This window comes from Mobula hypostoma, chromosome 4, assembly GCF_963921235.1.
Source record: "Mobula hypostoma chromosome 4, sMobHyp1.1, whole genome shotgun sequence".
In the NCBI taxonomy this organism is placed as follows: Eukaryota; Metazoa; Chordata; class Chondrichthyes; order Myliobatiformes; family Myliobatidae; genus Mobula; species Mobula hypostoma.
Genome location: NC_086100.1, coordinates 176,935,526 through 177,005,754, shown reverse-complemented (window position 1 = coordinate 177,005,754; position 70,229 = coordinate 176,935,526). Strand labels below are relative to the sequence as shown.

Below are 70,229 nucleotides of genomic sequence, written 5' to 3'. Positions count from 1 at the left end.
AGCAGAGCCCAACGAACAATGGTGTTTCTACCACCAGCGGTGGGGCACAGAGGCCCGCCGCTGCAGACCACCCTGCAAATTCCCGGGAAACGCCAAGGCCCAGCCGCTGCCGATCGCTACGGCGGCTGGCCATCAGGACAGCCTCCTGTACGTCTGGGACAAGCAGTCGGGACGCCGCTTTTTGGTCGACACCGGAGCGGAGATCAGAGTCTTACCTCCAACGAGTTACCACACCCGCAACAGAGAACCGGGACCCACCCTGAGGGCCGCTAATGGCAGCACAATACGAACCTACGGCACCCGCACGGTGCGGCTACAGTTCAGCTCCAGCCGGTTCACGTGGGACTTCACACTGGCCGCCGTGGCCCAACCACTGCTGGGGGCAGATTTTCTACGAGCCCACAGCCTGCTGGTCGACTTGCAAGGGAAGCGATTAGTCCACGCCAAGACTTTTCAAACGTTCTCCCTGGGTGAAGCACAGTTGCCATCCCCACACCTGGACTCCATCACGCTGTCCGACGATGAATTCACCAGGGTCCTGGCGGATTTCCCATCAGTACTGACACCGCAGTTCACGGCAGCCATGCCCAGACACGGAGTACAGCACCACATCCCGACCCAGGGACCACCCCTCCACGCCCGTGCTCGAAGGCTTCCCCCGGACAAGCTCCGACTGGCGAAGGAGGAGTTCAAGAAGATGGAGAAATTAGGGATCATACGACGGTCCGACAGCCCATGGGCCTCCCCCCTTCACATGGTGCCCAAGGCAACGGGGGGGGGGGGCTGGAGACCATGCGGTGACTACCGCAGACTGAACGAGGCTACAACGCCAGACCGCTACCCTGTGCCGCACATTCAAGACTTCGCAGCAAACCTACACGGCGCAAGGATCTTTTCCAAGGTAGACCTCGTCCGGGATACCATCAAATCCCTGTACATCCGGACGACATCCCCAAAACAGCACTTATCACCCCGTTCGGACTTTTTGAATTCCTCCGAATGCCGTTAGGTCTAAAGAACGCCGCACAGACTTTCCAGCGGCTAATGGACGCGGTGGGACGCGACCTGGACTTTGCATTCATCTATTTGGATGACATCCTCATAGCCAGCAGTAGTCGGCAGGAGCATCTGTCCCACCTCCGCCAGCTCTACTCCCGCCTGAGTGAATTCGGCCTTACAATCAATCCAGCCAAATGCTAGTTCGGACTCGACACCATCGACTTCCTGGGCCACAGGATTACTAAAGACGGGGCAACCCCGCTGCCCGCCAAGGTAGACGCGGTCCGCCACTTCCCCCGACCCAACACAATCAAAGGCTTGCAGGAATTCGTGGGTATGGTGAATTTCTACCACCGTTTCCTCCCCTCAGCAGCCCGAACCATGCGCCCCTTGTTCACCCTTATGTCGGGTAAGGGCAAGGACATTACCTGGAACGAAGAGACCGCAACCGCTTTCGTTAAAACCAAAGAAGCCTTGGCAAACGCCGCGATGCTAGTGCACCCCAGAACGGACGTTCCTACTGCCCTCACGGTGGACGCATCCAACACAGCGGTCGGTGGAGTGCTGGAACAACTCATCAAGGGTCGCTGGCAACCCCTGGCGTTCTCCAGCAAACACGTACGACCACCCGAACTCAAGTACAGTGCTTTCGACCGGGAGCTATTGGCACTATACCTGGCAATCCGGCATTTCAGGTACTTCTTAGAAGGTAGGCCCTTCACCGCGTTCACAGACCACAAACCGCTTACCTTTGTGTTCACTAAGGTGTCCGACCCCTGGTCGTCCCGCCAGCAGCGACATCTGTCCTACATCTCCGAGTACACGACGGACATCCGGCATGTCTCTGGAAAGAACAACGTAGTGGCGGACGCACTTTCCAGACCTACCATACAGGCCCTGTCCCAGGGGGTGGACTATGCAGCGCTGGCAGAGGCACAGCAGGCAGACACTGAGATCCCCAGTTACAGGACTGCAGTCTCCGGTTTACAGCTTCAAGACCTCCCCGTAGGCCCAGGTGAGAGGACCCTACTATGTGAGGTAGCTATCGGCCAACCCCGCCCCGTCGTCCCAGCAGCCTGGTGCCAGCGGGTTTTCGAATCCATTCACAACTTAGCGCACCCCTCCATCAGGACAACCGTCCGGCTGGTCTCCAACAGGTTCGTGTGGCATGGACTTCGTAAACACGTCAGTGAATGGGCCAAAACGTGTATGCAGTGCCAAACGGCCAAGGTGCAGCGGCACACCAAGGCTCCACCGCACCATGTGGATATCGTGGGGCCCCTGCCAGTGTCACGAGGAGCGCGGTACCTCCTAACTATGGTAGACCGGTTCACCAGATGGCCAGAGGCAGTCCCGCTCAGCGACACCACCTCCGAATCCTGCGCCCGAGCACTGATCGCAACCTGGGTAGCACGCTTTGGGGTACCGGCCCACATTACCTCCGACAGGGGCGCCAGTTCACCTCCAGCCTGTGGTCGGCTATGGCCAGACTTTTAGGAACACAACTGCCTACCACCCACAGTCGAACGGACTAGTGGAGCGCTTTCACCGTCACCTGAAATCGGCTCTCATGGCCCGCCTGGAGGGGCCTAACTGGGTGGACGAACTTCCCTGGGTCCTGCTCGGAATCCGCACGGCGCCCAAGGAGGATCTACACACCTCGTCGGCCGAGTTGGTGTACGGCGCGCCCCTGGTCGTCCCAGGAGAGTTCATACCAGCCCCAAGGGGGCAAGAGGAAGAACCCACAGCAGTCCTGGACAGACTACGAGAGAGGCTCGGTAACCTGGCCCCCATCCCCACTTCACAGCACGGACAGAGCCCGACCTGCGTACCCAAAGACCTGCAGAACTGTAAGTTTCTTTTTGTACGACGGGGCGGACACCGGGCACCGCTACAGCGGCCCTACGAGGGGCCGTTTAAGGTGGTCAGGAACAACGGGTCCACGTTCGTGCTGGACATTGGGGGGAGAGAGGAGGTTTTCACGGTGGACCGACTCAAACCGGCCCATGTGGACTTGGCGCAACCGGTCCAGGCTCAGGCACCGCGGCGCAGGGGCAGACCTCCCAAACAGAGGCCGATCCAGACTGTGGACATTGGGGGAAGTATCGCCGGTTCTGGGGGGGGGGTTATGTGGCGACCCACTTTCTGGCACCCACGAACCGGCTCACAACAGTGTGCGCAGGCAGAGGGCCGGCAGCAAAAAGGGCGCCAGGCCATCTTCACCAGCAGGGGGAAAATCCCTCTCGCGGAAAGGGTCTGGGAATATTCATTCCCCACGGTAGTCCCTCCCTGGGAGGACGGGAACGGGAAGGCTTTAAAGCGGGCCGCGAAGTTTGCATAAATCTCTTTCATCGCAACTCTAACTCACCGACTCCGTGTGGTTATTCTAGCGCTGTGTGTAGCACATCGCTACAGTATACTAATTTTCCATATATATCAATAAGGAGAAGAAAAAAACCCAAAGAAAAACACCGTGCAACTAACCTAAAAAGCAAAGCAAAGCAATGGGCTAACTAGATACCAAGAAGACTTAAACACTTAAACAATCACGTCCTCAAACCCGACCTCCCTTAATAACAGTTAAAAACCGAGAAGGGAATGTAAATATGGGCAAAAAGAAAAAAAAAGTTACATTAAATGAAAATGTTGAATAAAGGATTTCCAGGTCTGTTCAAATTTAACTGAAGTATCATAAAGATTACTTCTGATTTTTTCCAAATTTAAACATAGTATCATTTGAGGAAAACCAAAAAAAACGTAGTTGGAGCATTAATCTCCTTCCAATGTTGTAAAATACATCTTTTTGCCATTAAAGTAAGAAATGAAATCATTCTACAGGCTGAAGGGGAAAGATTACTGGAAGTTTTAGGTAATCCAAAGATAGCAGTAATAGGATGGAGAGAAATATCTGTATTCAATACCTTTGAGATAATATTAAAAATGTCTTTCCAAAAAGTTTCCAGAGCAGGACAGGACCAAAACATATGAGTTAAGGAAGCTATCTCCCCATAAAATGCTGGATGAACTCTGCAAGCCAGACAGCATCTATGGAAAAGAGTACAGTTGACGTTTCGGGCTGAGATCCTTCAGCAGGACTGAAATGGCCTGAAACATTGACTGTACTCTTTTCCATAGATGCTGTCTGGCCTGCTGAGTTCCTCCAGCACCCTGTGTCTTGAATTTCCAGCATCTGCAGATTTTCCCTTGCTTGTGTCCAGTATATTAGACAATAGGTGCAGGAGTAGGCCATTCGGCCCTTCGAGCCAGCACCATTCACTGTGATCATGGCTGATCATCCACTATCAGTATCAGTTCCTGCCCTATCCCCATAACCTTTGATTCCGCTATCTTTAAGAGCTCTATCCATCTCTTTTTTGAAAGCATCCAGAGACTTGGCCTCCACAGCCTTCTGGGGCAGAGCATTCCATATATCCACCACTCGCTGAGTGAAAAAGTTTTTCCTCAACTCCGTTCTAAATGGCCTACCCCTAATTCTTAAACTGTGGCCTCTGGTTCTGGACTCACCCATCAGCGGGAACATGCTTCCTGCCTGCAGCGTGTCCAATCCCTTAATAATCTTATATGTTTCAATAAGATCCCCTCTCAGCCTTCTAAATTCCAGAGTATACAAGCCCACTCGCTCCAATCTTTCAACATATGACAGTCCCGCCATCCCGGGAATTAACCTTGTGAACCTACGCTGCACTCCCTCCATAGCAAGAATGTCCTTCCTCAAATTTGGAGACCAAAACTGCACACAGTACTCCAGGTGTGGTCTCACCAGGGCCCTGTACAGCTGCAGAAGGACCTCTTTGCTCTTATACTCAATTCCCCTTGTTATGAAGGCCGGCATGCCATTAGCTTTCTTCACTGCCTGCTGTACTTGCATGCTTGCTTTCAGTGACTGATGTACAAGAACACCTAGATCACGTTGTGCTTCCCCTTTTCCTAACTTGACTCCATTTAGATAATAATCTGCCTTCCCGTTCTTACCACCGAAGTGGATAACCTCACATTTATCCACATTAAACTGCATCTGACATGCATCTGCCCACTCACCCAGCCTGTCCAAGTTACCCTGCATTCTCATAACATCCTCCTCACATTTCACACTGCCACCCAGCTTTGTGTCATCGCAAATTTGCTAATGTTACTTTTAATTCCCTCATCTAAATCATTAATATATATTGTAAACAGCTGCGGTCCCAGCACTGAACCCTGCGGTACCTCACTGGTCACCGCCTGCCATTCCGAAAGGGACCCGTTAATTGCTACTCTTTGTTTTCTGTCAGCCAGCCAATTTTCAATCCAAGTCAGTACTCTGCCCCCAATACCATGTGCCCTAATTTTGCCCACTAATCTCCTATGTGGGACTTTATCAAAGGCTTTCTGAAAGTCCAGGTACACTACATCCATTGGCTCTCCCTTGTCCATTTTCATAGTTACATCCTCAAAAAATTCCAGAAGATTAGTCAAGGACGATTTCCCCTTCGTAAATCCATGCTGACTCGGACCAATCCTGTTACTACTATCCAGATGTGTCGTAATTTCATCTTTTATAATTGACTCCAGCATCTTTCCCACCACCGATGTCAGGCTAACCGGTCTATAATTCCCTGTTTTCTCTCTTCCTGCCTTCTTGAAGAGAGGGAGAACATTAGCCACCGTCCAATCCACAGGAACTGATCCTGAATCTATAGAACATTGGAAAATGATTACCAATGCGTCCACGATTTCTAAAGCCACCTTCTTAAGTACCCTGGGATGCAGACCATCAGGTCCTGGGGACTTATCAGCCTTCAGACCCAACAGCCTATCCAACACCATTTCCTGCCTAATATAAATTTCCTTCAATTCATCCATTACCCTAGGTCCTTTGGCCACTATTACATCTGGGAGATTGTTTGTGTCTTCCCTAGTGAAGACAGATCCAAAGTACCTGTTCAACTCATCTGCCATTTCCTTGTTCCCCATAATAAATTCACCTGCTTCTGTCTTCAAGGGCCCAGTTTTGGTCTTAACTATTTTTTTTCCTTTTCACATACCTAAAGAAGCTTTTACTATCCTCCTTTATATTCTTGGCTAGTTTACCTTCATACCTCATTTTTTCTCCGCATATTGCCTTTTTAGTTACCTTCTGTTGCTCTTTAAAAGTTTCCCAATCCTCTGGCTTCCCACTCGTCTTTGCTATGTTATACTTCTTCTGTTTTATTTTTATACTGTCCATTACTTCCCTTGTCAGCCATGGCCTCCCCTTACTCCCCTTAGGATCTTTCTTCCTCTTTGGAACGAACTGATCCTGCACCTTCCGCATTATTGCCAGAAACATTTGCCATTGCTGTTCCACCGTCATCTCTGCTCGGGTATTGTTCCATTGAACTTTGGCCAGCTCCTCCCTCATAGCTCCATAGTTATCTTTGTTCAACTGTAATACTGACACTTCCGAGTTTCCCTTCTGATAAATATCTAGGATTTAGAGATCCTGACCTACACTCCCTTTCAGGAGGTGGCAGTAATGATTAACTGATTAACATTTCTTGTTTCTTAGCAACACAACTGAGCAAAGTCAGTGTGACCAGAGCATATAACTGGAATATTATTGGATTTTTTTGTCGGCCTAATTCTTTTGGATCAGGATCATAGAAATGTACAGAATAAAAATAGGACTTTTTGGCCCATTTTGTCCATGCTGTCTCTGATGCCTATCTATGTGAATTCCATTTATCTGCATTAGGCCTGTATCCCTCTACTCCCTTCCTATACAAATACCTGTCCAAACTCCTTTTAAACATTGTAATTGATTCTGCCTCCACTACCTATCTGGCAGCTAGTTCCAGATATTCACCACTCTGTGTGAAAAACGGTCATAGGCTCAGCCAGCTTCATCATGGACATGACCTTCGCTGCCATCATAGGGCATCGCTGCCAAGTAGTGTAGTGATCGGAGTGATGCTATTACAGCTCAGGGCGTCAGAGTTCGGAGTTCAATTCCAATGCCGTCTGTAAAGTATTTGTACGTTTTCCCCGTGACCACGTGGGTTTCCCCTGAATACTTCCGTTTCCTTCTACAGTCCAAAAACATACCAGTTAATAGGTTAATTGGTCATTGTAAATTGTCCCATGATTAGGCTAGGGTTAAATCGGTCGGTTACTGGGTGGTGAGGCTCAATGGGCTTGAAGGGCCTGTTCCATGCTGTATCTCTAAGTAAATAAATAAAAATCTTCAAGAAATGATGTGTCAAGAAGGTGGCATTTATCCTTAAAGGGCCCTCACCGTCTGGAACATGCCCTTTTCTCAAAAACACAGTATTCTGCAGATGCTGTAGATCCAGACCTGCTGAGTTTCTCCAGCATTTTGTATCTGATGCCCACTTCTCATTACTACCATCAGAGAGGAGACACAGAAGCCTGAAGACCCATACTTGCTGATTCAGAGTAAAACACACAAAACGTTAGAGGAACTGGGCAGGTCAGACAGCATCTATGGAAATGAATCAGGACCAGTGAAGCGTCTCCACACGGAACTTCGACTGGTTATACTTTCTATGATCAAGATGGAGCTGGTAACTGGCGACTCTGCACGTGCTCTCCCGAGCAAACTGCCCTCTACACTATCCTATACCTGAGATGCTGCCTGACCTGCTGAGTTCCTCCAGCATTTAGTGTGTGCTGCTCTGGATTTTCAACATCTGCAGAATCACATCTTCCATCTGCCATCAAATTTCAGAATGATCTATTAACTCACGAACACTAACTTATTATTCGTTTTTTTGCACAATTTGTTTTTATTAGTTACAATTTTTTTATGTTTGCACTGTGCTGCTGCTGCAAAACAAAAAAAACACATCATATGTCAATGACAATAAATCTGATTCTGATTTCAGATCTCTGTTAATTTTTCCACTCTCACCTTAAACCTGTGGGTCCAAACTCCTCTGCACTAGGAATAAAATTCTGACAATCAATCCTATCTGTGCCTCTCATAATTTTATAAAACTCTATATAGCCACCACTCTGCCTCCTAATAAACCCAGCTGATCCAATCTCTCCTTATAACTTGTAGCCCTCCATTCCGGGCAACGTCCTGCTCAATATCTACAGTACTAGTACTCCCTTTATTGTGGTGACCAGAACTGTACTCAATACTCTAAGCATGGTCTAGCCAATGTTCTTCTTCTGCAGTTTGATGGCAGTTGGCAAACAGTTTAAAGGTGCATTACTGCCACCTCCTGAAAGGGAGTGTAGGTCAGGATCTCTAAATCCTAGAGATTTATATTTGGATCAAATTCTATGAAAACAGCTGTATTCTTAAGAAACTGCACTCTATACTTAAAGGCACAATCTTGTGATCTCACCAGTACATGATCAACCATTTCTTGTTGATTACAATACTCACACCTCCTATCATTGTGTTTCTTCATTAAAAACAATGTATTATTTAACAGTGTATGCCAAAAAGTTCTATTCAAAAAGTTCAAAGGAACATCCAAACAAGCCTGATGCATTTTGGAAACAAGTCCTGTGGACTGATGAGGCTAAAATAGAACTTTTTGGCCGCAATGAGCAAAGGTATGTTTGGAGAAAAAAGGGTGCAGAATTTCATGAAAAGGTGCTATATGGGGGTGGATCAATTATGCTTAGGGCTTGTGTTGCAGCCAGTGGCACGGGGAACATTTACTGTTAGAGGGAAGAATGAATTCAATTAAGTACCAGCAAATTCTGGAAGCAAACATCACACCGTCTGTAAAAAAGCTGAAGATGAAAAGAGGATGGCTTCTACAACAGGATAATGATCCTAAGCACAACTCAAAATCCACAATGGACTACCTCAAGAGGCACAAGCTGAAGGTTTTGCCATGGTCCTCACAGTCCCCTGACCTAAACATCATACAGAATCTGTGGATAGACCACAAAAGAGCAGTGCATGCAAGATGGCCCAAGAATCTCACAGAACTAGAAGCCTTTTGCAAGGAAGAATGGGCGTAAATCCCCCAAACAAGAATTGAAAGACTCTTAGCTGGCTACAAAAAGCGTTTACAAGCTGTGATACTTGCCAACGGGGGTGTTACTAAGTACTGCCATGCAGAGTGCCCAAACTTTCGCTTTGGGCCCTTTTCCTTTTTTGTTGTTTTGAGACTGTAAAAGATGGAAATAAAAAAGTTTTCCTGCATAGAATATTAAAGAAATGTGTCATCTTTAACTTTATGCCTTTTGGAAATCAGTTCATCTTTTACTCGCTTAGCTATTTACAGTAACAGAAATTTTGACTGGGGTGCCCAAACTTTTGCATGCCACTGTATGTTCCCCATTGCTACAAGTAGTTTGGAAGCAGCAACAAACCAACAGGTCCTGAAGAATACAGCTATCAAGCATTATGGGCATACTATATTAGTGCCAGAATGTGTGGTGACACTTGTGGGCTGACCCAGCACATCCCTAGGAGCATTGATTGTCAACACAAATGCTGCATTTTAGTGTATGTTTTAATGTACACGTGACAAGTAAGTCTGAATCTGACCATTGTCAGCAGCAGGAAGTGAATTATAAACTTGATCTACTTGTTCCAGCATTGGTCAAAGTAATTATTGTACATTACATGTGGAGTCACAAACACAAAAGATTCTGCAGATGCTGGAAATTTTGAGCAATACACACAAAATGCTGGGAGAACTCAGCAGGTTAGCAACGTCGATGGAAAGGAATAAACAGTCAACGTTTTGGGCCGAGACCCTTGATCAAGACTTCTCCCTCACGTGGCTAACTTGACCTATAATCACTTGCCAGCTAGGCCCCACCTTCTTAACCTGTCTTCTGCTCCCTTCCTTTCCAGACCTGATTAAGGTTCCCACCATGTACATCTGCTGGGATTGCCTTTTCCTGATTCCACTCCTATGAACAGAACAACTTTTGGTGTCCGGTGATGGTTAGAACAACACACTTGGTGTTTTGGTAAGAATTAAGAAGTGCATCGAAGAAACAGAAAGATAAGATCATCACAGTCCTTCTCTTGTCTTTTCTTTATCTGCATATTAAAACTTCTTACCTATTTCCAGGTCCGACTGAAGCTAATTGATGTGAAAACAATATTCAGACATTGTATGACCTGCTGAGTATTTCCAAGAATTTTATTTCAGATTTCCATTATTACCATTCAGAGACTTTAGTACTAGCATAAAAGGTGCTGACCTATCTAGTGGTTGCATAAGAGCAGAAGTAGGCCATTTGGCCCATTGAGTCTGCCCCGCCATTCAATCATGGGCTGATCCAATTCTTCCAATCATCCCCACTCCCCTGCCTTCTCCAGATACCCTTTGATGCCCTGGCTAATCAAGAACCTATCTATCACTGCCTTAAATGCACCCAATGATGTGGGCTCCACAGCCACAGTGGCAACAAATTCCACAGATTTACCACCCTCTGACTAAAGTAATTTCTCTGCATCTCTGTTCTAAATGGATGTCCTTCAATCCTGAAGTTGTGCCCTCTTGTCCTAGACTCCCCTACCATGGGAAATATCTTTGCCACATCCAATTTGTTCAGGCCTTTTAACATTCGGAATATTTCTATGAGATCCCCCCTCATTCTCCTGAACTCCAGGGAATACAGCCCAAGAGCTGCCAGACGTTCTTCATATGGTAACCCTTTCATTCCTGGAATCATTCTCATTAATCTTCTCTGAACTCTCTCCAATGTCAGTATATCCTTTCTAAAATCAGGAGCCCAAAACTGCACATAATACTCCAAGTATGGTCTCACGAGTGCCTTATAGAGTCTCAACATCACATCCCTGCTTATATTCTATACCTCTAGAAATGAATGCCATCATTGCATTCGCCTTCTTTGCCAACTCAAGCTGGAGGTTAACCTTTAAGGTATCCTGCACAAGGACTCCCAAGTCGCTTTGCATCTCTGCATTTTGAATTCTCTCCCCATCTAAATAATAGTCTGCCTGATTACTTCTTCCACCAAAGTACATTACCATACACTTTCCAACATTGTACTTCATTTGCCACTTCTTCGCCCATTCACCTAATCTAAGTCTCTCCATTTCCTCAACACTACCTGCTCCTCCACCTATCTTTGTATCATCAACAAATTTAGCCACAAATCCATTAATCCCATCGTCCAAATAATTGATATACACAGCAAGAAGCAGTGGTCCCAACACAGTCCTCTGTGGAACTCCACTGGTAACCGGCAGCCAGCCAGAACAGGATCCCTTTATTCCCACTCTCTGTTTTCTGCCGATCAGCCAATACTCCACCCATGCTAGTAACTTCCCCGTAATTCCATGGGCTCCTATCTTGCTAAGCAGCCTCATGTGCGGCATCTTGTCAAAGGCCCTCTGAAAATCCAAGTACACCACATCTACTACATCTCATTTGTTTATTCTGCATGTAATTTCCTCAAAAAAATTGCAGCAGGCAGGATTCTCCTTTCAGGAAACCATGCTGGCTTTGGCCTATCTTGTCATGTGCCTACTGGTACTCCGTAATCTCATCCCAACAATCGATTCCAACTACTTCCCGACCACTTATGTCAGGCTAACAGGTCTATAGTTTCCTTTCTGCTGCATCCCACCCTTCTTAAACAGCGGAGTAACATTTGCCATTTTCCAATCGTCCGGTGCAATGCCAGAATCTATCCGTTTGCGTAGCGTTTTCTTAGCTTTGGAAACCACGCTTACATTTTAGTTTCCTATGTAGACAGGGTGGTCCCCACAGAGCAAAGCACTAACGTAGTGTTGCAGTGAAATCAATCCTTCCACCTAAGTTTGGTTGTTAGAGGTTAGGTTGAGTGGCGGCGGTGTACGCATGCGCATTTGGGCGTCGCAGCAGTGGTTGAGGGACGAGCGGACTCTGGAAGCTACAATTAAGGTTGACGCCTCAGCGCCGAGGACGGAATAAAGCCTGAGGCTTATCTTCCCACATTTTATTTTACGTTCTCTGAAAATGTTTTAATTCGGACGGTGCGGTATTTTGCTTCACGAAACAACGTACATTGCTGAGGCTGAAACATGTTGAGGGCTTCCAAGAAAGTGGCTCCGCCGTTAAAGGTAAGAGTCGGTCCGCCGGTAACCAAATGTCTGATTGCATGGAGTCATATTTATGCTGTACGTCTGTGTTTGTTGCAGGGCCTCAGGTACCCAACTAGGCCCCGCCTGCGCTCGTTTGCCCTCTGTGCAAATGAATCAGGCCGCACCGGGCTGCAGCCAGGCCGTTAATTCAATCTAACTTGGTTAGCTGGGGTAGGAGTGATGGACGTGCGTCTGCACCAATTCACTAGGGTGATCACTGATTGGAACGGGATTCCCGACCAATCAGTAACAAGAAGGGGAGGGTTCCGAGTTACAGTCTACTGGGTAAATCTATCAGGGTAGGTTGAGTGGCAACGATCGAGTGGGGCGTTTTTTGGAAATGTACGTGAAAAGGAAAGTTAATGTTTAATTAAGTCAAAATATCGAATATAGTACTCCTATACATTTCCCCGCCTAGACAAGCATGCCTAAAAAGACTTGCATTTTAAAAGATAACGCAGTTCTAGAGAGAAAACGGCGTGACCTTGTGCATCAACATGGCATCTTGGACGTTATTTTTTTCGCTTTACATCTTTCGTATAATTTTTTTGGCATTATTGAATTCTTTCAATGCGTTAATTTAGGGCTTCAAGCTGTTAAATTGAATATCAGTGTTTAAATCTCGATCCTTTGTCATCTCACATTTCAGAGTAAGGTTTTTTAGTTGCCATGAGTAATTGGAAGAGGGGTAAGAAGTGTAGGTGAGATAAGACAAATCAGCAAGTAGTAGTGTAGCAATGGCAAGTTTCGATTAAAAAAGAAAGTGAAGTTAAAGCTCACCTTTGCAAAGTAAATTCCCAAGCTCTAATAGAGTAGAAATAAATAAGAATTGTCTTTCTTTGCAACACTTTCTATTTAAAAGGCCTTGAATGAGTCTAGTGATATTACACTGGTAATTTATTTGTGATGTGTAAGATGTGTGCTTTGGGCCTATAAAATGATCTGGCAGTCTTGGGGGTGGGGAAATGTCAGGATTTTTCCACTTTTAGATCCATGACCTACCCCACACATAGCCATGCTGACTGTTCCAAATTAGGCTATGGTTTTCCAAATGTTCATAGATGTTATCCCTAAGAATCCTCTCCAGTAACTCCCTTACGACTGATGGTCTATAGATTCCAGTATTATCCCTATTTCCGTTGACTTAAAAGAACAACATTAGCTGCTCACCAGTCCTCTGGGTCTTGCCTGTGGCTAGAGAGGGCATGAAGATATTGGTCAAGGCCCCAGCATCTCATCTGTTGCTGCTCTCAATAATCTGGGCTATATCACATCAGGCCCTGGGGAACTATCCACCTTGATGCTCTTTAAGGGATAAAACTCTACTTCCTTCTTTATCTTAAAAAGCTCTAGTAAATTAGCATACTCCGTGCTGATTTGTCTGTCATTCATGTCCTTCTCCTTGGTAAATATTGATGCAGTGTACTCATCTAGGAGCTCATCAACAACCAAGCATGCTCCCTCCTTTATTCTTAATTCTTAATTTTATTCTTGAACATTTTATCTGCTTACTCTCAATGTCTTGAAATGCCCTAATTTCTTGGAATTCTCTTTAATCCTACTTGCTGAAGACTTTTAATGGCCTCTCCTCGCTTTCCCAATTCTTGAGTTCATTTCTGGCTTCCCTATAATCCTCAAGGGCTCCGTTTGATTTTGGCTTTCTAAACCTTATGTACCTTTTTACGCAGAGGGTGGTGAGTGTGTGGAATGGGCTGCCGGCAGCGGTGGTGTAGACGGAAACGATAGGGTCTTTTAAGAGACTCCTGGATAGGTACATGGAGCTTAGAAAAATAGAGGGCTATGGGTAACCCTAGGTAATTTCTAAAATAAGTTCATGTTTGGCACAGCATCGTAGGCCGAAGGACCTGTATTGTGTTATAGGTTTTCTATGTTTCAATACCTGTTTTGTGTGCTTATCCCCCTGCTCTTCTTGTTTTACACTTATGGCTATATGGCTAAGCACAGCTCCAATGCCTTATTTAAGTTTGCTGATGGCATCACTGTCATTGGCCGAATCAAAGATGGTGACGAATCAGCAAAGAGGAGGGAGATTGAAAATCTGGTTGAGTGATGCCACAGCAACCTTTTACTCAATGTCAGCCAGTCCAAGAATTTTATTATTAAGTTGGAAACCGGAGGTCCATGAGCCATTCCTCATCAGGGGATCATAGGTGGCGAGGTCAGCAACTTTAAATTCCTCGGTGTTAGCGTTTCAGAGGACCTGTCCTGGGCCCAGCACATAAGTGCAATTTTGAAGAAAGTTTCTAATTTCTTGGAAGCTTGCGAAGATTCGGCATGACATCTAAAACGTTGGTGAACTACTATAGATGCGTAGTGGAGAGTACATTGACTGACTGCATCACAGCCTGGTATGGAAATGCCAATGCCCTTGAATGGAAAATCCTGAAAAAAAGTAGTGGATACAGCATAGTCCATTGTTGTTGCAGGCAGACAGCATCCCTCAGGGACTGCCATCACCCAGGTCATGCTCTCTTCTTGCTGCTACTAATGGGAAAAGGTGCAGGAGTCTCAGGACTCTTACAACCAGGTTCAGGAACAGTTATTACCTCTCAACCATCAGGCTCTTGAACCGGAGGGGATAAGTACACTCCATTTCACTTGCCCCGTCACTGAACAATTTCCACAACCTATGGACTCACTTTCAGGGACACTTCATCTCATGTTCTTCATTACTGCTTGCTTGTTTGTTTGTTTGTTTATTTATTATTTCATTTTCCTTTTTTTTTGTATTTGTACAGTTTGTCTTTTGCACACTTTGTCTGCCCTGTTGGTGTGGTCTTTCATTGATTCTGTTATGTTATTTTGTTGAGTGTGCCTGATTCTAACTCAATTTTAGAAGATTAAATATGTATTATCACTAGAAACTAGGAGCTGGAGTAGGCCACCTGACCCTTCAAGCTTGGCTCGCCATTCAATATGTTCCAACCTTTTTTTTTGAGAGGTAGGCAAAAGTTGGGGTAATATTTCACCTGACTGGGGTGTATAAAACCAGACATTACAATCTCAAATTAAGGGGTTGGCCATTCAGGAAGCTGAGGAAAAAAACTCTTGCTCCAGTGGGGAGTGAATCTTTGCATTGTCTATACAGAAGGCTATGGTGATTCAGTCATTGAAGGTATTTAAGACTGATAGATTGTTCGATTGTAAATGAATTGAAGGTTATGAGGTCAGTGGCACCAAGGTGCAAAAAAAGTTGGCCATGATTTCATTGAGTGGTGGACCTCATGTGGGAGACTGAGTGGCCAATTCCTGTTTCTTGTGTTTGGATGTAATATTGGGATAGGTGCTCAAAAAGTCTCTCCACAATTCCTCTTTTAGTTTGTCTTATAAATGAAATCAAACTGGTGTCACTTTGATCCTAATGCATTTAAACTGCTGGCCATCAAAATCTGATTTTGGTTTGCATCCTAAGTGATGTTTGAAAAATGTATTTAAAGGTTTGGGACAGTGACTGTGCTATTGAAACCAACCATTATCAACCCCTGTTTTGAAAACTGAACATTGACCCTCAGTGTAAGTTATCACCCCATCTTTCTCTTCTCCAGTTCACTTTAGGTCTTTTCAGTTAGTTTTGTGCCAGATGAAGCTGAGACAGGCTTGTTGCATGTTCTGTGAATGTAGCCTTAATATATTGGTATTTTGATTTCTGGTAACTGCAGTCTTAGGCAATGTTTAATTAACACACAAGCATCTACTACAACCACTCCTGGATTATGCTTCCTTGATTTTAGTTTTACTCATCCATTTATTACCCAAGTATCCGTGCATGACTTCCCTTCATTTCCTCTAAACTGCTATTCCAGGGCTTCCTTTCCCTCCATAAGCATTATTTTGTATTCCATTCCTCACGTACAGGTGGCATTTTAATGACATTGAGTTAGTTTTGTTATCACTGACATATGCCGTGAAATTTGTTGTTTTGCGGAAACAGTACAGCGCAATGCATAAGAGCTACAACACAATTGCAAGAAAAAGTTTGTGAACCCTTTGCAGCCATCTGGTTTTCTGCATTAATTACTCGTAAAATGTGGTTTGATATTCATCTAACAGACAAACACAATCTACCTGAACTAATAACACACAAACAGTTGTACTTTTTGTGTCTTTACTGACCACATTGTTTAATCATTCAGAGTCCAGGCTGGAAAAAGTATGTGAACCCTTGTATTTATGAACCGGTAGACCTCCTTTAGCAGCAATAACCTCCACCAAACAGTTCTTGTAGCTGCCGATCATACTTGCACAACAACAAGGAGAAATTTTAGACTATTTCTCCATACAAAACTGTTTCAGTTCATCAATGTTTATGGGATACTTTGCATGAACAGCCCTCTTCAGGCCATGCCATAGCATCTTAATTGGGTTAAGGTCTGAACTCTGACTTGGCCATTACAAAACATGAATTTTCTTCTTTATAAACCATGCTGTTGGTGATTTACTCTTCTGCTTCAGGTCATTGTCTTGTTGCATCATCCAACTTCTATTAAGTGCGGATGATGGACTGCTACTCTGACATTCTCCTGTAAAATGTCTTGATACGATTTTGAACTCTTGTTCTGTTAATGAGTTCAAGCTGTCCAGGCCCTGAGGCACCAAATCAGGCCCAAACCATGACGCTCCTTTCCACCTTCCACCATTGGGATGAGGTTTTGGTGTTGGTGTGCAGTGTCTTTTTTCTTCCAAGCACAGTGGTGTGTAATTCTGCCAGAAAGTTCAAATTTTGTCTCATCTGTCCACAGAACATTGTCCCAGAAGCATTGTAGAACATCCAGGTCATCTTTTGCAAGCTTGAGAACATGCAGCAATGATTTTGTATGGAAAGCAGTGGTTTCCTCTGTGGTGTCCTTCCATGAACAATTTTTTTCCCAGTATTTTTCTTGTCATTGACACATGAACAGAGACATTAGCAAGTTCTGCAGATCTCTGCAGGTTTTTTACTGTTACCCTTGGGTTCTTTTTCACCGCCATCAGCATTGCACATTGTGCTCTTGATGTGATCTTTGCAGGACAAGTAGTACCAGTATTGTGTTTCCTCCATTTGTAGACAGTTTCACTTACTATGGACTGATGAACACTCAGGTCTTTAGATATGCTTTTCCAGCTTCATGCATCTCTACAATTCTTCTTCTAAGGTCCTCTGCAAGTTGTTTTGATTGAGGCACGGTGCACGTCAACAGATCTCGACTTCGTGTGCCTTCTTTATGGGGCAAGGCACCTCTACAGTCCACACCTTCAATCTTATCTCATTGATTGGAACACCTGACTCCAAATAACTTTTGTCAAAGGCATTACCCCAGACGTTCACTTCCTTCTTTGAACCTAGACTGTGATTATTTAAATGATGTACTTAATATTGACAAAAAGAAGTACAATTGTTACTAGTTTAGGCAGATTGTGTTTGTCTATTGTTGTGATTTAGATGAAGATCAGACCATGTTTTATGAGTAATTAATGCAGAAAACCAAGCAATTGCAAAGGGTTCACACATTTTTTCTTGCAACTGTAAGTTATCAAAAAAAAATTGCAGAAGACACGTAACACAGTAGTTTTCAAATATTCACGGTGGAAGGGAAGAAGCTGTGGTTCTTAAAATGTTGCGTGTGGGTCTTCAAGTTTCTGTACCTCCTCCCCAATTGTAAGAAACGAAGCAGCCATGTCCGAGATGGGGAAGGTCTTTAATGATAGATACTGTCATCTTGAGACACTGTCTCTTGATGTCCTCAATGGTGGGGAGAATTGTGGCTGTAATACAACTCTCTCCAGCGTCTTGCAATCTTGTACATTGGAGGCTCCATACAGGCTTTGATGCAATCAGTTGACATATTTTCCAGTGTACATCTAGACATTTGCAAGAGTTTAGAAGGTATTGTATAAGCATCTGCACTGACCCAGAAAATGCCCTACCCTTTCACCACCCATCTTGCTTTAACATCGAGTTTTGTTGGAGAATAAAGTTGTTTGCTTTACTAATGCCACAAACTAAGTGTTCTTGGAACACCCGCAAAATGCTGGAGGAGCTCAACAGTCCAGGCAGCTTTTATGAAAAGGAGTAAACAGTTGACATTTCAGGCTGAGACCCTTCATCAGGACTAGGGGGAGAAAAGATAAGTCAGAGTAAGAAGGTGGTGGTGGGGGGGAAGGGGAGTAGGTGATGGGTGAAACCAGGAGGCGGGGAGGGGTGAAGTAAAGATCTGGGAAGTCGATTGTTGAAAGAGATAAAGGGCTGGAGAAGGGGGAATCTGGTAGGAGAGGGTAGAAGACCATGGAAGAAAGGGAAGGGGCAGGAACATCAGAAGGAGGTGATGGACAGGTAAGGAGATAAGGTAAGAGGGGAAATGGGAATGGTGGGGGGGGCAATTACTGGAAGTTCGAGAAATCAATGGGTTACCCAGTCGGAATATAAGATGTTGCTCCTCCTAACCTGCATGGCCTTATTGTGGCAGTAGAGGAGGCCATGGACTGACATATGGGAATGGGAAGTAGAATTGAAATAAGTGGCCACAGGGAGATCTCAATTTTTCTGGTGGACAGAATGTAGATGCTCTCCCAATCTACAATGCTTTGCTTCTCTCTGATATACAGGAAGCCATGTACAGTAGATGACCCCAACAGACTCACAGTGAAGTATCGACTCACCTGGAAGGACTTCTGGGGCCCTGAGTGGTAGTGAGGGAGGAGGTGTAGTGGCAGGTGTAGCACTTGTTCCGCTTGCAAGCATAAGTACCAGGATGGAGATCAGTGGGGAGTGATGAATGGACAAAGGAGTTGCATAGGGAGTGATCCTTGTGGAAAGTGGGGGGAGAGAAAGATGTACTTGGTGATAGAATCCTGTAGAATATGGCGGAATTTATGGAGAATTATGTGCTGATTGTGAGGCTGGTGGAGTGGTAGATGAGGACAAGAGTAACCCTATCCCTGGTGGGTTGGTGGGAGGATGGGGTGAGGGTAGCATTGATGAGGAGGATGGGAAGCCCGTTTCTTTGAAGAAAGAGGATATCTCATTAGTTCTGGAATGAAAAGCCTCATCCTGAGAACAGATGTGGCAGAGACGGTGGAACTTAGGGAAGAGGGTGGTGCTTTTACAGGTGACAGGGTGGGAGGAAGTAGAGTCCAGGTAGCAGTGGCAATCAGTGGGTTTATAAAAGATATCTGTAGATGGACTGTCTCCAGTGATAGAGACCGAGAGATTGTGAAAGGGGAGGGAGGTATTGGAAATGGACCAGGTAAATTTGAGGGCAGGGTGGAAGTTGGAGACAAAGTTAATGAAGTCGATGAGTTCTGAATTGGTGCAGGAAGCAGCACCAGTGCATTTGCTGATGTAGCATAGGAAAAGTTGGGGAGTACCAGTGTAGGCTTGGAACATAGACTGTTCCACGAAGTCTAAAAATGGCAGGCATAGCTGGGACCCACCTGAATGCCCATGGTTACACCTTTGGTTTGAAGAAGGTGGGAGGAGCCGAAGGAGAGATTATTGAGAGTGAGGACTAGTTTCACCAGATGGAGGAAAGTGGCGGTGGAGGGGAACAGGTTGTGTCTGATTCGAAAGAAGCAGAGAGCTTTAAGGCCCTCCTGATCGGGGATGGACATCCATGGTGAAAATGAGATGATCAGGGCCAGGGAACTTGAAGTCATTAAAAAAGGTCCAGAGCCTATGAAGTGTCACAAATGTAGGTAGGAAGGGATTGAACCCGGGGGTGGGGGTGATAAAACACAGTCAAGGTGTGCAGATACAAGTCCTATGAGACAGGAACAACCAGAAACAATGGGTTTTCCTGGACAGGCCGGTTTGTGGATCTTGGATAGGAGGTAGAAACAGGTGGTGCAGGGTGAGGAAACTGAGGTTGGTAGCAGTGGGTGGGAGATCCCTAGAGTTAATAGGGTCAGTGATGGGTCAGGTGACAATAACCTGGTGGTTCTTAGTGGGGTCCTGTTAGGGGGTAAGTAAGAAGAGCTGTGTGACAGTTGTCACTGGGCCTTAGTAAGGTGAAGGTCAGTCCAACTATTCTTGGCATTGGTTTTATTATTGCATTAGAACCTCTTGCAATTACTATTCGAGAATCTCCAAATATTATTGGGATAACTCGGGGCTTAAAGTTCCATAAAATATCACTCTATGCTGATGACTTACTTTTATATATTTCTAATCCTCAAAAATCTATCCCTGCTGCTTTAGATTTATTAGCACAATTTAGTCTTTTTTCAGGTTATAAACTAAATCTTAGTAAGAGTGAACTTTTTCCGATTAATAAACAACTTCCCTTGTATCATAACTTTCCGTTTAAATTGATTAATAATTATTTTTCATATCTTGGGATTAAAATTGCTTGTAAACATAAAGATTTATTTAAGACTAATTTTTTACCCTTAATTGATCATATTACTCAACTTTCATCTAAATGGTTTCCACTATATTTAACTTTGGTCGTATTAATGCAGTTAAGATGTTTATTCTGCCAAAATTTTTATATATATTTCAGGCATTACCGATTTTTGTTCCAAAATCTTTTTTTGATAAAGTTGACTCTAAAATTTCTTCATTTATTTGTGAACTCTTATCCCATCATAAGGTACTTGATCACATTTGCTTCTATCAATATTTGATCTTCATTTCAAGCACATCATCTCCTTAAATTTAAATATTCCCATCCTTGTGTTTAAATACATATGTGGCCTGAACTTTGTCCTTAATATCATTGCTGTCTGTTTGTCTGTTGATATTCTGTTGCATTCCTCTCCACTTCAACCCAGTGATGTCCAAACTTTTAGATACCTAGGCATTTTTTTCCAAAGTATTCTCATTTGTACTTTTTGCCATATTTCCTTTGGAAAATGAATTTCTAACTGGAATTTTGGGGACTCCTCCTTGTAGCTTCTTTAGAACAAAGATAATTTTTTTAGGATTAAAGCACATTATTTAGATTAAAGTTGGTGTGGTCTTTCATTGATTCTATTGTTATTATGGATTTATTGAGTATGCCCACGAGAAAATAAATCTCAGAGTTGTATATGGTGACATGTATGTGCTTTGATAATTTACTTTGAACTTTTTGATCTATAACTTATCTATGGTCTGCATAACTTTCAAAAATCCACTATGAAAAAGCTATAGAAAGTTCCAATAATTTCAGATCAGTTCATTAAAATTGTGTATATTGTTTGTTACAACAAACTTTGTTCAAAAGTAATTTTGTGAGCTTGTGTGTTTTAAACAGCAATACACAAATGAAAAAAAAATGGTTACTGTTTTTAAGTGTGTTCATGTATTTTGTTCAAAAGATTGGCTTGCAAGCACATGAGTAATGGCTGAAAGTTAGAAGAGAGCAACTGAAGAACTATGTTGTTTTTGGATCCCGTGTTTTACAATTTCATAAAAATTGGACATTAGAAATAATTTTAGGTGTTGCATAACAAACCTTTATATTTCCTTCAATTTGTAGTATATTAATTTAAATTATATATTTAGGACAGATAAGTTTTAATAAAATATATTTCTCTTTCCTCTATAGAAGTGCCTTTGTGGTAAATCACAACTCCGTCCTTTGCAACAGTATCGTGGGTATCAAACTAGAAGTAATGTTGGGTGTGTATATAACATTAAGTTTATAAAAGTTGTTAAAGTATATTTCCTTTGAGTAGACTTTTTCTTCCCAAAAAAGGCATGTGCTTGATTTTAGCAAAACACTTTTGGTGTGTGTATTCTTTGTTGCAGTGTACTATTAAAAATGAGCTAAGATTGGACCCAGTCCTTTATCAAACCTGATCAGTGATAATATTTAACCCCTCCCTTGTCCTCACTTAAAGGGGAAAGCTTTTCCTCATTCCAGGTGTTCTTTTTGGACACTTCTGTTAGTTTGCATGATTTCTGTTTGTTGCAATTGGTCTGGATTCTGTTGATAAGTTTGAATTTTTCAGAATAAATGCTGGCAATATAAAAATAAGGTAATAATATTTCTTAATCACTTGAGTACTTAGCTTTGTTTTTACAATGTGTAAAATTAACCCAAATAAAATCAAATTCAATTTTATATTGAAAATTACTAAGTTGAGCAATTTAAAGTAATTTGTAAGAAAATTTTATCCTGATCCTCATGTTTAACATACAGTGGTACTTGCATTTAGTAATGGTAAACAGGGCAGAAACTGATTATCCTTAATGAATAACTATTGTAATGCTTAAAAAGCTTTGAAATTTGTAATCATCGTGTGCATTTTTTTTGTCTTCAAATATATAGTGTCTCAGTGGGCAAAATTGTTGGAGGGAGTGTCCTATTTATTGGAGGAGGCCTTGGTGGCACTTTATTATATGCAAAGTGGGATCCTAAATTTCGACAGAATGTAGAGAAAGCCGTCCCATACTCTGATAAAGTGTTTGAATTAACCCTTGGGCCTCCATCAGTTGGCATGCCTCCAAAGAAACAGGTATGCATGCATAAACCATTGACACAATCTATACTGTTAATCTGTTGTTTATTTTATTGCACTTGGGTAAAACTGTTTACATGTGACATTTCTTTTATTATTTTCTGCTGATGCTAAAACATAAAATGGCCCTGTTTTCCGTATGCACCATTACAAATGTAAAACTTTGAAAGCGGGAGTATGTACTGGGTAACAAACCTGGGAAGAATTCAGGCCATGTATTAGTTTTAACTTTTTTTTGGGGGGGAGGTGGATAAAATGCTGGAGATTCCCAGTAAATTGAGTAGTGTCTGTGGAAAGAGAAACAGATGTAATGTTTTAAGTCATAGACCCCTAGTCAAAACTACAGAACAGGTTTTCATCTAATTATATTGTAGCTTCTTTTCCTGCTTCTCAAATGGCTGCCACTGGCAATTGCTAATGATGTGTTTAGACTGTAAGACCATAAGATATACGGGTGAGACAGTAGTGGCAGTATCTGGACTTGACAAATACATACACCCACAATATTCAAACAAGAAGCTTACAATAAAAAAAAAACAGAGGAGTATTTGTGAGCTATCATGAGCTTATGACTAGCTGTAGGAGAGCTTAGTAGACTTTTGTCTCCTGACATGTGGCTCTGATCGCCTGAGATGAAAACTGAATGCTAGGAAAACGTGACAACTTTTGCGAAGAGAAGCACAGTTGCCATTCTAATCTTTGGTACCTTAATGTCTTGTTACTGTCTTTCCTCAGTAGGTTGCAATTCAACATTGTCTGAGATCTTGGATATGCAAAGTTTATTGAGAATCCTTTGAAATGTTTGTGGGCTGAAAAATATTACAGAAGTAGGTGTCAAATCCGTGACTGAACAGCACTTGGTTGACTCCTTTCCAAACATTTACTCAGTCATTTTTATGGGTTCTCACACAAAATATAGTAATATGAAGAACTGATTTTAGAAAGTTATGATAAGTAATGACTATCATTTGCAGAATTTATTGTACTGAAATAAACTTTTAGATTAGATGGTGCAGTATCATTCAAATCTTTACAAACGAATGTTTTGATTGTGATAGAATTTCTAATCAGAGAATTAATAGTCAGGAGTCAATATATGCTCAAGCATTTTTTCTATGGAGTATTTTGAAATGTGTAGGATGACAGTGGTTAATTCTACATTTAATTTTCTGTTTTAAGGATATGGCGGGACCATTGAAAATATCAACAACTGCTGAAGTGCTGAAAGATTCCAAACAGCCGAAAACCATGCGAAATAAAGATAAAGAAGCTTTACCCATTGAAGAGACTGCAGAAGAAAGTAATTTTGAATCATATAATTTAAGATTTTTGACTGTTTATTTAGTATTGTTAGAAAATATGCTATAAAACTGCATACTTAAACCTGAATATAATTTGTATTTCTCAGAAAAGACTGCAAGATGTTACGCCCTATTTTCCAGCTTATGTTAATCTCTCAGAAGACAGTTATGTATCTTTAATTTTCCCTCTCATTACCCATAATACATACTATCATTTGTTTTTAAGCAAGCACATCACACTCAGTGCCAATGGCTATTTGTCAAGATATCAAAATATTTAGCTCCTGCTTTATTTTTTTTTCTGCCCAGCCTTGAGGTGAAAGGAGTATTTTATCTAGTTTCCTGCAGTGTAGGTTTAATCCAGACAGCTTAATTTTATAATTATTGTGTAGACCCCAATCACATTTTTTTTGGGTAATCTTTCAAAAAATTAAACTGAACGTGCTTCAAGGCTTGGAGGTGAGGCAGGTGCAAAATAAATAACTGAGACTAAAGAAACAAAGTAGTCATATGCAGTGGCACATAACTAAAGAAAAAGGAAACATATTTTAAATTGCTTTTCGATCAGAATATAGAATAGTGTACTGTGGAGAAGTATATGGAAAGGGCATCTCCCCAGAAAAAGGCAAGTGAACTGAGCTCCGGATGAAAAAATATATTCTGATAACCTTCAATTTACTGTAAGCAATTTGATTTGTGCACAGAAGTCCTGAAATATGGTCTTAAATAGTTTAGTACTTAGAAATTAGTATAATGTCTTGAATCAGTCAATGTTGGCCAAAACAACTGCATTTCTCTTGAAAGATTTAATTGAAAGATGTATAATTTTCTTGTTCATCACAAACCCAAACTGTTTTCAGATTCTTCTAAAGATGCAGCTGCAATTATTTCTGCTGTTGGTGATGCCCCATCAGTACCTGCTCCTGTGGTCCAAGTTGAACCAGGTTCAGAAACTATGAGTGAGCATGAAATGGAACACAAAAATGGTAGGTAAAGTGGATTTATTTTTTTTTTAGGAAAAATAATAATTATCCCTTGGTTCCTTGAGGTTGTCATAGCCGAGGGAGGTATGCTCCCATTACCTATTAAATGCTCCCAATAGCGTGTGTCTCAAGTAGCTTTGACAACCAAGTCCGACTCCTGGCTACGTGTGGCTTTGCTACGAAGCCCGGTGGAACCACTTCTACTGACAGGACAAGGGGCAAATGTGGGTTACTGGTACCTTAAAACCAATCATTTCGGGCAGATGGAGCTTGTCAGCTGTGGTTGGCAACTCATCTAGGAGAAGGAGTACTTTGATCTCAAACCTCTTCTGCTGCCTTGCGGCTATACACACTCATGGGGAAGGCTTTGGGAGTAAATCCAGAAGAGAAGTCTGGAGCTGAAGTTCCTAAGGCAGTCCTATATTGAGTAGGGCTGGTAACTCTTGCAATGCCATTGGTTCTAAACTGTATCAATCTCTACTATTCCTTTGGATTAGTCAGCTGTGTGGGTGGTGGGGTGGGGTGGAGTCTGCTACATGGGCATACTACAATAGACAAATAGAGTATGTATATATTTGTATGAGTATGTATTTGTCTATGTATCCACATAGACAAATAGAGTGCAATATGTATGGTTGACCCCAACCAATGGAGGGCCTCATGAATAGATAGAATCTAGTATACCATCATGAGATCATATTTTGACCAGAGAGCGTTATCTTATATTGCAAGTTTAATCAAGCTTGCCCTGCCATTCAATGTGTTCTCACCTATTTTTGTGAGAGGCAGTCTTATTGAATGTGATTAGTATAAAATATAGGGAAAATCATTGAACTGAACAATACAAAAGGATTCACTGGGCATCAATGTCAGCAAGACCATGGAGCTGATTATTGACTTCAGGAGGAGGAAACCAGCGGACCATGAGCCAGTTCTCATTGGGGGATCAGAGGATGGAGACAGTCAGCAACCTTAAATTCCTCGGTGTTATCATTTCAGAGGATCTGATCTGCGCCCAGCATGAAAATCCATTTATGAAGAAAGCACGGCAATTCCTCTACCTTAGAAGTTTGCGAAGATTCAGCATGGCATCTAAAACTTTGACAAACTTGTATAGTTATGTGGAAGAAAGTATATTGACTGGTTGCATCATTGATTGGTATGGACACCAATGCCCTTGAATGGAAAATCCTACAAAAATTAGTGGATATGGCCCAGTTCATTATGGGTAAAGCTCTCCCTACCATTGAGCACATCTACACAGCATTGTCACAGGAAAGCAGCATCCATCATCAGAGACCCCCACTATCTATGTTGTGTTTTTTTTTAACTGCTGCCATCAGGAAGAAGGTACAGGGCCTCAGGACTCATGCCATCAGGTTCAGGAACAGTTATTACCCCTCAATCATCAGGCTCTTGAACCAGAGGGGATAACTTCACTTAACCTCACTTGACCCATCACTGAACTGTTCCCACAGCCTAAGGGCTCTTCATTTCATGTTCTTGATATTTATTCCTTATCTTTTTTTAAAATTTTTATTCCTTTTTGTATCTGCACAGTTTATTGTCTTTTGCACACTGGTTGTCCATCCTGTTGGTATGGTCTTTCATTGATTTTATAATGGTTATTATCCTATGGATATATTGAGTATGCCCACAAGAAAATTTATCTTAGTGTTGTATATATGTACTTTGATAATAAATTTACCTTGAACTTTGAGTTGTTTCTGGAGTGTCAAAGGATTTGTGAATATTTTAGAGTAGTTTGGTCCGGCTAATTCATTTTTGTTTGCATTGTGGGCTTTTAGTCATTAAAGTAAATGTCCTTGACATTCCTTTCTGGAAAGGTAAAAGCTGTGGTTGTGAAAATGAAGGCTTGAAGGGACAACACGTAGAAGAACGTTCACCTGAAGAGGTGGCAAAGCATCTAAAGCAGAAAGACCATGAGATGCATGCCAAAGTTGTAGGTAAATAAATCACTTCAATTTTTCAGCTAATGCCCTTGTATGTCCATCCTTATGTGATGGTAGTCTGCCAGCATTGCTCCTTAATGATTTATTTTAATCTTCACCCATCTGTGGCAGCTTGTACAGCACTAGGGTTCTATGATCTCTTGCAGATTGTTGTTAATTACTTCAAATAAAAGAAAGAAAAGCTTGTTTTATTTTGAGTATTTCAGTGTGCTTTAGAGCCGTTGAAGTGTGGCAGTTTGGGTATTGCATGTACCACAATGATCAATGTGACCTGATAATCCATCTTAAATCGTTGTATTAGTTGATATTAGTTGTCAGTATTTGAGTGTAGTTTTTCATTGATTCTATTGTATTTTCTGTTCTGTGGATGAAAATGAATCTTAAGCTAGTATATGGTGATATGTACAGTTGCAAGAAAAAGGTTGTGAACCCTTTACAATTATCTGCTTTTCTGTATTAATTACTGAAAATCCGATTTTTCACTTAAGTGTCAACAATACATAAACACAATCTGCCTAAACTAATAACATACGAACAGTTGTACTACATGTAGACTGGGTGAACCAAATTGGTAAAGGTGCTGAGGAAGAGGATTTCTTGGAATGTATGCGGGATGGTTTTTTGAACCAACATGTCGAGGAACCGACTAGAGAGCAGGCTATTCTGGACTGGGTTTTGAGCAATGAGGAAGGGTTAATTAGCGATCTTGTCGTGAGAGGCCCCTTGGGTAAGAGTGACCATAATATGGTGGAATTCTTCATTAACATGGAGAGTGACGTAGTTAATTCAGAAACAAAGATTCTGAACTTAAAGAGGGGTAACTTTGAAGGTATGAGACGTGAATTAGCTAAGATAGACTGGCAAATGACACTTCAAGGATTGACGGTGGATATGCAATGGCAGGCATTTAAAGGTTGCATGGATGAACTATAACAATTGTTCATCCCAGTTTGGCAAAAGAATAAATCAAGGAAGGTAGTGCACCCGTGGCTGACAAGAGAAATTAGGGATAGTATCAATTCCAAAGAAGTAGCATACAAATTAGCCAGAGAAAGTGGCTCACCTGAGGACTGGGAGAAATTCAGAGTTCAGCAGAGGAGGACAAAGGGCTTAATTAGGAAGGGGAAAAAAGATTATGAGAGAAAACTGGCAGAGAACATAAAAACAGACTGTAAAAGCTTTTATAGATATGTAAAAAGGAAAAGACTGATAAAGACAAATGTAGGTCCCCTGCAAACAGAAACAGGTGAATTGATTATGGGGAGCAAGGACATGGCAGACCAATTGAATAATTACTTTGGTTCTGTCTTCACTAAGGAGGACATAAATAATCTTCCAGAAATAGTAAGGGACAGAGGGTCCAGTGAGATGGAGGAACTGAGCGAAATACATGTTAGTAGGGAAGTGGTGTTAGGTAAATTGAAGGGATTGAAGGCAGATAAATCCCCAGGGCCAGATGGTCTGCATCCCAGAGTGCTTAAGGAAGTGGCCCAAGAAATAGTGGATGCATTAGTGATAATTTTTCAAAACTCGTTAGATTCTGGACTAGTTCCTGAGGATTGGAGGGTGGCTAATGTAACCCCACTTTTTAAAAAAGGAGGGAGAGAGAAACCGGGGAATTATAGACCGGTTAGCCTAACGTCGGTGGTGGGGAAACTGCTGGAGTCAGTTATCAAGGATGTGATAACAGCACATTTGGAAAGCGGTGAAATGATCGGACAAAGTCAGCATGGATTTGTGAAAGGAAAATCATGTCTGACGAATCTCATAGAATTTTTTGAGGATGTAACTAGTAGAGTGGATAGGGGAGAACCAGTGGATGTGGTATATTTGGATTTTCAAAAGGCTTTTGACAAGGTCCCACACAGGAGATTAGTGTGCAAACTTAAAGCACACGGTATTGGGGGTAAGGTATTGGTGTGGGTGGAGAATTGGTTAGCAGACAGGAAGCAAAGAGTGGGAATAAACGGGACCTTTTCAGAATGGCAGGCGGTGACTAGTGGGGTACCGCAAGGCTCAGTGCTGGGACCCCAGTTGTTTACAATATATATTAATGACTTGGATGAGGGAATTAAATGCAGCATCTCCAAGTTTGCGGATGACACGAAGCTGGGTGGCAGTGTTAGCAGTGAGGAGGATGCTAAGAGGATGCAGGGTGACTTGGATAGGTTGGGTGAGTGGGCAAATTCATGGCAGATGCAATTTAATGTGGGTAAATGTGAAGTTATCCACTTTGGTGGCAAAAATAGGAAAATAGATTATTATCTGAATGGTGGCCGATTAGGAAAAGGGGAGGTGCAACGAGACCTGGGTGTCATTATACACCAGTCATTGAAAGTGGGCATGCAGGTACAGCAGGCGGTGAAAAAGGCGAACGGTATGCTGGCATTTATAGCGAGTGGATTCGAGTACAGGAGCAGGGAGGTACTACTGCAGTTGTACAAGGCCTTGGTGAGACCACACCTGGAGTATTGTGTGCAGTTTTGGTCCCCTAATCTGAGGAAAGACATCTTTGCCATAGAGGGAGTACAAAGAAGGTTCACCAGATTGATTCCTGGGATGGCAGGTCTTTCATATGAAGAAAGACTGGATGAACTGGGCTTGTACTCGTTGGAATTTAGAAGATTGAGGGGGGATCTGATTGAAACGTATAAGATCCTAAAGGGATTGGACAGGCTAGATGCGGGAAGATTGTTCCCGATGTTGGGGAGGTCTAGAACGAGGGGTCACAGTTTGAGGATAGAGGGGAAGCCTTTTAGGACCGAGGTTAGGAAAAACTTCACACAGAGAGTGGTGAATCTGTGGAATTCTCTGCCACAGCAAACTGTTGAGGCCAGTTCATTAGCTATGTTTAAAAGGAAGTTAGATATGGCCCTTGTGGCTACAGGGGTCAGGGGGTATGGAGGGAAGGCTGGGTTCTGAGTTGGATGATCAGCCATGATCATAATAAATGGCGGTGCAGGCTCGAAGGGCCGAATGGCCTACTCCTGCACCTATTTTCTATGTTTCTATGTTTCTCGTCAATACTGAGTACACTATTTAAACAATCTTAGTCTAGGTATAAAAAAAAAGAGTGTGAATCTCTAGAGTAATGCCTTCTACAAAATCTATTTGGAGTCAGGTGAAATGAGATTGGAGTTGTAGGTTGTAGAAGTGTTCTGCACTATGTATGTTTAAAAAAAAGAAGACACACCAAGTCAGGTTACTGACAGATCTTGCCCTTCTCAAGAAAGATCTGTTTATGTGCACCCTACCTCGATCACATCAACTTTTGGAGGATCTTAAGAGAAGAATTGTGGAGATCTATGAAGCTGGAAAAGGCTACAAAAGCATTTCTAAAGATCTGAGTGTTCATTAGTCCATGGTAAGAGAAATTGTCTACAAATGGAGGACGTTCAGTACTGTTGCTGTTCTCCTGATTAGACGTTCTACAAAGATCACACCAAGAACACAACGTGCAATGCTGAAGGAGGTGAAAAAAAATCCCAAGAACCTGCAAAAATCTCGAGAACTTGCTAAGGTCCCTGGTCATATGATGACTATAAGAAAAACACTGAATAAAGATGGAATTCATGTAAGGACACTACGGAGGAAACTACTGTTCTCCCAAAAAAAAAACATTGTTGCACATTTCACATTTGCAAAAGACCAGCTGAACTGAAAAGACCAACTCAACTGAACTTTTCGGGAGAAATATGTTTGGAGGAAAAAGGGCTCTGCACATCAACACCAAAATCTCCTCCCAACTGTGAAGCATGGTGGAAGGAGCATCATGGTTTGGGGCTGCTTTGCTGCCTCAGGGTCTCGACAGCTTGCACTCGTTGAGGGAACAACAAATTCAAAATGGAATCAAGACAATTTACAGAAGAATGTCTGTCACCTGAGGCTTAATAGAAGTTGAGTGATGCATCAAGACAGTGATCTGAGACAGAAGAGTAAATCACCAACAGAAAATGGTTTAAAAAGAAGAAAATTCATGATTTGGAATGGCCAAGTCAGAGTCCAGACCTTAATCCAATTGAGATGCTGTGGCATGACCTGAAGAGGCCTGTTCATTTGAGGTATCCCAGAAATATTGAGGAACTAAAACAGTTTTGTATGGAGGAATGGTCTAAAATTCCTCCTCGTCACTATGGAAGTCTGTTCAGCAGCTACAGGAAATGTTTGGAGGTTATTGCTGCTAAAGGAGGTTCTACCTTTTATGAAATACAAGGGTTCATGTCGTTTTTCCAGCTTGGATTGTGAATGATTAAACAATGTGTTCAATAAACACATGAAAAGTAAAATTGTTTTTGTGTTATTAGTTTAGGCAGATTGTGTTCATTTATTAGATGATCAGACCACATTTTATGAGTAAGTAATGCAGAAAAGCAGGTAATTGCAAAGGGTTCACAAACTTTTTATTGCAACTGTACATACTTTGTTAATAAATTTGCTTTGAACTTTGATATTGGACAGAACACAGAGGAACTGCTTTGTCATACTTTGAAATTACACCACGTAGTTCTGTCTTTTGTTTGTAACTTCCAGCCTTGAGGGCAGAGTTTGGTGTAATGCCAGCACTTTTAAAATTATTACTACAGGTTGCAAATTTGTTGTTCATCTCTTTTATTACGCAAGGGGATTGGGAAAATTAGGGTGGTATCGGATTGCAAGAGGGAGTTTGTTGTGCTCGAGCTTGCTAGGGGAAAGGCTAACTTAGATTAGATGTTGTATAATAACCCAGATCTTATAAGGAAGATTAATGTAAAGGAACCTTTAGGAGGCAGTGATCATAATATGATTGAATTCATACTGCAATTTGAGAGGGAGAAGCATAAGTCATGTGTATCAGTATTGCAATGGAACAAAGGGAATTACGGAGGTACGAGAGAAGAGCTTGCCTAGGTGGATTGGAGGAGGATACTGGTGGGGATGACAGTAGAGTAGAGATGGCTGAAGTTTCTCGGAATAGGTCATAAGATGCAGGATAGATAAGTCGCAAAGGAGTTGTTGTTTTCAAATGGCAGGAGTAGGCAACCGTGGCTGACAAGGGATTTTAAGGACTGCATAAAAACCAAGGAAAGGGCATATAAAGTGGCAAAAGTGAGAGTGAAGTTGGATAATTGGGAAGCTTTTAACATCCAAAAAAAGGCAACTTAAAAAAAAACTATAAGAAGAGAAAAGTTGAAATATGAGGGCAAACTAGCCAATCATATAAAGCAGGATACTAAAAGATTTTTCAGTTATATAATGGGTAAAAGGGAGGTGAGAGTTGATATTGGTCCACTGGAAAATGATGCTGTTGAGGTAGTAATGGGAGACAAAGATGGCAGATGAACTTAATAGGTACTTTGCATCAATTTTCACTGTGGAAGACACTAGCAGTGTGCCAGAGGTCCGTGAGTGTCAGGGAACAGGAGTGAGTGCCGTTGCTATTACAGAGGAAAAAGTGCTAGGAAAACTGAAAGGTCTTAAGCTGGAAAAGTCACCTGAACCAGATGGACTACATCCCAGAGTCCCAAGAAGGGTTGCTGAAGAGATAACGGATGCATTGGACATGATCTTTCAAGAATCACTTGATTCTGGCATGGTCCCGGAGGACTGTAAGATTGCAAATATCACTCCACTCTTCAAGCAGGGATGAAGGCAAAAGAAAGGAATACTTTCATTGTACTCTTTGCCCATCCTCTGGGCTTACCCTCTTCCCCTTTCTTTCTCCCTAGGCCTCCCGTCCCATGATCCTCTCCCTTCTCCGGCCTCATATCCCTTCTGCCAATCTACTTTCTAGCTCTTAGCTCCATCCCTCCCCGTTCTGTCTTCTCCTATCATTTCGGATCTCCCCCTCCCCCTCCCACTTTCAAATCTCTTACCATCTCTTCTTTCAGTTAGTCCTGACGAAGTGTCTCTGCCTGAAACGCCGACTGTACCTCTTATACTTTATTATTGCCAAACAATTGATACTAGAGCGTACAATCATCACAGCGATATTTGATTCTGTGCTTTGTGCTCCCTGGAGTACAAATCAATAGTAAATATTAAGAATTTAAATTATAAATCATAAATAGATTGATAAATAGATAAATATAGCATCTTCCTATAGATGCTGCCTGGCCTGCTACGTTCCACCAGCATTTTGTATGTGTTTGTTAAAGGAAATTATAAGCCGGTTAGCCGAACCTCAGTGGTTGGGAAACTGTTTTAGTCTACTATTCAGGATGAAGTTTCGGGCTACTTGGAGACTGATGATAAAATAAGTCAAAGTCAGCTTGATTTCTGTAAAGGGAAATCTTGCCTGATAGATCTGTTAAGAGTTCTTCGAGTAAATAACAAGCAGGGAGAAGGAAGAAGAGGTAGTGGATGTCATTTATTTGGATTTTCAGAAGGCATTTGATAAGGTGCCCTCCCATGAGGCTGCTTAACGAGATAAAATCGTATGGAGTTACTGGAAAGATACTGGCTGACAGGCAGGAGGTAGTGAGTGGGGAAAAAAGGGGCCTTTTCTGGTTGGCTGCCAATGACTAATGGTGTTCCTCAGGGGTCAGTATTGGGACCGCTACTTTTCACAATGTTTGTCAGTGTTTTGGGTAACAGAGTTACGGCTTTGTGGCAAAGTTTGCAGATGAAAAGAAGATGGGTGGAGTGGGGTCGTGCTGAGGAAGCAATGTGATTGTAGCAGGACTTCGACAAATTGGAAGAATAGGCAAAAAAAAAAGTGGCAGATGGAATACAGTGTTGGGACACGTGATAATGCATTTTGGTAAAAGAAACAGTAGTGTGGACTATTATCTAAACGGGGAGAAGGTTCAGACATCAAAGGTGCAGAGATACTTGGGAGTCCTCATGGAAAACTCCCAGAAGGTTTATTTACAGGTTGAGTCTGTGGTAAAGAAGGCAAATGTAATGTTGGCATTTATTTCCAGGGAAATAGAATATAAAAGCAAGGATATAATGTTGAAGCTTTAGAAGACACAAGTCAGGCCGCACTTGGAGTATTGTTAACAGTTTTGGTCCCGTATCTCAGAAGGGATGTGTTGTCATTGGAGAGAGTTCAGAGGAGGTTCATGAGGATGATTCTGGCAATGGAGGGGTTAACATATGAGGAGCGTTTGGCAGCTTTGGGCATGTACTTACTGGAATTTAGAAGAATGCAGGGGGATCTCATTGAAACCTACCGAATGTTGAAAGGCCCAGATAGGGTGGATGTGGGGGTATCCGGAACTAGAGGGCACAGCCTCAAAATTGAAGGGCGACCTTTTAGAATAGGTAAGGAGGAATTTTTTTTGGCCAGAGAGTAGTAAATGTGGAATACTCTGCCATAGACTGTGGTGGAGTCCAAGTCTGTGGGTATATTTAAAGCAGAAGTTGGTAGTTTCCTGATAGGTCAGGGCATCAAAGGATATGGCGAGAAGGCAGGTGTATGGGGTTGAGTGGCATCTAGGGTCAGCCATGATGGAATGGTGGAGCAGACTCGATGGGTTGAATGGCCTAGTTCTTCTCCCATATCTTATGATTGTATTCCAGCTTTGCAATAATGACAAATTATCAAATTTATGGTTGTTTACAATTCATTTGGTACTAGAATAAAATTTGAAATATAGAAGTGTTCTTCATTTATGTTATAGAGTGTTCAAAATTTTATCTGCAATCTTGGGAAGCTGAAGTTGGTGTTTCCCTCCTGGATGTATTTTGGCAGTATTGCAAATAGTCTATCAAATGTTTAGTTCACAAATTGCCACCTGATGTTTTGTTGTGCCCATACAGCTTCACTAAATGCCCAATATTGCTGACTTTCTAGGGATAATGTTTTTTTTTGAAGAATATGAAATGTAAAACTGTTGTAAATGTTCACCAAAATATACGGTACATTATTTCTATGTAGCAATAACTTCAACTTTGGAGGACGCTCTTGGCAAAAGTGCTCAACTGACACTCCAGGCAATTGAAGCTCAGGATTCAGCAGTTAAAGCCATTACCTCTCATGCTAAGAGACTGAAGGAAGCCATGGATGATTCTGAGGTAAAAACCTAATGTGGGAAGAAACCCAAATTAATTAATTATTAGCAAATTCTTTTAATGACTCCTTTCCCTCATGACACTCTTTGAACCACACATTCCATTTTAATCCATTCAAATCCATGCCAGTTTGCAAGAACCTCCAGTAATAACTCTTAAGTTGTGACCCTGCATTAGTGTGTTGTAATTTATTTTAGTTGTTACAGTCTTTTGCTAGAACTGTATTCCTAGTTCAGCCTATGTTCTTGGTTACTGTGTGTGCCACGGTACCAGAGTCCCCTTATGAGTTCATCTCCATTCCTCTGGATATGTTCTTTTTACTTTGGTACAGCACAGGAAATTGGATATGGATGCAGAGAACCCTCTCCCTCATTGTTTTTGACATTTTCAATAACTTCTGGTTCAAACAGTTGATAAGTATATTGCCCTCTACATCCAGAAGAAAGCTGCTTTATTTTTAAACTGTTCCTCACCTTTCGTCCAAATGTAAAAAGCAGATCAAGCTCAGGGCATACAGTTGTGTAGAACACTGAGTTCTGACATTTCCTGATGATGAAACTTATTTGAAAACAATAAGTAAAATGGAACGTATACACTTTTGTCCAAAATCTCTAGGATAACCTTTTTAAACTAAGTGACATCTGCGTTCTTGATGAATTTCTTCTGCATTTGTTCATCCAAGGACCAGCAATGAACAATTTGTATTCATTAATGTCAGCAACAGACTAATATCTGCTGCTATGTTATATCCTAGGTGTTTTGGATTAAAATCATTTGTCAATTGGTTCCATTTTCTTTCCAATTTCAAATATAAAGATATTTTCTTCAATGTCTTTCATATCCTGGGTGTTCCTGTGCACTTTTTACCCATTGTGTTAAGTATTGAAAGGAGTGTTGTTGCAAATAAATTTATATAGCATAGTTCCATAAGATGGATTCAGTTCATTTGTTTGGCCAAGAAACCAAGGGTAATTTTCTATTCCAGATTTACCATATTATTGTGCAGTAATTTCCATTTTATCGAGATTAAATTCTTCCTTGCTAGCATTCTGCAGACCGAAAGTCAGAACAATGGCGAGCTTTGGAAGATGCACTAAGCACTCGTAACAAGGTTGTAGACAGAGCAGCTGAAGCACTGGCAAAGGCCAGGTAAGTGTCCTGACTTGTTTGTTCTTAATATTCACATGGTTAAGATCTATCCTTGCATCAAGGACAGAGTACTTTGGTGATAACTCTTTGCATGCACTGGAATGCCCTCAAATAGGTTCTTCCCTTTTTTTTGCAACCGTCGAGCTAGAAACCATTCTTAGCATAGATTGGAATGCAAAGAAGAAAGACAGAAGCAAAACTGGGAAGGGGAAGGAACTAAGGTACCCACCCTCCATGCTCTCAAACCAGGGCATGAACATTGAGGGTGAAGCTTGTACTGTTTATATCCATCTACTGCCAGAAGTCAGCAGCCGGTGGTGTATTGACATCAGCACCAGCCTTGGTGGTGAATAGTCCTGAGTTTGAATCCAGCATCAGTCACTTTGGTTCCATCTGCACAATATCAAGAAAGTTTGAGACTATTGAATACTAGACAACGGGGTGACCCGTTGGGGCACCTTTTGAGAGAAGGGTAGTGTAGTCTGATGTGACCAGAATGAACATTAAATTTTCCTGAATGCTGTTGCTATCTCTTTGATTTGGAAATTAAAGAAGAAAAACTCAGCTTATTAAAGAAGAAAAACGCATAGCAAGACAAATATGTGAGCAGAATGAACATTAAGTATCCACGAAGTAAATTTGAAGGAATCAGGTCTGGAAATAAATGTCCGGTGTAGTGATGGATTTGGCCTTGAATAATCACCGAAGGATTCCATCGATCCCTAGTTGGAATGACTTCTTTGGCACCAAAGGATGTCATTTGGAAGAGGCAATTGTATTGTCTGATGTTCTTCCTGAACTCATTTGCAATAGGTTCATCATTGCTGTACAAATTGAGGAGTTCATTAGGTAGAGGCTGCAAATTGCCTATCCTGACCTTTCCCTTCATACAGCAGAAATGTGCGGTTTCTCCAGTGAGTAGGAAGGCACGACAGTGAGGGCATACTCTCGTCGTCGAACCAACATCAACAGAAATGCTCTTTCTCTGCCGAGGTATTGTTGTTGAAAGCGGCCATTGTCGTTTTCAACAACAAAAACAACAGGAATTCTGCAGATGCTGGAAATTCAAGCAACACACATCAAAGTTGCTGGTGAACGCAGCAGGCCAAGCAGCATCTATAGGAAGAGGCGCAGTCGACGTTTCAGGCTGAGACCCTTCGTCAGGACGAAGGGTCTCGGCCTGAAACGTCGACTGCGCCTCTTCCCATTGTCGTCTTCAGCAACTCTCACAATAATTACTCTGTGCCACATATTTTCAAGTTGATCTTTCCTTTTCTCCTCTGTCTCTTCCTCTCTCCTCCTCCTCTGCCTGTTTTTGTCATTCTGGAGACGTGCAGCCCTTTCATCCTTCGTCTCTTTATCTCTTCTACCATTTGTTCTTTCTCTCTGATCCTGGAGTCGTGCAGCCCTGGCCTGATCGGATTCTTGTTCTCTCCTCCGTCTGTGCCTATTATTGTCATTTTGGAGACGTGCATGTCTGTCCTCCCCTGTCTCGTCTTCTCTCATCTTTTTTGTGCTGACTCTTTGATCCTGGAGTTGTGTGGCCCTGGCCTCATCCGATTGTTGTTCTCTCCCTCTCCTTGCCGCTTTCCGACAACGTTTGGCGTCATCTCTTGACGATAATGTCCCCCTTCTCTTTCCACACGGCATAATTAGGCTATCTATATATTTTTACCCTAATGCTTGATAGAAGATAGGAAGCAGTAACACCAAAGCCTCCAAGCTGCTGAGGCTGGCTGTGTGCATGTGTTGGGCTGTGGCGTCCTGATTTCCACGGAAGGTGGAAGCGGCTCTGTGAGCTTCGTGAGGCGCCGCTGAGGCTGGCCGTGCGCATGCGTCGGGCTGTGGCGTCCCGATGTCCATGATGGCTGATCGGGTCTCGGGTGAAAGGCAGCCTGTTGATTTTTGGCGAATGAGCAATTTTATATGACTTGTATAACCCTGAACTTTGCCTGCATTCTGTAAGTTTTTTTTAAAATATAATTTTTATTGAATTTTCAAAAAGAATACATGAAAAAAAAATCTACCCTCCCCCTTCCCCTTAACCCTCCCCCCCCCATATATAGTCCTACCTAAAAAGAAAGAAAAAGAAAAAAAAAAGAAGAAAAAAAGAAAAGAACCGCCTGGGTATTGGAAGGTTTCCACATGCTCCATGGGATTCAAAATGAATTTGGTATAATTATTCGTTACTTTCCCCAAGTGATCAAAGTCTTTATTGGAGCACTTAAATATGCCATCCTATCTTTTGTAAATAAGGGCGCCAAATATTCAAAAATGTTACATACTTATCTCTTAAATTATAAGTAATTTTTTCAAGTGGAATAGAACTAGCCATTTCATTATTCCAATGATCCATACTTAAATACAAATCAGATTTTCCAAGTAACTGCTATAGTCTTCTTAGCTACTGCCAATGCAATTTTTATAAATTCTTTCTGATATTTATTCAATTTAAGTTTCGGTTTTATCCCTTCAATATCGCCTAATAAAAATAATACAGGGTTATGTGGAAGTTGAATTGCAGTAATTTGTTGCAATAAAATTCTTAAATTTATCCAAAAGGGTTGAATTTTAAAACAAAACCAAGTAGAATGTAGAAAAGTACCAATTTCTTGATTACACCGAAAACATTTATCAGAAAAATTTGAATTTAATCTATTTATTTTTTGCGGTGTAATATATAATTGATGTAAAAAATTATATTGTACTAATCTAAGTCCAACATTTATTGTATTTGTCATACTGTCAAGACAAAGTCTTGACCAATTTGTTTCATCAATAATAATATTCAGATCTGTTTCCCATTTTTGCTTTGACTTATGGGTTCCTTGTTTAATTGTCTGTTCTTGAATCAAATTATACATACAAGAAATAAATTTTTTGATTTTCCCTTTTTGAATTAAAATTTCAATTTCATTAGGTTTTGGCAAAATCATTGTTTGACCCAGCTTACCTTTTAAGTAAGCCCTTAATTGAAAGTAACAAAAGAAAGTATTATTAGATATTTTATATTTATCCTTTAATTGTTCAAATGACATCAATATACCTCGTTCAAAACAGTCTCCTATAAATTTAATCCCTTTTTGGTACCAATTATATAAAAGTTGATTGTCCATTGTAAAAGGAATAAGTCTGTTTTGGAACAAAGGTCTCCTTGCTAATAGAGATTTCTGTGTTTCATTATCAACATTTATCTTATTCCATAGATCAATCAAATATGTTAATGTAAGAGATTCTTTCTTTTCCCGTATCAATTTAGATTCCCATTTATATATAAAATCTTCAGGTCTATTTTCTCCTATCTTGTCTAATTCTATTTTAATCCATGCTGGTTTTCGATCATCGAAGAAAGATGAAATAAATCTAAGTTGATTTGCTTTATAATAGTTTTTAAAGTTTGGAAGTTGTAACCCTCCTAACCCAAGTTTACATGTCAATTTTTCCAATGATATTCTTGACATTTTACCTTTCCAGAGAAATTTTCTCACACATTTATTTAACTCTTGAAAAAATTTCTGTGGCAATTGTATTGGTAATGTTTGAAAGAAATACTGTAATCTAGGAAATATATTCATTTTTACAACATTGACTCTACCTACTAATGTTATTGGTAATATCATCCATTTGTCAAGGTCTTCTCGAATTTTTTTTAAATAGTGGTAAATAATTAAATTTATATAAATTCTTTAGATCATTATCAAGTCTTATACCTAAATATTTTATACCATTTACCGGCCATCTAAATTGGGTTACTAATCGACATTGACTATAGTCTCCTTTAGTAAGAGGTAAAATTTCACTTTTATCCCAATTTATTTGTAACCTGATACCTTCCCATATTCATCCAATCTAGAAGATAATTTATGTAACGAATGTTGTGGATTTGTTAAATAGATCAAAACATCAGCAAAAAGATTCATTTTATATTCCTCCTGATTATCTCTAAAACCCATAATATCTGGATCAATTCTAATTAGTTCTGCTAATGGCTCTATCGCCAATACAAATAAAGCAGGTGATAGTGGACAACCTTGTCTAGTTGACCTTTTTAACTGGAATGGTGTTGAAATTTGAGAGTTTGTCACCACTTTAGCTTTAGGGTTAGAATTTAAAGTTTTAATCCAATTTATAAAAGATATTCCTAACCCATGTTTTTCTAGTACTCTAAATAAAAAATCCCATTCTAATCTATCAAATGCTTTTTCTGCATCCAAAGCTACTACTATACTCTTCTCATCCCTTTTTTGTGCCAAATGAATTATACTAAGTAGCCGAGTTACATTATCTGCCAATTGTCTATTTTTAATAAATCCTGTTTAATCCATATGTATTAATTTTGGTAAATATTTAGATAATCTATTCGATAAAATTTTTGCTATTATTTTATAATCCGTATTCAATAAAGAAATAGGCCTATATGATGCTGGTTTCATAGGATCTCTGTCTTTTTTTGGCAATACTATTACAATTGCTGTTGAAAAAGATTCTGGAAGTTTATGTATTTTTTCTGCTTGACGTATTAGTTCCATAAAAAGAGGAAATAATAAATCTTTAAATTTTTTATAAAATTCAGGTGGAAAACCATCTTCTCCTGGAGATTTATTACTTTGGAGTGATCCTAAAGCTTCTTCAACTTCTTCTGATGTAAAAGGCATATCTAATCCCTTCTGTTCTTCCAAATTCAATTTTGGAAGAGAAACTTGTGATAAAAACCTTTCTATCTCATTAACATCATTTTGGGATTCTGATTGATATAATTCAGGATAGAAATTTTTAAAAGTTTCATTTATTTCAAGAGGTTTATAAGATATTTTATTTGCCCTTGTTCTAATTGCATTTATTGTTTTGGAAGCTTGTTCTGTTTTCAACTGCCAAGCAAGAATTTTATGTGCTCTCTCACCTAACTCATAATACCTTTGTTTAGTTCTTATAATTGCTTTTTCCATTCTATATGTCTGAAGCGTATTATATTGTAACTTCTTATTGACAAGTTGTTTTCGTTTTTCTTCTGACATATATTTTTGAGATTCTTTTTCTATTTTTGTAATTTCTTTTTCCAATTGATCTAGTTCTGCCATATATTCTTTCTTAATTTTAGACGTATAGCTTATTATCTGGCCCCTAAGATATGCTTTCATCGCATCCCATAATATAAATTTATCATCCACTGAATAAAAATTTGTATCCAAAAAAAATTGAATCTGCTTTTTCATAAAATCACAAAAATCTTGACGTTTTAATAATGTTGAATTAAATCTCCATCTATAAACCACTTCTTCCTTATCAGCCATTATTATTGTCATTAATAAAGGGGAATGATCTGATAATATTCTTGCTTTATATTCCATATTTTTCACTCTGTGTTGAATATGCATTGATAATAGAAACAAATCTATCCTTGAGAAAGTTTTATGTCTATGGGAGTAGAACGAATAGTCTCTTTCTTTAGGATTGATTCTTCTCCATATATCAATCAGATTTAAATCCTTCATCAATGATAAAGTTAAATTTACTACCTTCGATTTTATAACAGCCTTGGTTGTTCTATCTAAGACTGGGTCTAAGCAAAAATTAAAGTCTCCTCTAATTAATATTTTTTCATGCGCATCCGCCAAATTCAGAAAAGCTTCTTGTATGAATTTTGCATCATTTTCATTTGGTGCATAAATGTTCATAGAAGTCCATAGTTCAGAAAAAAGTTGACAATGTATAATCACATATCTCCCCGCAGAATCAATTATTACATTTTGTATTCTAATTGGTAACGTTTTATTAATCAAAATTGCTACTCCCCTCGCTTTTGAATTAAATGAAACCGCAACAACACTACCCACCCAATCTCTCTTTAGTTTCTGATGTTCTGCTTCCGTTAGGTGCGTTTCCTGTAAAAAAGCTAAATCTATCTTCATTTTTTTAATATGTGTTAAGATTAATTTTCTTTTCACTGGTCCATTAAGCCCGTTAACATTAAAACTCAAAAAATTCAATAAATTAGTCATTATTCTTCACACAGTTACTCCAATCTAAAACATTATTTATCTTCTCAACTTTCATAGTTCCTTGGGGATTCTCTTTAAACTTCAGCATGTTGTGATGTGTCTCCCTCCCAACCTTCCAGGCAGAAAGAAAGAAGAAGAAAGAAAAAGTACAAAAAAAAGAAAAAACAAAATACCCCCCCACTAATGTTGTGAACGAAAAAATACACAACATTACCCCCCTCCATTTTGCGGGTCATGGCAAAAGCCACGCTTGCACACATGACTAGCGTAGCAATCGATCAGTGCTTCTTCCAGCTCCCCCGCAACAAAAAAAAATTATATATATATATATATAGACAAATTTAGTATTACTATTCCCAACTAATATTCCTCCAGTTTTAACCTTTCTTATCCCCCTCGTATAATTAATAATATATTTATACATTCATCCAGCTTCAAAAATCCATCAAGTCCATTCTTTAACCCAATCTTCATCTTCAATCTATCTCGCTCTCCTGGGTTTGTTCTTGTGTCTGGTGAATTTTCAGAGAATCTTGCACAAACTGCTCTGCTTTCTGATAATCATCAAAAAATCTTTTTTCTCCATCAGACAAAAAAATCTTCAAAGTTGCAGGATAACGCAGTGTAAATTGTTAACCATGCTCCCATAGGGTTTTTTTCACTGGATTAAATTTCTTCCTTCTCTTCAAAAGTTCGTAACTTATATCAGGATAGAAAAAAACTTTGTTCTCTCCAATTATCAATGGCCCTTTTCTATCTTTGGCAGCTTGAGCAGCTGCCCGTAGAATCCTTTCCTTGTCTTGAAATCTTAAGAATTTTATTAAAATCGATCGTGGATATTGGTCATCTTTTGGTTTTGGTCTTAAAGCTCTATGTGCCCGCTCAATTTCAATTGATCGAACCTCCTCTTCCATTTGCAAAACATCCGGGATCCATCTTTGAAAAAATTCTATTGGTTTATCTCCCTCCATTCCTTCTTTAAGACCAACAATTTAATATTATTACATCTACTAAAATTTTCCAACATGTCCACTTTCTCCAAGAGTCGGTTTCTTTCCGAATTCCAGACAAGCAAATCATTTTCTGTTTTTTCCACTCTATCATTCATATGCCCCATTGCTCTTTCCATCTTCTGAAGTTTCTTATCCATTTTGTCCTGTCTTGCCAAAACTTTATCATAGCACATCTTCGTATCTCTAAATTCTTCTCTTACTTAATTCAGCCGTTAATTGCACTATAGCTTCTCTCATGTCACTATCATCTCCTTTACTTCCAATCGCCTCCAGTTCTTCCTCCTCTTCTTCATCTATGTTCTCTGCAGAATCCGATTCTGACTCTGATGCATTTTCAATTGCAGTGGTTGTCGGTTCTTGTAGTTTGTGTTGTGTTAGTTTGCGCATGCGCATTACCGGTGTCTTCTTCGTAGAAGCTGTTGCCACTGCCATTGCTCCCTGTTCTACCGAAGGAGATCCAACCTGAGTCCGAGGCTCCATCGTTGCAGTAGGCCCTTTTTTCTTCCCGTCTCGCGGCTGCTTCGCAACAGCAGACTTCTTTTGTTGCGGTTTAGGAGGCATATCGTAAAGTTGTCTTACAAAGTTTATACGCAAACAACAGGAATTCTGCAGATGCTGGAAATTCAAGCAACACACATAAAAGTTGCTGGTGAACGCAGCAGGCCAAGCAGCATCTATAGGAAGAGGCGCAGTCGACGTTTCAGGCCGAGACCCTTCGTCAGGTTCGTCCTGACGAAGGGTCTCGGCCTGAAACGTCGACTGCGCCTCTTCCTATAGATGCTGCTTGGCCTGCTGCGTTCACCAGCAACTTTTATGTGTGTTGTTACAAAGTTTATAAATAGTTTTCAGAAAATATTTACTAACTTTGTTTTATTTAAACGGTACTTTACTGACTTGTTGCGGGAGAGCTGGATTTACACGTCTCAATCCCACGTCATCACGTGACGCCCCCCCAGTGCATTCTGTAAGCGCATTTTAATTCAACTTAGCCAAAAAAAAAGTGCTGTAATGCACCGTTTATGCTAATTGGAGGTCACAAACAGACAGAGCATGAGAGTTTTAGTAGTATATAGATGGCACGATTTGTAGAATTTGGCAATGTCTTGACTGTGAAGCTGAACATATTTGCTCTGGAACCAGCTACAACTCTGGTCAAACAACATTACCATCTACCTAATGCTGTGGAAAATCACCTGGCAAGTATCCAAACTGGCCATTTTTGCCCCATTATTCTTCTACTTTATCAACAAACGTGGATAGTTTAATTAATATAGCTATCATGTATCACTTCCTCAAAAATAACTTGTCTACTGCTGCTTAGTTTGGTCATATAAAGATAATAAACTCTTAGCTTTATTATAGTCTTGACACAGTCATGGCACTTCAATTGATGGACTCCACATTCACTATCCCAAACATTCATTCTCCATACCTCCATGTTTGTGGTGTTTACCATTCACAAAATAAACTACAGTTAATAATCAATAAACTCAGAACAATAGGGTAATGTTGCCAGACTTCTGTGGAGATGCCGGTTGAACGCAGATATTTCTGTAGTTTAAGAATCTATTTTTAAGGCCTCACTACAGTTTTTTCCTGGAGATGTGTTGTTTCAAGTTCAATATCTTGTGGGCTTAGTCCATTATTGGAACAGTTCTGAATGCCTGATTCGACAAAGTTTCATACAAGGAGTAACATAAGACTGATGTTTTGAAATGTAACTCTTGGATCCTCTGCTGAAATAGGGTGAACAGTAACAATTGGTTTGTGCAATAAAATGACTGAGAAAGCCTATCTTTCTTGATATATGCAGATTTACAAAGTGTTTGCATATGTGCTTTAGTATGACTAACTTTTGTTTTGTCTCCTTATTTTTTTAAAGGGAAGAACTGAATAAACTTCGGAATACAATTGAAGAAGCTAAAGGTGCTCAGATCCCTGATGTTAGACCACAGCTTCTAGCTGCAGAAAAAAATCTTAACAACATGGTAATAGATCTGGATGATGTAGTAAAGAAGGTAATCAGCAGCTTTTAATTTTGTAAAACTCCCTTCCTTCCTCTTTTTTTTAAAATTAGATGCAGCAACAAGGACAAGACAATTTGATTTGATGTCATCTTTCATCAACTTGCCAAATTGGCTGTTCCTCTGTTAACTTGAGGTATCAGTGGGGTTTTGGAAATAAAAGATGATGGCCAGGCTAGCAGGAATAGAGGTCCTGCCTAGATTCTCTTTCCTTTTGTATTGATACTTAATTATTTTGGTAATCCAGTCGCAATTGATTTTAAAAAGTGACCAAGTTTGTATTGAAAGTAGGAGTGATGATCCATTTGTAATTAATGCTTGACTTTCCTTGAATCATCTTGCTCTTTCTCTCAAAGTTTTTGTTATTCATTAAACAGTCCTTTGAGAAAAGTTCTTAATGGGTAATATTTGGGTTCGAGACATCAATTTTTCCATCTAATGGTTTACACATATGCTTTTGAGCCAAATATAAATTAACATATGCCATTTTCTGTGTGCGCGCATACGCGCACAGTAATGTAAACTAGGCATTAGTTGAGTATTTTCTTCATTGCTAAAACTAACTTTATTTTCACCTTTCAAAAACAGAATCCTTTTCTAGTGTAGAGGCAACGTCATGAGTAATGAATACTATCTTGTTATTATTTCTCAGTGAGTCACTTAATTCATTGTTATTAACCTTTCTTCAGACACTCTTCTTCCTCTTCTTTCTGGGTTTATACAGCCTTTTGCTGCCTATGCTGTTGGCACCATTTGTAATCCCATATACTTGTGTCCAGTCCCTTACACATACACTTTATGCCTCCACCCAATATCAGGGTATCCAGATGCGTCTCTGCTCCTTTCTGTACAGAGACATGAACCAATTCCCCTACATACCTTTATCTGGCTGAACTTGTCTTTACATTGAATAAACTCTCCTGTGATCATTCCCACTCCACAAATACAGGATGTAGCTATAGGAACCTGTGAAGGTCCAAACTATGCCTGTCTCTTTGCAAGGAACGTTTCTTGTTTTAATCTCACACAGGACATCTCCGTTACCACTTTTTTAGATACCAATGATGGTTGATGTTGCTCACTGGTTTTGTGTGGAATTCAAAAGTTTTGTTATTTTTGCTGTCAGACGTAACAACTTTCAGCTGTTTCATTCACTTATGACTTATCTCTTCCCTTTGAAGAGATGGTTTAGTGCCGAGTATACATTACACTCCGGGTATTTCACAACTTCTTTGGCTATTCTTTCTCCCACCTTGTTTCCTGCAAGAACTGCAATACCAGCCTCTGCATCCAGCACATAATTCTCAGGAACCTCCGCCATCACCAGTGAGATCCCACCACCAAGCACATCTTTCCCTCCCTCTCCCACTGCCTTTCTGTTTTCTGCAGGGATCGCTCCCTGTGCGACTCATTTGTCTCTCCCCACTTATTTCCCTCCTGGCACTTAAACTTGCAAGCGGAACAAGTGCTATACCTGCCCCTCCCTACGCCTCCTTCCCCACTACCATTCAGGGCCCCAAACAGTTCTTCCAGGTGATGTGACTCGTCATCTGAGTCTGGGGTCATGTACTGTGTGCGATGCTCCTGGTGTAGCCTCCTGTACATGGGTGAGACCTGACGTAAATGGGGAGAGTGTTTCACCAAGCTCCTACACTCTGTCCGCTAGATCTCCCTGCGCCACCCATTTGAATTCCATTCCCATTCCGATATGTCAATCCATGGCCTCCTCTACTGACATGATGAGGTCACACTCAGGCTGGGGGAACAACACCTTGTGTTGGTAGCCTCCAACCTGATGGTATGAACATCAATTTCTCAAGCTTCTGGTAATGACCCCTCCCCCCCCCCCCCACCTCCCCAGCCATCCTGCCTTCTCCTTCAGCAGTCCCCATCCCTTTCTCGTTCTCTCACATTGTCTGCCCATCGCCTCCCTCTGCTGCTCCTCCCCCACTTCTTCCATGGTCTTCTATCCCCACCTATCAGACTCCCCCCCCCTTCTCCAGCCCTGTACCTCTTTCAACAATCAACTTCCCAGCTAGTTACTTAATCCCTCCACCAACTTTTAAATCTTCTCCTCATTTTTTTTTCTTCAGTCCTGCCGAAGGGTCTCAGTCTGAAATGTTGACTGTATTCTTTTCCATAGATGCTGCCTGGCCTGTTGAGTTCCTCCAGCATTTTGTGTGTGTTGCTTGGAATTCCAGCATCTGCAGATTCTCTCTTGTTTGCAGTTTCTTTGTTGAGTCTGTTCTGATCACGGCAGCACTATTGTTCTGAATTATGTCAATCAACAAAATGCAAAAACTACACAAAAAGTACTGAAAACACTCAGGTGATGCAACATCTGTGGAAAGAGAAAGTGAATTAATGTTTCAGGTCAAAAGACCCTTTGGTTGAATTGGGAAAAAGTAAACAAACTAATTTTCAGTTGCTGAAAAAGCGAGTGGGGATAGGTAAAGCAAAGTGAATATCTCAAACAGTATGAGATTAAATGGGTTGAGTTGGCAGTTAGAAACAGGTTATCCTCCTTTTACTATAGGTCTAAATTCAGGAGGAGGTAAAACCAGGCCCATTTGCTTCCTCTTTATCAGAGATTTTCCCTTTTGTTGCTCTCATCTGTCCCTATCCTTTTCTGCAACTGAAAAGTAACTGGCTTTCTCTTTATGATGAAGGCTCTCAGATGCAAAACATTCTGTTTCTCTTTCCTCTGAGCTGCTGAGTATTTCCAGCATGTTCTATATTTATTCCAATTTGTTATTGTCTTTGGGGAAGTCAAACATTAATTGGATGACCTTATCTTAAGATATGACCTTCAAGACACAACGGTGAATTTCACAACTTCTGACGTTCAGTCCTTTCAAGGTTGTGGCTCGTGCTTTCAGCATTCTGTATTTTTCTTTCTCTTGTATCGTGGATTTAATTAATCTCCATTTCACATATTCTGCAGATGAACCTTTACCATTCTGCTTCAGCTGGCACCGTCACAGTAAATCTACAATCTATCAGATACAGATCCTGTCGTTAGATCCCTCTGCTCTCTCCTCTTCCTCTGAAACTCAGGCTTGCTGATTTCTGACTTTCCCCAGTTGTGATGAAAGGTCATGTGGCAAAAACATAACTCGGCTCACAAATGTCAGCTGATGTACTTGGTTATTTTTGCACCAGAAATCCAGGATTTAAAGCTGCTAAATTGAATTAATTTGTTGATATTCTGACTATTTAATTTCCCCATTTTCTGCAGCCGCTTTCTTCTGGATTGCATTGCTCTGCACTTCATATAATCTGATATCCCTGTTGTTGTTTTCCTTTCCTTTTCTTTTACTAAGGTTGAGGCAGCTCAGTCAGAAGCCAAAATAGTTGTTCAGTACAGTGAACTGGTGGCTACAGCCAGGGATGAGTTCAGGAAAGAACTGGAAAGCATCACTCCAGAGGTACAAACTGGCTGGAAAAATCTCAGTAAGTATATGATTCCTTCAGTCCAGAGGAAATAGATGCAGCTTGTTCAGTCTCTTCTTTTAACTCAAGCCTCCAGACAATGTCCTGATGAGTCTTTTCTACACTCTCTAGTTAAGTTATGTCTTCTAGAGTGAATCATTATTGCTTCACAGCAAATGAGAGGAGAGGTTTTTTGATGTTTTTATGCATCTGTAAACATAATAGTGAGAAGATCGCTGAATTGTAATATGGGCAAAAACCCATAATTTATATAGAAGATTATACTGTATGCATAGACAAATGAAAGGAAGTAGCTGAATGTTACTGATATTTTACACAAAGACAGGCCATGAGTGGGATAGTGCTGGTAAAAAGTAGGAGCTTGGATGACGATTGTATTTCATAAGGATCGTTGAAATAGAAATGTGTATATCGGTTTCCAGAAACTTGGTTGAACAAAACCAGCTTAAAAAGGGATGAAACAAAAGCAAAGTGCTGGAAATGCTCTGCTGAACAGGAAGCATCTGCGTAGGGAGACCACTGAAGGTTTGTGTTGATGGCCTTTTATCAGAACAAGGAAAAATTTATGTGAATTTAGTTTCAAAGAAGGGTATGGGGATTGGAAGACTGAGACCAAGAGTGATTGAATGACAGATTTTGGCGATGCTGACATATAGGATGGTGAAGGCTTGTTAAAAGCAGCTGCAGATATAAGACCACAAGATATAGGAGCAGAATTAGGCCATTTGGCCCATCGAGTCTGCTCACCATTTCATCATGGCTAATCCAGTTTTCCTCTTGGTTCCAATATTCTGCCTTCTCTCCATATCCATTCGTACCCTGACCAATCAAGAATCTGTCAGCCTCTGCCTTGAATATACACGAAGACTTGGGCTCCACAGCTACCTGTGGCAAAGAATTCCACAGGGTCACCACTCTCCGGCTACAAAAATTCCTCCTCATCTCAGTTCTGAAAGGACGCCCTTCTATTCTGAGGCTGTGTCCTCTGGTCTTGGACTCTCCCATCAGAGGAAACATCCTCTTCACATCCACTCTTATCAAGGCCTTCCACGATTCGATAGATTTTGATGAGATCACCTCTCATTCTTCTGAATTCTAGCGAATACAGGCACGGAGCCGTCAAACACACTTCCTCACCAGACTCAACTACGAATTAACCTTTAGGGAATCCTGAACAAGGACTCTCAAGTCCCTTTACGCCTCCGTTTTTTTGTATTTTCTCTCCGTTTAGGTAATAGTCAACCCTTTAATTTCTTCTACCAAAGTGCATGACCATACACTTCCCAACACTATTCCATCTGCCACTTCTACACCCATTTTCTTAATCTGTCTAAGCCCTTCTGTAGCCTCTCTACTTCCTCAAAACTACCTCCCCCTCCACCTATCTTCATATCATCTGCAAGCTTGAAACAAAGCCATTAATTTTATCATCCAAATCATTGACATACAAAATAAAAAAGAATTGGCCCCAGTACAGACCCCTGTGGAACACCACTAGTCACTGACAGCCAACCAGCAAAGGCTCCCTTTGTTCCCACTCTTTGCCTACTGCCAATAAGCCACTGCTTTATCCACACTAGAATATTTCCTGTAATACCATGGGCTCTTAGTTTGTTAACAGCTTCACGTGTGGCACCTTGTCAAAGGCCTTCTGCAAATCCAAGTACACAACATCCACTGTTTCCAACAGATATGTCAGTCAAAATTTTCTCTTGGCTGACTCCGGCCTATTTTACCAACACACACAAAGTGCTGGAAAAACTCAGCATCTATGGAAAAGAGTAAACGGTCAACGTTTTGGACTGAATCCCTTCATCAGATGTTCTAATGATGGGTCTTGGCCTCAAATGTTGACTGTTTACTCTTTCCTCGGATGCTGCATGGCCTGCTGAGTTCCTCCAGTATTTTGTCTGTGTTGCTTGGACTTCTGGCATCTGTAGATTTTCTCTTATTTGTGATTGACCTATTTTATCATGTGTCTCCACGTATCCTGAGACCTCATACTTAATAACTGACTCCAACATCTTCCCAACCACTGAGGTCAGACTAATTGGCCTATAGTTTCCTTTATTCTTAAACAGCGGAGTGACATTTGCAATTTCCCAATCTTCTGAAATCACTCCAGATCATTACTAATGCCTCCATAATCTCTTCAGCCTCCTCTTTCAGAACCCTGGGGTATACACGATCTGGTCCAGATGACTTATCTACCTTCAGATCTTTCATTTTCCCAATAACCTTCTCTCTAGTTATAATAACTTCACACACTTCATGCCCACCATACCACTAGTGTCTTTCATAGTGAAGACTGACGGAAAATACTTAGTTCATCTGCCATTTCATTGTCCCCCTTTACTACTACTCCAACATTGTTTTCCAGTGGTCTGATATCCACTCTTGCCTCTCTTTTACACTTTATGTATCTGAAGAAACTTTTGGTATCATCTTTAATATCAGTGGCTAGCTTACTTTCGTATTCCTTCTTGCCTTCTCAATGACATTTTTAGTTGTCTTCTGTTGGTTTTTAAAAGCTTTCCAATACACTAACTTCTCACTAAATTTCGCTCTATTATATGCCCTCTCTTTGGCTTTTATGTTGGCTTTGTCTTCTCTTCCTTGAGAATACTACTTCCTCTTTGGGATGTATATATCCTGTGCCTTCAAAATTGTTTGCAGGAATTCCAGCCATTGCTATTCTGCCGTCATTCCTGCCAGTGTTCTTTTCTGATCAATTTTGGCCAACTCCTCTCTCAAGCCTCTAAATCCCTTTACTCCACTGTAATACTGATACATCTGACTTTAACTTCTCCTTCTCAAATTTCAGGGTGAATTCGATCATATTATGATCACTTGCCTCTAAGGGCTCTTTTACTTTAAGCTCTCTATGTATCAATTCCTGTGCACTGCACAACACCCAATCACGAAAGCTGATCCCCTAGTGGGCTCAGCTACGAGCTGTTCTTAAAAAGCTATCTTATAGGCATTCTAGAATTTTCCCCCTCCTGGAATACAGCACCAACCTGAATTTCCCAATATACCTGCATATTGAAATCCCCCATGACTATTGTAATACTGCTGTATTGGCATGCATTTTCTACCTCCTGTTTTAATTTGTAGGCCACATCCTTATTACTGTTTGGGGGTCTCTGTGGTAACTCCCATCAGGGTCTTTTTCCCTTGCAGTTCCTGAGCTCTATCCACAATGATTCACCATCTTCTGACTCTGTCACCTTTTTCTAATGATTTGATTTCACTTTACCAACAGAACAATGCCATCTCTGCCTGTCCTTTTGATGCAATGTGTATCCTTGGATATTAAGCTCCCAAGGATGGTAGAAAGAAAAGAATGAGAACTGAGAAAGGAACGAATAGCGGAGTTCAGTTACAGAGCACTACAATTGCTAGAATCTGAAGTAAAAAAAATATATATTGGAAGTACTGAATAAGATAGAAGTGTTGGAAACTTGGATTTGTTGCTTTCATTGTCGATTCCTGACGGAGTGTAGCATGTCTGATTCTGATTTTCTCTGGTGGCCTGGTGTAAAGTCACTGATCTGTTTCTTTCTTCACACACTATGTTTGACTTACTGAGTACTTCCAATGATTTACCTTTTTTTTAAAAAAAAGATTTTCAGTGTCTGCAGTTTTTTTTTGCTTGAGGAAAAAGATTAATTTGGTTAAACTGTGAGGAAAAGGTTAAGTACAGATTAACAGATGTGTAGCTGCCAAGAATTGGCCTGGTCACTCTGGGCTGTGGAATGTTCAGAGAGCAATAAACATATTTGGTCTGCAGTACATATGTAGAAGAGGGAGGAAGTAATTTTCATGACTGCTGTTGCAATTATGTACTAGTATTGTGTACCCAGCAGTATAAAAGTTGAAGAACATTGGAAAGTTGCTGGTAATCAAATGATTCCTACACTATATTCTTTAAACCCCTTGTTTTTAAAGAAAAAGAACTGTAATGGCTTTAATTGCAACCCTAACAAAACATTCTTGCCTGAAAGCTCTCAGTAGGAGTATGGGTAGTGTCTGAGAGTGCAACTAATTGTAAGATAATTTTGTCTTTGTCGTAACCTTGGGCCAGCTACTAGTCATTCAGGAAGGCAAATCTCAGAATGAGCAGGCATAGGGCATAAATACATCCTGAAAACACACGTCTTTTAGAATGGGAGTATATTGCATTTTGCGCTTTCACACTTCACCAGTGTACTTTCTTCATGTAAGTAAATTAGCTTTCTTTATACTGTACATGGCTTTCAGAACAAGGTCGTGTATTTAGTTTATGCATGCAAGATTGAAAGGGAAAATCTCTAGATGTGTGAATACTCAGTAAGTTGGCCAGCAACTGGAGTGAGAAACAGTTGACATTTGAGGTTGATGACCATGTGTGAAGGTCATATTAACTGCTTTTCTCTCTACTGATGATGCAGGGCTGTCGAGTATTTTTAGCATTTTCTTTTCTCATTTTAATTAACTTTTTGTTTAGGCTTATTTCATATCTTATTTCCAACAGTTTAGAAGCGAAACACAGTAAAGGTAGTGACATTACACATTTGTAGCTGCTGTTCTCATTTAGACTGGAACGGTTTGTGTGACTACCTGTAGTGATGTTGTTATCAACATGGAATAATTTTTCCCACCCTTTTCATTGCAGAAGTGGCTGATCTAGGTGAGTCTGGCTAGTTTGTTTCAAGCTCTTCTGAAATCATTGAACTTCAGCTACATTCATTAGGCTGGGAGTTCCATCTCAGCAAAATCAGGAGCTTTGAGTTCCTTGTCACTGTAAATCAGGAAGTATTGTAATGCTCCATCTCTTCAATCCTGTGACATTTAGGGAACTTATTTCAGCAAGTATTCTTACTTGAAATTATAAAATGATGAAAAGTAAATAGCCTGTGGCACAACTATACTCATGCTTTTAGATGAAAGTGATCAAATTTTGGGAAATTGTTTTAGAAAGCTCAAGCTCTATAATTTATGAAGGAAAAGCTGCTTATAGGGTAACTAGAGCATTGCTGGAAACAGAACTGCCAGATTGTCAGTAGTGAGGTATACAGGGTTCAAAAATTTAAACGTCAGCATCTCAGTTTTCCATTTTGTTTAATGGATAAATTAATTGTAATTAATTATCTGAATGGTGGCCGATTAGGAAAAGGGGAGGTGCAACAAGACCTGGGTGTCATCATACACCAGTCATTGAAAGTGGGCATGCAGGTACAGCAGGCGGTGAAAAAGGCGAATGGTATGCTGGCATTTATAGCAAGAGGATTCAAGTACAGGAGCAGGGAGGTACTACTGCAGTTGTACAAGGCCTTGGTGAGACCACACCTGGAATATTGTGTGCAGTTTTGGTCCCCTCATCTGAGGAAAGACATCCTTGCCATAGAGGGAGTACAAAGAAGGTTCACCAGATTGATTCCTGGGATGGCAGGACTTTCATATGATGAAAGACTGGATGAACTAGGCTTATACTCGTTGGAATTTAGAAGATTGAGGGGGGATCTGATTGAAACGTATAAAATCCTAAAGGGATTGGACAGGCTAGATGCAGGAAGATTGTTCCTGATGTTGGGGAAGTCCAGAATGAGGGGTCACAGTTTGAGGATAAGGGGGAAGCCTTTTAGGACCGAGATGAGGAAAAACTTCTTCACACAGAGTGGTGAATCTGTGGAATTCTCTGCCACAGGAAACAATTGAGGCCAGTTCATTGGCTATATTTAAGAGGGAGTTAGATATGGCCTTTGTGGCTACGGGGGTCAGGGGGTATGGAGGGAAGGCTGGTGCAGGGTTCTGAGTTGGATGATCAGCCATGATCGTACTGAATGGCGGTGCAGGCTCGAATGGCCGAATGGCCTACTCCTGCACCTATTTTCTATGTTTCTGTATTGAACCAGAGACTCAAAAGGATTCTTGCTGTGCTGAAACTTGTCATTTTTGGCAAGGCATCAGTTTAAGTTTACAGTAGATCCTGGCATAGTGAAGACCAAATTGGATAGACTGTTGTGCTGGATAATTATATTGAGGCAACACACACAAAATGCTGGAGGAGCTCAGCAGGCCAGGCAGCCTTTATGGAAAAGAGTACAGTCGACGTTTCGGCCAAAATCCTCCAGTATTTTTTGTGTTTTGCTTGGATTTCCAGCATCTGCAGATTTTCTCTTGATTGTAATTGCATTGAGGCATCACTCATGACTTTAATGGAGTTTTCCTCCCACATTTAGGTAGTAGCTATTGACTCTACTCTCTGCACCTACATAAAGAATCACTATTTGGATCATCAACTCTATACCTCTGGGAGAGGTGGGATGTGGAAATAGGAAAGTGTGAGGTGTAAGTTGTTTGTACTGCTGGGTTGAAAGGAGATCTTTAGATGCATTTTAAGGAACATATTTTCTATGGTTTCGGTCATAACTGGGAGCAAGTAGTGGGATACTATCCTCCACTCAGTATTCCTTGAGGGAAATTATCCTGGTTTTATTGGAAGAGATTGCTTGTTATACAGGAGGCTTGGTTTATTTTTGACTATTAAATTGGTTGGTCAGAAGTTGATTCTATTTTGCTGTTCAGTTCATTGTTGATATCATTTTATTGGGTGATACAGTATGGTCATTAAAACATAGGAGCTCCCTAGTTTATTGAAGATCAGCATTACAGAAATCTGACTTTATGCAAGTTCTCCATAAAGAATATTTCAAGATGGAAATGTTGGTTTCCAAAATGCAAACATCTTCAGGGCTTCATTGAATAGAGTAGCAGTTAATGAATTTAAAAGACAACTTGTCCTAGGTGGTGTGTGTGTGGGTTGGGGAAGGGGAAGAAATTGTTTACATGTAACCTTCCCACAGTAATCAGATACCATTGTTTTTAAGAATGCAATTGCATATTTACTGGCTACTTAAGAGGTTTGCTTTGGAAACTAACAAGGCAATCTCTTTCATGATATTTAAAATATTTTAACAAACAATACAACATCAATTGACATGAAGACCATCGAAATTAGCCCTTGAATGTGGGACATTCTAATTCTGTACCTATTGAAACTACATGGGGGAAGACAATAAGGATATTGATCCTCATTGAAATTGTTTACTTCTGATTACATAAAATTAATTTATGGACAGTTCTCAGGAAGAGAACTCTGACAGAACCCATGAACTGCTTGAACAAATGGAAAGGAAGAAAGGGAATTTCCTAACTCTAATGCATTAATCTCAATTATCAGGATAGTGTTACTACCTCCAGAGTTACAGTGACATATGTTACCTGAGGCTATTTATATTTATTCTGCATTTTGTACTTACTTTCCTTAGCACACCTTTATACTTAAAGTCTAAAATACTTACAGTTTTAGAATTATTTGCTAATTCATCAGATGAGCAACAAGAGTTAAGTGTTTGGAGCACGAGCTTTACATTTAATCATCTCCTGTGCGAAGGAAAGTAATACATTGTTGATCAGCAATCGAAGCAATTCAGCTTATTACCAGATGCCTTAATTGGTGCTTGTTTTCCTTGTGTATATGTCATTTATTAAATATTCTGAGTAAAAGTACAATTTAAATGTTATTACTCTTAGTGTTGCCATTTATCTTTTTTCTTTCAATTTATGAACAGTTTTAACATATTTTCACTTACGGGTTATTCATAATGCTGCAGAAACTGAGGATATTGCTAACCTGGTAAAGTTTGTAATTTGCCATTTTTATTTAGCTTTCACAAAGGGAATATGCACAAAGATTTAATAGTAAAATACAAAACCTTTAGCATTCAATGAATAGCCTCCAGTCCTAGTAAATCCCATGTATTTCAGTGATATTTTTTTTCCTCTCTGTTTCTCTATACTACTGAACAGAGCAGACTTACTGACACCTAAATATACATTTGATCTTTTCTTTGGTAGTGAGGAGGATGACTCTATGTTGAAATTTCGAAATATATAGCGTGGTTGATACCTGATCTACTAATCATGCATACCCTTGTTCTCTACTGTGTTCTAATGTTTTTCCCCCCAACTGTAGCTGGCCAGCTGAACACTGATGACCTCAATTCTTTGATTGCCCACGCCCATCGTCGCATTGACCAGTTGAACAAGGAACTGGCCGAACAGCAAGTTCGAGAGAAGCAGCGCATTGAAAAGGCACTTGAGCATCAGAAATTGGAGAATAAGAAGGCTTTAGAAATAGCAGTGACAAAAGCCCTGGAACATTATCAATCAGAAAGGCTTCTGGAACAGGACAAAAAGGCAAGACCTGTGCCCAGTCACTTACTAGTTTTACTACTAAGCATCTTGCCTATATCTACAAATTACTTTTAACATTAATCAGCAGCATCAATCATTGCTGAGGTGATAATGTGCCAAACTGGTCTGAAACCTGCTTATTATGTATTGGAGAAGTATGATTTTTCACGTACAGTTAACTAATCATTTCTGCCCGCACATTGTCCATATCCCATATCCCTATTCTGTGCATATTCCTGTGTCTAAGAACTTACTAAATTCTTCTGTCATATCTGCCTCCAGTTCCACTCTGGCAGCACATTCTATGGACCCACTACTGTGTGTGTGTGTGTGTGTGTGTGTGTGTGTATATAAACAACAAATGCCTTTCACATCTTCTAGTCACTTAACTGACTAACATCATTTGTCATTTGCAGATAGAATAATTTGCAATTTCAGTCCTCAAAGGCATAATCTAATTTTTTTAGATTATTACCTCCAATCTTAGATGCCCAATCTGTGGAAATAGTTTATCTACCCATTGAATCTGCTTAAAGTTTCGAAAACCTCAATCAACTCACTTAACCCACTCTTTATCCCTTCACCTACTTTCTACAAAATGCGGCTCTGGTTTATGTAATCTTGTAGTTTAAGATTTGAGCCAGACTCATAAATTATGCAGCAGTTGCAATGAAGCAAATATATCCTTCCTTAGCAGTGGCAGCCTGATTTGCTTGGAAGTCTAACCAGGTCTCTATGTAGCTGTAACATAACTTTGCCACCTTGTATTTCAGTCCTCCAGATACAAGAGATAGCATTTCTTTTCGATTAGTTTCTAGAAACATAGAAACATAGAAAATAGGTGCAGGAGTAGGCCATTCGGCCCTTCGAGCCTGCACCGCCATTCAGTATGATCATGGCTGATCATCCAACTCAGAACCCTGTACCAGCCTTCCCTCCATACCCCCTGATCCCTTTGGCCTCTGTTCTCTGTTCTATGTTTGGTACTTTAATCTTACGTACAGAGAACTTAAAATCTACCAACAAAACAATCGCAGATGCTGTAAATCTTAAGAATAGAACATAAAATGCTAAATATAGTAAATCAAGCAATGTTTGTGGAGAAAGAGTTAAATCTCAGGTTGATGACTATTTCTGACAACCCAAAATCCTTTTGGATTATCAGTCATCTTCTAGTTTGGAGTGCAGGGGTAAAGAATTTTTCAGTGAATAATGCAGGGTTATGTGGTAGTACTAAAGAGTGAGAATAACTGGAATGTTAACCTGCCTGTGTTGACCTGTTTTAATTGTACTTTTCATGGTAGAGATTTCTCTGTGTAAATAATATTTTGTTTTCAAATTCAGATTGAAGAAGTACGTGAAGTGATGGAGGCAGAGATGCGAACCCAACTACGTAGGCAAGCCGCTGCTCACACTGATCATCTGAGGGATGTACTGAAAGTTCAGGAACAGGAGTTCAAAGGGAAATATAAGGAGGTAAGTTTATTTCTGAGTCATAGACTCAGTGGCCTGAAATGAACCTCCTGGTTTGACTCATAAAGCAAACCCATTCTTCCACTCCTCTCTCCACATTCTCAACTCCATCACGATTCTGTCATTCACCTAACACACACTGGTGGCAGTTTATATTGACAAACAAACCTAACACATAGGTGTTGGAGAAGTGGAAGGAAACCAGGGAACTTGGAGGCACAACATTTGGTGGTGTTGTGGATGGTGAGGAGGATAATTTTGTGTTAGAGAGATCTTGATCCGTTGGTAAATTGGGCAGAAGAATAGCAGATGGAATTTAGTCCTTGTAAATGTGAATTGATGCATTTTTGGGAGGTCAAAAGTCATATAGTGATTTGTCCTGAGGGAGCTTTGAAGTACAGAGGGTTTGGTGTACAATGCCAAAGATCCTTGAAAACGGCAGCTCAGGTGGATAAGGTGGTAAAAAAGTCAAGAGGAATGCTACTTTATTAACCATACCATAGAATATAAAGGAGGGAAGTTATGCAAACTTGTAAAACATTGGTGAGGCCCCATTCAGAACAATATGTGTAACTTTGGTTCCCTTAGTATAAGAAGCAGCCTCGCCAGAGAAACCTGAAGGAATTCACCAGAATGTTGCCTGGGATGGTGTGTCACAGTTGTAAGGGGAGACTGGAGAGGTTGGATTAGTTTTCTTTGGAGCAAAGAGGGTTGAAGGGGACCTGAGGGATTTATACAAAATTAGAAGATGTATAGATAAACAGTCATTAAAATTATCCCCATAACATCTCTGCACCCTTGGCAGTGTATTTGTATCTTTATAGGATGGAGTCAACTGCTCCACCTAAATGATAAACGATAAAAGACAATCCCCCTTACCATCAAAAATAATAATAAAGTGTGATCTCCATTTTTGTGATTGGACATGGGCTGATGATGGTTTAATTCAGGGGTCCCCAACCTTTTTTGCACCGCGGACCGGTTTAATATTGACAATATTCTTGTGGACCGGCTGATGGGGGCAGGAGGGAGTGTTTGAGTAGGGTTGCCAACTTTCTCATTCCCAGATAAGGGACAAGAGTAGCAGTCAAATACGGGACACTTGTGTTTACCCTGAGAAAGACTATCATGACCATGAAGCCCTGCGTGGGCAACTGTGTGTGCATGCGTATACGTGCCGATTTTTTTTCTGCAAAATTCAAGATTTGGCTTAATCTTCCCAATTCTGTTACGTGAAACTACACTGTACATACATTATTTCTACTTTATATAGGCTGTGTATTTATCATATCATTCCTGCTTTTACTATATGTCAGTGTTATTTTAGGTTTCATGTGTTACTTGGTATGATTATGTGTTACTTGGTATGATTTGGAAACGCTCAAAAATTTTCCCCGTATAAATTAATGGTAATTGCTTCTTCACTTTACGCCATTTCGGCACGAAAGGTTTTGTAGGAACGCTCTACCTTAGCGGGGGAAATACGGGACAAGGGCAGTCCCATATGGGAGAAACCAATTTAGGTCAATATACGGGATGTCCCGGCTAATACGGGACAATTGGCAACCGTATGTTCAAGTTCAACAGTGTGTGACAGGGAATGAGGAAAGTTGCAGCTGACTCGTATCGTTTCATATCGCCAAATGATATCGTTTCCTCGCGGCCCAGTAGCACATGCTTTGCGGCCCGGTACCGGTCTGTGGCCTGGTGGTTGGGGACCACTAGTTTAATTGGCTGAATTGGATATGTCCTCATTTTATGGAGTGAACTGAATTTTGTGTATTTAGCTGTCAGCTATGTACCAGTTGGTTAACCCACCTTTCATGTTTCCTTTCTCCTTGAGGAGAGAAATATTTCCTTTCATGTAATGCTCTTGGGACCTTGACTTTGCAGAATTATAACCGAATTTTAAATTCAGTTATCCTGCATATTCAGGGTACAGGGTTATGTCTAAAATTGTTTATGTTAAACAGGGTGAACATTTACTTGACTTCCATTTAAAAATAGTAGGTTCTAGACTGGGCCATTCAATCGAATTATAGCTGAAATGGCTCAAATTCCCAACTATAGCCTGCACTCACTGTGTTGGCCACATTATAGCCCTGAGCCACTTGCCTTAACAGTGACCAGTCACACCACTTGACCAACCTGCCAAACACCAGCCTTCAGAGGTATCTCCTTCATGCTGATATGGTGTGATTGATTGCTGGACTGGTGCCAACTGCCCAGCACAGCAGTATTGTCATCGCTTTGTAGATAATGCTTTACAGACTCCTTTTAGCACTGCTTCCATTAACATTCTTGTTCTTGAGCATTTATCTTGTGCACTAAGGAACATACCAGTGTAGTGGAATTCAGTTATGACATTATGACTGGCTCAAGTTAATTTGACACAGATTGTAAATGGACCCCTGCTTATTTCTGTTTAAAACGTTAAAATATATTTTGTTAACCTACCTACTGCCTGTTAGATTGCTGATGTTTAGGGCAGCAATGAAGGCTCTCCATCTCTGACGGTGTTCAGGGCTTCCTTCATTGTGTCAGTAGCTTGGTTTTCATTACTGTCCCTCATGTAAGCCCCGGCTGGAGATTCAGGAATACCGTTGCACACAGATGTAGAAGGATCCTTAATTGCTATTTCCATAACAGTTTTGTTTGACTAGTCAGGGTTGTTGCCCTGAGCTGAACCACTGAACCTGCGGGATGGTGGACCACTCTGGTTCTGGCCTCTACTCTTTGACCCTACCAAGAACCAAAGCATAAATCTCTGACTCCAGCCAACATAACTCTCCAGGTCATTGAGATGCACAAAACTCCAAAATCTATGACAAGGTTGTGGTCCTCTTGGAAGGATTTTGTTTAAGTGACCATGTTGCACCTTTCTCATTCATTTTCTCTAGAGCATTAGAAGCTGACGGAAACTTCATAGTTTATAAAATTCTGAGAGGCATAAATATCTGTCCTGCTGAAGGGTCTCGTTGACTGTACTCTTTTCCACAGATGTTGCCTGGCCTGCTGAGTTTCTCCAGCATTTTGTATGTGTTGCTTAGACAACCAGAATTTTTTTTTCGTTGGGGTTGCAGCATCAAATAGGAGAAGGGAAAAGTTGAGAGGATTTGCGGGGCAAGTTTTTTTTTACACAGTGGTAGATGTCTAGAATAGGGTATCAGTGATGTTAGTGGAAGCAAGGTAAGATAGTGGCATTTAAGACGACTTTAGTTAGATGCATGAATATGTAGAGAATGGAAGGATATAGATCATGTGAGAAAGAATTAGTATAGTTTGGCAGTGTGCTCAGCATAGCCATCATGAACTGAAGAGCCTATTCCTGTGCTCATTTGCCTAATTAAATAATTTTATTTATTTTCACTCTAGGGAGTTTATTGATCTTTCCTTTTAAAAGTACATCAAAAGGAAATGTATGGCCACAAAGAAAAATTGTTTAAGGCCATTTAGTGCTATTGGATGCAGGTTTGTACAAGTTTCATGCCATTTGATTTTTTTTAAAACTTCATAGGAGCTACAACAGAAATTATCGGAATATGAGATGCAGTACAGACGCTTATCTCAAGAACAACTGGACAACTTTACACTGGAAATGAATGCAGCTTATTCCAGGCTGAAGGGTATTGAAAAGGCAATGGAGAGTGAGTGGTTATTTGTCATTCCACTTATTTCATGTAATTTATGAAAAGCTTTAGTAAGACTTACTCAAAGCTACAGTACAGTGTACCCCCATGTTATAGAGGGATTATGTTCCTGGAAAACTATAGCACAATTTTCTGCAATGTGAACTCTTGAAAACATGTTCAAAATGTGTTGTTTCATTTGCACTTCATCTTTTTTATGCTTAAATTCGTTAAGTGCAAAATTTTTATTCTATATCTCAATTTTTTGTGTAGTGATTTGTGAACTCTAAGGGGAAATTCCATTTTGCAAACTGCCATGACGGGAGGGGGGGTGTACACTGTAATTTCGAAACAATTCTTATTGCTGGAAATTCTTACAAAATATAGAGGAAAAGTCGCCAAATATATTAATTCTAAAGTGAAACATCCATTGAGCCAAGCTCTTAACAGGATCAGACTTCTCACCTCATAAGAGAAGTGGGAGTTTGAGTACGGTTACATCTCCTGAGGTTCCCAACTAACAGATTTGCTTTAGGAGCATGAGAAATACTGTCAGTTACTTAGATGGACACCATCAAAAGAATACTGAACAAAGCTCTTGTCCGCTTAACAGAGTACCTTTCCTACTTGCCTGTTCCACTGGGTTTAAAATTCATCTCTTTGTCAGAACACTGTGGCAAAAGTATATACAATCCACATGGCATGGATTAGTTAATGGAAAACTTTAAGAATATACGGATCGTTTTCAGTTTGGCTATTAGGAACTAATGAGTTCTGGAGTTCATCTGCTTACAATGTGAATTGACAAATGTACACAGAGGTTAAATTTAATGCATGGGAAATGCCATCTCAGATTTTACTAATTTTTTTTTGATAAGTGGAGTATGTTAGATACTGTCTACGTGGACTTTCATGAGGCCTTTTGACAAGGTATCACGTGGTAAGCTGGCCCAGAAGTTTGAGTTTATGGCATTGAAGGCAGGCTGACAAATTGGAATCAAAATTGGCTTAGCAATAGGTGTTGATAATGGAAAGTTGCTTTTCGATTGGAAGCTTGTGGCCAGTATTAGTGCTGCCACCTTTGATGTTTGTAACAACCGTTAACGAATTGCGTTATGAACGTACAAGGTATGGTGAGGAAGATTACAGATGATCGAAGAAGTGTTGTATATGGAGAGGAAGTGTGCTTAAAGCTGCAGTGTGATGTAGACGAGCTAAAAAGTTGTGAGGTGCAATGACAGTTGGAATTTAATCCCCTCTAATGAGGGATGATGTATTTTGGAAAGCAAACAAGGGTAGAATATACACAGAAAATTCTATAGGTCTATGGAGTGGCGATGAACAGAATGACCTTTGGGTTTCAAGTCCAACAATCCATCGGACGTGGTGAAGATGGCATGTTGGATGCCTGCCTTCATTTCCTCAGGCATAATAATGGTGTAAATGATGTGGCCAGCTAATGGGAACTGTCTAAGCATAGATAGTGCCTTGATAATAACATTAATTTGCTTATCTTGTCAATGGATTTAGAGGATTCTGAGGAGATACGGTACTTGCAGGCAAATGGAGCTAGTTTAGGTGGGCATCTTGTTTGGCTCGGATCGGTTGGGAAGAAGGGCCTGTTTCCGTGCTGCCTGACCGTACCTCTCCAGTCCTTGGAGGTGCCAGAGAATAGGTAGTAGATGTCTTCAAAGCATATAGTATGGTGAGGACCACAGTTACCTAAAAGACAGTGCACTTTGGGCTGGGTCTGTGGTTTTGTTGTACAAAAACACTTTTCCTCAGACAAAAGTTGTGCTAGTGAATTTCGTAAATGATGTCTGCTTTTAGTGAGAGGTGAGATTCAGGAAGTGGTCGATGTTTTCCAGAACCAGACTGTTGTGTAGCAGGTCCCATTAGTGGAGGACCTTTATTTTACCAATATTTAGAATCATTCTGTTATTCCTGCTGCTGATGAGTTAACGATATGGTTGTATATACAGAGATTGTGCCTATACTCTTTGGAGTTTGGAAAAAAAAGAGATACAAGGGATTTAGAGGAACAAATTTGTAGAGAGATCACAGGCTGTTGCAAGAAATGCAAGGTTGTTATAGTAGGTGATTTTAACTTTCCCATATTGACTGCGACTCCCATACTGTAAAAAGGACTAGATGAGATAGAGTTTATCAGATGTGTTCAGGAAAGTTTCCTTAATCAGTACATAAAAATCCCAGTGAGAGTGTGCAATACTTGATCTGCTATTAGGAAATGAGACAGGGCACAAGTTTCTATAGGGGACCACTTGGCATCTAGTGATTACAATGCCATTAGTTTCAAAATCAAATGCAAAAAGATTGGTCAGATACATGGTTGAGGTTCTGAATTGGAGAAAGGCCAATTTTGATGGTATCAGAAAGGATCTGGCAAGTGTGGATTGGGACAGGCTGTTTTCTGGCAAAGGAGTACATGGAAAGTGGGAGGCCTTCAAAAGTGAAATTTGACGAGTACAAAGCTCGTATGTTCCTGTCACAATAAAAGGTAAAGAAAACAGATGTAGGGAACCCACTGGCTAAGAAAAAAAAGATGCATAGCTTGTCTATGCAGGTAAGAACAAATCAGAATCAGGGTTATTATCACCGGCATGTGACATGAAATTTTGTTAACTTAGCAGCAGCAGTTCAATGCGATACATAATCCAGCAGAGAGGGGGAAAAAAAACGTCATAAATAAACAAGTAAATCAATTACATGTATTGAATAGTTTATTAAAACATGTGCAAAAACAGAAATACTGTATATTTAAAACAAAAGTGAGCTAGTGTCCAAAGCTTCAATGTCCATTTAGGAATCGGATGGCAGAGGGGAAGAAGCTGTTCCTGAATCACTGAGTGCGTGCCTTCAGGCTTCTGTATCTCCTACCTGATGGTAACAGTGAGAAAAGGGCATGCCTTGGGCGCTGGAGGTCTTTAATAATGGATGCTGCCTTTGAGGTGCTTAAGGAGTATAAGAGATGCAAGAGAACACTGAAGAAAGAATTAATGAGGGCTAAAAGAAGGCATGAGGTTGTCTTAGCAGACAAGGTAAAGGAGAATCTTGAGAGATTTTACAGATATGTTAAGAGCAAAAGGATTACAAGGGACACACAATTGGTCCTCTGGAAGATCAGAATGAAAATCCATGTGTGGAGCCAAAAAAGATGGAGGAGTTCTTAAATTAATTTTTTGCATCTGTATTTACTCAGGAGACAGGGACAGTCTATAGCAGGGAGGCAAAGCATCAACTTTATGGACCCTATACAGTTTACAGAGGAGGTGGTGCTTGCTGTCCTGAGGCAAATTAGAGTGGATAAATCCCTAGGGCCTGACAAGGTGTTCCATCGGACCCTGTGGGAGGCAATTGCATAAATTGCTGGGGCCCTAGCAAAGATATTTAAATCATCCTTGGTGACAGGTGAGGTGCCAGAGGATTGAGAAATAGCCAATGTTGTTCTGCTGTTTAAGAAAAGCTCTAAAAGTAAACCAGGAAATTAAAGGCCAGTGAGCCTATAATTGGGAAATTTATTGGAAGGTATTCTAAGGGATGGGATGTGTGAGTAATTTGGATAGGTGTGGACTGATAGTCAACATGGCTTTGTGCATGGTCTAACTAATTGTCAAGTTTTTCGAGGAAGTTACCAGCAAAGTGGATGAAGGCAAGGCAGTGAATGTTGTCCATGTGGACTTGAGCAAGGCATTTGACAAGGTCCCGCATAGGAGGTTGGTCAAGAAGGTTCAGTCGCGCGGCATTCAATATGAGGTAGTAAACTGGATTAGGCATTGACTGTGGGAGAAGCTAGAGAGTGGTAGTAGATGGTTGCCTCTGACTGGAGGCCTGTGACCAGTGGTGTGCTGGGTCCCTTGTTGTTTGTGATCTGGATGATAATATGGTTAACCGCATCAGCAAATTTTCAGATGACACCAAGATTTGGGGTGCGGTGGACAGTGAGGAAGGCTATCATGGTTTGCAGAAGGATCTGGACCAGCTGGAGAAGTGGACTGAAAAAATGGCAGGTGGAATTTAATGCAGACAACTGCAAGGTGATGCACTTCAGTGGGACCAAACAGGGTAGGTGTTGCACAGTGAATATTACTACACTGCGGAGTGCAGTAAAACAAAAGGATCTGGAAATACAGGTCCATAATTCATTGAAAGTAGCATCACAGGTAGATGGGGTCGTAAAGAAAGCTTTTGGCATATTGGTCTGCATAAATCAAAATATTGAGTACAGGAGATGGGATGTTATGTTGAAGTTGAGTAAGACATTGGTGAAGCCTAATTTGGAGTATTGTTTGCAGTTTGGTCACCTACCTACAGGAATGATGGAAATAAGGTGGAAGGAGTACGGTGAAAATTTACAAGGATGTTACCAGGTCTGGAGGATCTGAGTTGTAAAGAAAGATTGAATAGTCTAAGACTTTATTCCTTGGAACATATAAGATTAGGAGGAGATTTGATAGAGGTATACAAAATCATGAAGGGTACAGATAGGGTAAATGAAAGCAGGCAGTTTTGCACTGAGGTTGGATGGGACTATGACCAGAGGTCATGGGTTAAGGATGAAGGGTGAAAAGTTTAAGGGGAACATGAAGGAAAACTTCAGTGAGAGGGTTGTGAGAGTGTGGAATGAGCTGCCAGCACGAGTGATTTCAATGTTTACATGGCGTTTGGATAGGTACATGGATGGTAGGGGTATGGAGGGCTATGGTCCTGGTGCAGGTTTTGGGAGTAGGCAATGTAAATGGTTGGGATGGACTAGATGATACCCTTCATAATTTTGTTTCTGTACTGTACTTTTCTATGACATGACTTTTGGTCGTAGTCCCACCCAATCTCAATGGAAAAAGCCTGCTTGCATTTACCCTATCTATACCCCTCATAATTTTGTATATCTTTATCAAATCTCCTCTTAATCTTCTACAGTCAAAGGATTTAAGTCCCAGCATTGCACTCCATAAGCACCTCATCTTAATAGGATAGATGCTGAGAGGATGTTTCCCTGAGTGTGAAAGTCTAGACTGTTCATGACTCAAGAGGAGGTTAGATTTCTTTGAGAGTTCTGTATTTGAGAGGAATGTAGATGCTGAGTCCTTATCACATTCTAGGCTGAGATAAATTCTTGGATTGCAAGGGAATTGAGGGTTATGGAGATAATGCAGGAAACTGCATTTTAGCCTCAATCTAATTGAATGCAGAGCAGGCTCAAGGAGCCATATGACTTTCTGCAGCTCATATATCTTATGTCACCATGATTAATTCAACAAGACTTCTTCACGTGCACCATTAATCACCGAGAAAGGCGCTGAGCAATTTACTGGGGCACTGTCACCTTGAAGTTACAGGTCATCCTGACTTAAACATTTATCATCACTTCTTCATTGTACGCAAACTCCAATTCCAATACCATTCTTATTGTCTCCCATCAGCATCTTGGGACAAACGCAAGGATAGTATGGCCTAAATTTTGAGAGACGATTTGTTTAAAAATACATCTGGGAATTGGACAGAATGACAAATTCAGTTTTAAAAAATGTTCTAGTTCTAGCTTTCTAGTCATTATAAAGTGTAGAATCATTCTTGCTAAGGTGATAAGGGAAAAAATGTAAATGTCATCCATCTGGGATCCTGTGGGTAACAGATGTAGAAGATCAATGGATTGTTACTATTTTTATCATGGAGTGCTTGATGGAGTTAGGATCAGTTTTACAAAGCCTTCGATTGCACTCGGAGAGCTTCATCCAATTTCAGGCATGACACAACATGCGAGTGATGAACTGGTGTATCACGTAGTCTCCAAAATTATTCTCTTAAGAATCAATTCACATCAAATTATGGATACAGGTAGTACTTTGCTGATCTGGAAGTTTGCATAATCTGATCAAGGTCCTGAAGAACGGTCATTAACATTTAAAGGTTTAATTTGGTTTCTCTCTGCAGATCCTGTTGATTCTTTTGAGTAGCTATAACATTTTTAGTTATTTCAGATTTCCAGCAGTGGAATATTTTTCTTTTAAATCTTTAAAATAACAGTTTTAACTGAGTCCGGAACAAGTGTGTGTGAAGAAATTATAGCACAGACTTGCAGGACCAAAATCCTCATTGCTAGAGATTTTAGCCTGGGAGGAGGATACCAAGGTTGGTTCGCTTACAAGAGACTGTATCATGATAAAGGCAGCGATAGGTGAGAGAAATGAAAGATGAATATGAAGATTCTTAAATGTTTACAGCAGAAGAACAAAAGATAGAGGGCTCCATCAATCAAAAGTGTGGTTACTGGGGTTGGAATTACATTTCTGACCACACATTATGGGCTCCCTGATAAATAGTGTAACTCATTGTTTCAAATGGGACAGAAAGTGGTGGATACAGATGTAGCAGAAGGCATACTTCCACAAACGTGTTTCCTAATCTTTGTTACTGTAGAACACAGTATCATTCAAACTGTTGTTATGCTTCCAGATTAAAATAAGCTTTTAATTATTGTATACCTGCCCTTTGTAAGTTGAATAATGTTACCTTTTTTCAGGTCATGTTATTGCAGAAGAGGAGGCTAGAAAGGCACATCAACTTTGGCTCTCTATAGAAGCTCTGCAATACACGTTAAAAACGGCCTCTGGTGATAGCCCAACAGAGCCTCTGCAGAATGCTATAGAAGCCATTACAAATAGCTGTGGAGATGATAAGTTCACTCAGGCCTTAGCAGGAGCCCTTCCTCAAGAGTGTCTTTCTCGTGGAGTGTACAGCGAAGAGGCATTGCGTCATCGGTTCTACACAGTACGGAAAATAGCACGGCGTGTAGCCATGATAGATGAGACAAGAAATAGTCTGTTTCAATACTTCCTCTCCTATCTGCAATCCTTTCTACTAATGGAACCGCAAGTAACAAAGCCTCCTGAGGAACTTCACCTTGAGGGCTTGGACACGTTTAAACTATTGTCATATGCCTCATTCTGCATTGAACATGGTGATCTAGAGCTTGCTGCTAAATTTGTGAACCAGCTTCGCGGAGAACCAAGAAGGGTTGCACAAGATTGGCTAGCGGAGGCTCGTCTAATGCTTGAAACAAAACAAATTATAGAAATTCTTTCAGCTTATGCCAATGCAGTGGGTTTGGGTACCACACAAGTAGAATAATTTGACAGAACACAGACCTCAGACCCTATCACAGCAGAAAAATGGACTTCAGCCCCATACGCACTATTCTGTAAGCACTATTACTGACTTCACTGTTCCAGTGTAATTCCAGTAAATGGTACAATGAAGTAAAATGGTGGGAAAGTGTCTCTGTAATTTGGTATACTTGTTTTATTGATTGGACTTTGTATTTGAACCAAATAATCATTTCAGCTCATTGTATGTTGATTTTCTTCCCCCTTTCAGATGCATATCAATAAAACAGAATTAAACACTGAATGGAAAGATAATGTTGATGTTTTCATAAACACCAAATTACTAATTTAAGTGAAGCAAAATTCTGAGTGAGCTCTGAAGAACGAACTAGGTTGGAGTAATTTGCTTTGTTACCTTTTGATTTGTTTTGACTTGCAACTTAGTACTTTGCTCTGTGTAGATGCATCTCTTTGGGTTTTAGGTAGTCAGTCTGGTTTCATACCTTTAATTTACACCTTTGCACTGCATAATACAGGTTAAAATGCAATTCCAGATAATGGAAAATTCAGCTGGTATCCTTTTCTTGCGAGAGAAACTCATTGTTTAAAAAAGGTAAAATTTCCTTTGTTATCTTAATGATAGTAAATTAGCATTTAATAGACTGAAAATAAGTGAAACCATAGCACTCACTAGATATTCTAAATATATATCCAATGTTTTCCTTAATCAGAAGTATTATCATTGACAATGTTGTGTAATTTGTTTGCAGTAGCAGTACAGTGGAAAACAAAAGTTGCTACAAGTTGCAACAGTAAAGCAGAAGTTGCTCTTGCTGAAATGTTCAGCCTGGGTTGTCAGGCTCTAGTCCTTCCTCTGATAGTAGTAATGTGAAGAGGGCACGTTCCTAATGGTGAGAGTCTTTAATCATGAATGCTGCCTTCTTGAGGTCAATTGTGGGGAGGGTTGCGTATATGATAGAATTGGCTGAGGCTACATCTACACTAGACCGGATAGTTTTGAAAGCACCAGTTTCAAGTAAAAACGACAGGCGTCCACACTAGGCGTTTTTCAAGATGTCTGTCTACATTAAAACTGATATTTGGGCGAATCTACTCCTACTGGGCATGCGCAGACACATCTACAGAAAACAAGCGAAGAGGAAACGGTATAATATTTGTGTTTCTGCGGCGGCGTTGTGCTATTTCCATTGGTCAAAAGCTAGAGTACCACCAACAACAACAGCAAAAGAAAGTTTTCAACAATGTCTTCGAGGAATACAAAGAAAACCTCTGCCGGAAAAAGCAGACCGGACTTCTTCGTTTAGACAAACCATGAAGTTGAGCTGTTTCTGC

At 40.6% G+C, this 70,229-nt stretch overlaps 1 protein-coding gene across 2 annotated transcripts; it reads left to right on the top strand.

Moving 5' to 3' along the window:
- Positions 1 to 11,804: 11,804 nt before the first annotated feature.
- On the top strand, positions 11,805 to 69,105 carry immt (inner membrane protein, mitochondrial (mitofilin)). 2 transcript variants are annotated; one of them, XM_063047056.1, is made up of 14 exons: positions 11,805 to 12,055; positions 21,604 to 21,677; positions 22,330 to 22,516; positions 23,699 to 23,819; positions 24,681 to 24,806; positions 26,651 to 26,770; positions 34,638 to 34,774; positions 35,817 to 35,920; positions 44,815 to 44,950; positions 48,280 to 48,409; positions 56,430 to 56,653; positions 57,995 to 58,126; positions 61,641 to 61,770; positions 68,294 to 69,105. In XM_063047056.1, the coding sequence occupies exons 1-14, from the start codon at positions 12,017 to 12,019 to the stop codon at positions 68,899 to 68,901; spliced, it is 2,268 nt and encodes a 755-aa protein (XP_062903126.1). In that variant the 5' UTR covers positions 11,805 to 12,016; the 3' UTR covers positions 68,902 to 69,105. The 2 variants fall into 2 exon arrangements, with proteins under 2 accessions (XP_062903126.1, XP_062903127.1); XM_063047057.1 differs by lacking the exon at positions 26,651 to 26,770.
- Positions 69,106 to 70,229: the final 1,124 nt, after the last annotated feature.

Excerpts from the sequence above, each read along its gene's own strand:
- immt (XM_063047056.1), top strand. The coding sequence starts at position 12,017 with ATGTTGAGGGCTTCCAAGAAAGTGGCTCCGCCGTTAAAG. Across the intron at positions 35,921-44,814 it reads GAAGCACTGGCAAAGGCCAG|GGAAGAACTGAATAAACTTC; the intron begins GTAAGTGTCCTG and ends ATTTTTTTAAAG. Across the intron at positions 61,771-68,293 it reads TATTGAAAAGGCAATGGAGA|GTCATGTTATTGCAGAAGAG; the intron begins GTGAGTGGTTAT and ends ACCTTTTTTCAG.